The sequence below is a fragment of the Pseudoliparis swirei genome, chromosome 7, assembly GCF_029220125.1.
Source record: "Pseudoliparis swirei isolate HS2019 ecotype Mariana Trench chromosome 7, NWPU_hadal_v1, whole genome shotgun sequence".
NCBI classification, from domain to species: domain Eukaryota; kingdom Metazoa; phylum Chordata; class Actinopteri; order Perciformes; family Liparidae; genus Pseudoliparis; species Pseudoliparis swirei.
Window position 1 is genome coordinate 3862390 of NC_079394.1, and position 72089 is coordinate 3934478.

Genomic DNA, 72089 nt, shown 5'->3' on the forward strand with positions numbered 1-72089 from the left:
ATTTATTTATTTATTTGTATGCGTGTTACCCGCATAACTCAAAAAGTATTAAACCGAATCGCATGACATTTGGTGGGATGATTGGTTATTATCCGGGGACCATTTGATTAGATTTAGGGATCGATCGGGTCAAAGGTCAAGGTCATGAAAAGGTCAAGATCTTCTTTTTACCATAGCGCGGTCAATTTCTATCCAATTGGCATGCAACTAATGCCAAAATGTTTATAATTCAATGCCCAATCTTGTGATATGCAAAGGTATGCGCTCTACCGAGTGGCCGTTCTAGTTATAATATGAAAAGCTCTGCCTTAAATGCATTCTGTGAGCCTCCAGCACAAAGCTCATCTTAATCAGTAAAGCATTTTTAGAGAATGAACATATTTACTGTAAAAAAGGGAGAGTGTTTAGTGTTAGTTTTAGACATTTATTGTAAGGACAAGCTCTGTTCGCTCGAGGAGCTATTTCACCCAAAGCATGCATGACCCACTGATTACTTGATCTGTTCCTAGAGTTGAAAGGGAAATTCAATTACTGTTTTTATGTTTAATTTTCAACATAAGGAGTCAAAGGAAGGCCTCGTCATTTCAATTAAACACTAGCCTATTGAACTATAACTGCATTGTATTAACTTTATCTTAATTACTTATTGGTGTCCGCTGTAACCTCAGGGGTTTCAATGCAGTTCCATGACTATATGAAGTGTTAAATATATACACTACTGTTCAAAAGTTTGGGGTCACTTAGAAATGTCTTTATTTTTCAAAGAAAAGCACTGTTTTTTCAGTAAAGATAACATTAATCAAAAATACCCACTATACATTGTTAATGTGGTAAATGACTATTCTAGGTGGAAACGTCTGGTTTCTAATGAAATATCTCCAGAGGTGTATAGAGGCCCATTTCCATCAACTATCACTCCAGTGTTCTAATGGTACATTGTGTTTGCTAATCGCCTTAGAAGACTAATATCTGATTAGAAAACCCTTGTGCAATTATATTAGCACAGCTGAAAACAGTTATGCTGGTGATATAAGCTATACAACTGGCCTTCCTTTGAGCTTGAAGTTTGAAGAACAAAATTAATACTTCAAATATTAATCATTATTTCTAACCTTGTCAATGTCTTGACTATATTTTCTCTTCAATTTTCAATTCATTTGAGAAATAAAATTGAGTTTTCATGGAAGACACAAAATTGTCTGGATGACCCCAAACATTTGAACGGTAGTGTAGGTTTACAAGGAATCACTGTTTAAATGCTTTTCTGCAGAACAATCTGTTATGTGTCCAAAAGCAATCAAATCCCTTTTTGATGTAAGAATATTGGCGTTCTTTTCGGTCCCTGCCTAGCTTCTGTGCAGTGAAATGGAAGTGAAGGCCGAGTGGAGCTGAGGTGACATACACACTGCACGGAGCTTATTGATCTCAAGGCAGCAGACATCAGCACTGTCGCTTCCTTTGCTCTGCTGCCGTGATTACAGGCCGTGAACTCGTGATCTTTTGCAGTGTCAGGGTTTCTGGGTTTATTTTTTGTGTGAATTGTTCGAGGTCATAAAATATGCAAGGTTAGCACTTTCAGAGTAACAATACACTACTCTATATTCATGTATTAGCCCTGTTGCATAGGATGTATAGAGTGTTGTTAGAGTGTGTACATAACACACTCCTAAACATGCCCTGTAGATCTCCGGAGCTCAAACTCGACACTGCACTTCCTTGGTTCCCATTCTACATGTTTCAGACGTTGACCGGGTGGAAGAGGCTTTTAAAAGAGTTTGAGCGGTACTCCAACCACAAAAGACCCGACTGCAAAAGAATAGACCTGCAACCCATTTGTAAACAAACCCACCAGTGAATCGAGCCCGTCCGAGCTAGAAGAAAATGTGTTGGAGATGCAAATGACGGTGGCCTTAAGGGACATTTCACACAACAACTCTGCCGGTGTTCTAATGACAGCGACCAGAACTCGGTGAGGAGCAGCGGACCAAACACACGTCTGTGTCGCCGTCTCCATCAGCGGCTCGTTGCAGGTAAACAAGCGCACGGCTCACACTCATTCGGCGTCATGATGAGTTGTAGTTTTGGCACTTTATGCCCTTCGTATAATTGTATGACGTCATATTTATTACATCATTTATATTGCCGGTCCGTGAAAATAATTTCTGACACGGAACCGGTCCGTGGCTCAAAAAAGGTTGGGGACCGCTGACGTAAAGGATGAAAGATTACAGCACGACATGAGGGTAGAGAGGCGAGAAAAACAACCCGCAGACTACGCTCCTATAGGGGGGCAGTGTGGGAGCAGGAGCACACACACCTCAGCACATAAGCACACACATTTTAAACATGACTTGCAATGGAAAACCGGCGAAGGCGTGGGATGGGGGGTGAGGGTAGTGAAGGCATATCAGTGTGTAGAAGGTTTGTGTATCAGCGGCCTGGTTGTCGTCCACAGCCTCAGTCATAATACGTTAAACAAATATGCCAGGGTTCCCCTGAAGTATATTGAAAACTGTATCAACAGTTTCATGATAATGACTCGTATGCTGTTTCCACCTGTATAGATTTAGGCTTGATACTCACATTTCCTGAATTTTGATTACTCTTATGGAGAAGTTTGTATTATTAATAATTCATCCTTCACTCTTTTTCTATCTTTCTCTCTCTCTTTATGTCTGTCTCTGTCTTCTTTCCGCACTTCTCATGCGTGAATATCTTTCTACCCGAGTAAGCACGCTGTCATTCATAACACACCCAGTCTGGGCAGAGATAAATAAATATCCCAGGCACATATTTGCCTCATTTTATATGCCATTTCCATTTTCGTATCCATCACTTTCCTGCTGCTTTGGTGGACTATCATTCAATTAAACACCATTATCTGCTGGTATGCCTGGAGAATGTTGCACAGCTAAGCTGCCCCATAGACCTCAGCATTTAATCTCAAGCAAAACGTCAATTAATCAACAGGAATCAGTATTATGGAAAACAAACCAGCGGGGATGGACTTCATCAAATGTTCTTTAATGAAAACAATTACTTGAAAGGAATGTGATGTAATTTATAATTGACAAAAATAGTATTGAGGTAATAGAGACGGGACATACTTTGAAATCCTGCTTGTCAGCAGAGAAAAAATAGGCTTTTCCTTTCAGTTTATTTGACTTTGCGCCGTCATAAAATCATGGCTTCGGTGATCGACGCGTCCCCCTTTTAATGTCGGACGGGCACGGCCAATCATCTTGAGTACTGACATTTGGTTCGAATTAACGAGACAGTTTGAGGGCGGATCAGCCTTTGAGAAACAGAGATAGACTGATGTCAATCATCTCGTTAATTTAAGAGTGATAATAGGACATTTGATCGACTTTGTTGAGCCACGTAAGAGAAATAGGGCCCAGGAGGATATCAGTCTGGAACCAAATCAAATTGATTTGTTGGAGCTTCCATTTAACTTGAGGATGTATTATATACAAACGTATATATCGTAAATCAATGCAAAATATATTGGCCATCTATTTGTCTCGCTGATAAATTCCCATCTTCTTCCAAATTACACAGCTGTTACAGTTCACCCCCTTGTGGCTTCATCACCACATTCACATGTTACAGCTTAAAATGCTTCCTTAAAAGCAGTTAACCTCAGAAAGTGATATTTTGCACAATTTAATTAATAAACAAACTTAACAAAGATAAACAGTATCACAGTGCAGGAAGAGACAGAAACCCCAACTAGGCTTATTTGAAGATGAGACAACATTATCTCAACATGTGTGATTATCTTACCCGTCAGACTCCTTGTTAAAATAAAGGTAAGGACCCGAAGAGGTTCAGGCTGAAACAAATAAATGCTGGAGCAATTTCTGCAGGTGGGATTCAGTGTTTACTCATGTATTGGTTTGAAAAATAATAATAAACCTGCTGTTTGACCCTTTATCAACATTTTTAGTCTGATTTAAAAGGGCGTATCAGGCGTATCTGCAGTGGTATCATATTGACCTGGCTAAATAAATTTTCTTCACTTTCCAGAATCAACTTGTTGGAAACGATCAATGTTGTCACCTTAATATTAGATATCAGTAATCCTAAGGCCCTGGAAGTATAAACTAAAGATCTCACTACATCACACATTCATAAAAAATAGCAACATGCACACTTGATGCTTGAATTTGGGTCGAAGTCAGCTCACCAAATTCAGGCTGAAACTTCATAACTTCATTTTGCCGTTAATAATCTGAATGACCAGAAGATTTCAATCCCGCAACGAAGGACGGGTCAAGGAAAGACAAAAAGACCAGTCAGTTTTGTCTCTTAACTTAAGAAGAAGTTTTCTTTCCCAATTCCCTCATTGGGAGGAAACGTAAGAGTAGGGGTCATTGACTGCTGCAGTGTTCTGCGCACATGTGAGAGAAAGGTGACCTTTTCCTTATATAATAGTTAACCTTACATTCAGGGTACAACATGCTATTTTAATTAATGTTATATCATGGGCTATCTGACATTCTAGCTCATTTAAACTAAAAGCAAAAAGGATTACATATTTAACGTGCTCTTATGACACACACAATGTCACCTGCACTGCACCATTCATGTGCTATCAATTGAGCTGCCTCTATCACTTAACATTAGCATTGAGATTTTATCATTTCACCTTACTTTAAAAACTATTAGAAAGACATGTGTGGATGGCTGGCTTTCTATTTCCCTGTTCTCTGTCATGCATATGTGATATTAGAGCTGATTGATATTGAGAAAATCATATATTACAATCATTTTGACCAGATAACTCTATATTGTGACAATACTGTCAAAATTATGGGTAACCATTCTGTTACGACCTCAGACACTTAGGAAGTAGGACCCAATTGCACGACCCGGGAGACAGAGATAAAGTATTTGTAAGTACTTTATTTTTCGGTTCTGCAGTGAACAAAATGAAAGCGCTCACGTAGTGAGGATCAAAAAACCTTTTCAAGAGCATAACATAACCCGACCTGATCATGGCAAAGACCAGGACGACTGACAAGGAACACTGCGAGACAGGGCAATTTAAGCACATGGTAACAAGACACAGGTGGGACCAATCAGGGGCGGGGCTGACACTGATGAGCATAGGAGACAGGTGTGATGACAGGTGAAAACAATCAGGAAGCCTGGAATGAGAGAAAGCGAACATAAATGACATGAACCTCTCTAGCATATCTGTCGGTGCACAACAGTACCCCCCCCTCTAGGGCCAACTCCTGATGGCCCAGGCTGATTGTAAAAGTCGTGGATAAGAGTCTTGTCTACGATAATGAAGCAGCTATTCATTTATAAATGAAGCAGCCAGCTTCTAGCCTCAGGACCGTAACCTTCAATCTACAGGAATTGCCCCCTCCCCCTATTACGGACCTACAGTAGCTTACGGACCTTGTAAACCTCACCCCCTTCAAAGAACTGGGGCGGTGGAGGGCTTGCGCGGAACAAGTGTGCTCTCACACACCGGCTTGATCTTACTAACGTGAAATGTTGGGTGCACTCTCAAGGTCCTGGGAGTTGCAAGCGTGGCCGGCCGGTTGATGACTCTGGACACTGGAAACGGACCCACAAATGGAGGACCCAGTTTCTTTGAGGCGACATGGGTGGTAAGTCTTTGGTAGAAGCCAAACCTTTTGGCCTGGACTGTAGGAGGTAGCGACCCTGCGATGAGCGTCCGCAACAGCCTTCATCCGAGCTGAACTTGGAGAAGAGACTGGCGAGCACCAGCCCAAACTCTGCGACAACGTCTGATCATGGCATGTGCCGATGGAACCCTCACCTCTTCCTCGTTGTTAGGGAAAAGTGGAGGCTGGAAACCATTGACACAATGGAATGGAGAGAGACCTGTGGCCCGTGGGAAGGGTATTGTGGGCAACCTCGACCCATGTGAGGTGGTCACTCAGGTGGTCTGGTTCCGGAGACGAGACAACAGCGTGCGTCTCTAGTTCTTGGTTCAGGCGCTCGACTGTCCATTTGACTGAGGGTGATATCCTGATGACAGGCTGGCGGTGGCACCTATGAGTCGACAAAACTCTTTCCAGAAGGCGGAAATGGTGTGGACCCTGCTAAAACAATGTCATTAGGAATCCATGGATCCTGAACACGTGATTCATCATGACCTCTGCGGTGACTTTGGCAGAGGAAGCTTGGTCAATGGGATGAAGTGAGCCATCTTTGAAAATCGATCAACCACTGTTAGAACCGTAGTCTTGCCTCTGGATGAGAAATCCTGTCACAAAATCCATCGAAATGTGTGACCAAGGACGATGGGGAATCGGCAGCGGCTGGAGCAAGCCCATCTTAACTTGAGATGAGGTCTTATTACACGCACCACCGGACAAGCCGCATACCGGCCACATACACGCACACACCGGACAAGCTACATACTACAACTATTTTCTTCATGGATGGCCACCAGAAACGTTGTTGAATCCTGAACATTGTTCTTGCTACTCCCGGATGGCAGCACAGATGAGTGAGGTGAGCAGTGGATGACCTTGGGTGAAGAGCCTCAGGAACAAACAGCAGATTGTTGGGACACTCGCTAGGCGCTGGATTCATGACATTTGCCTCTTTAGCGTCTGCCTCCACTTGACAGGACAAGGCTCCGATCTCCCATTTAAGAGGATGGATGGTCTTGCGCTCTACCGCAAGTTGTTCGGGATCGTAAGTAAAAACGAGACAAAGCATCGGGTTTTGATTCTGAGACCGGGACGAAAAGAGAGTGTGAAGTTGAATCTACTAAAGAAAAGTGTCCACCTGGCCTGACGGGAGTTGAGACGCTTAGCCTTTCTTATATATTCTAGATTCTTGTGATCTGTCCAGACTAAAAACGGTTGCTCTGCACCCTCTAGCCAGTGTCTCCATTCCTCGAGGGCAGCTTTTACAGCTAACAATCTGTTACGACCTCAGACACTTAGGAAGTAGGACCCAATTGCACGACCCGGGAGACAGAGATAAAGTATTTGTAAGTACTTTATTTTTCGGTTCTGCAGTGAACAAAATGAAAGATCAAAACCTGAGGATCAAAAAACTCAAAGCATAACATAACCCGACCTGATCATGGCAAAAGACAGACAGACTGACAAGGAACACTGGGAGACAGGGGAATTTAAGCACATGGTAACAAGACACAGGTGGGACCAATCAGGGGCGGGGCTGACACTGATGAGCATAGGAGACAGGTGTGATGACAGGTGAAAACAATCAGGAAGCCTGGAATGAGAGAAAGCGAACATAAATGACATGAACCTCTCTAGCATATCTGTCGGTGCACAACACATTCCTACTTTCACAAAGTATTTCCACAGATTTACATTTTCATAATCAGTTATGTGTATACAGGACTGTCTCAGAAAATTAGAATATTGTGATAAAGTTCTTTATTTTCTGTAATGCAATTAAAAAAACAAAAATGTCATGCATTCTGGATTCATTACAAATCAACTGAAATATTGCAAGCCTTTTATTCTTTTAATATTGCTGATTATGGCTTACAGCTTAAGAAAACTCTAAAATCCTATCTCATAAAATTTTCATATTTCCTCAGACCAAGTAAAAAAAAAATTTAGAACAGCTGAGTGTTTGTCAAGGCTCAGGAAACCCTTGCAGGTGTTTCGAGTTAATTAGACAATTCAAGTGATTTGTTTAATACCCTACTAGTATACTTTTTCATGATATTCTAATATTTAGAGATAGGATATTTGAGTTTTCTTATATTCACTAAGTAGGTAGACAAAAAATAGAAAAGTTAAAAAAATAATAACATTAGTTTAGTGTAATAAAGCCGGAGAGTCCTGCAGGAATGGGTATGGGGTAGAGGGGCCTCATCTTGAGCCATTTAGTCAATGTATAAGCAAATGGAGAGCTGTGTCTGTATAATCGACACATGTTCAAACACGTTTCCAGTCGGTGTTTTAGTAGGTGACCCTCAGCACTAAGGCCATACCAATGGCGTATTGCGCAAGGGAGTTTAAGTATCATGGGGTCTTGTTCATTGGTGAAGGTAAAATGGAGCGTGAGATGAACAGGCGGTTTTAGCACGCGGCATCATCCCAAAGCTCATGAACCACCTTGCTGTTGAGCTTTAGTGACTGAAAGAATAAGATTGTGGATACAAGCGGTCTAAATAAGCTTCCTCCGTAGGGTTGCTTGTCTCAGCCTCAGAGGTAGGGTGAGGAGCCAAGACATCCGGAGGGAGCTCGGGGTAGAGCCGCTGCTCCTTTGCGTCGAAAGGGACCAGCTGAGGTGGTTCCGGCATCTGAGCAGGACGCCTCTTTTTAGAGGTTTTCCGGGCAGGTCCAACTGGTACGAGGCCCCAGAGAAAACCCAGACCACACTGGAGGGATTATATATCTTGTCTGGCCTGGGAACGCCTTGGGGTTTGCCAGAAAGAGCTGGAAAGCGATGATGGGAAGAGGCACATCTGAAATACGCGGCCACAAACAAGATGAATGATAATGGAATAATGAGAATGGATGCAGCCTTTAAAACTAGGAAAAGGCAGCTCTAATGCTATGTTACCATACTACCATTTCCAAGATTTAAGACTGAATCTAGTGGGGTTGTGAATATTTCACTATGAATATTTGATTGTATTTTGATTTTCAATTGACAAATCGATGCTCCAATCAGAATCGCAATAAAGGCATTGTGGAAAACACACTAAAGTGTGTAAAGTTTCAACATGAGTTATGATTTTTTTAACACTTTTTTGTGAATATTTCATCATGTTTTTGATGGAGAAGCTGAAGTTTAGAGGGATGGATAAAAAAGGAGGATTGGAAAAATCTATATACTGTATATATATTTACGATTTTACTGTGTGAAACTGCTATTTTTTTGCCAAACAATTTACATTTTGAAGTTGTTTACTTGATGGCAGTAAAAGAGAAGAATTGGTTCAAATTTCCTGATTGCTCAAACTGCAGCACAAACAACGAAAAGAAAAATGTCAGAGCCACTGCGACCTGACGGTTTTCACAAAAACTTTAATGATAGCAAGTGTAGTCTTCATCCCAGCATAAGAAAAATATATGAATCAGACAAATAGTGCTAACATATTGGATTGATGCTGAAAATAGAAATCCATATTTGAAAAGAGATAAAGCTGATGTACCTCCTATGGGCCATGGAATGATAATGCAAGAAAGAAGTTAAAAAAAAGAAAAAATGCTTGATAGAAAGGATTTTGTTCGTGTAAAATTCAGTCAATAGAGAAAATATCATCGGAAAGTGACTTAAAAAAATGATTGTTCAGTATAAATTCACCAGATGGGTTGAACCCTATTAACCAGAATTGTAAAAAGCTTGATTAATGCTTTCCATTGTTAAATTCCTCAATTACAAAAATCTATATCCACAATTTATGCCTCAAAATAAATATAGTTTCCACAAATGAAGGGAAAATGAAGGATTGTCTTTGTAGACTACATTATTACAATCTCAAATGCTAGACAACAGAGTTTTCCCATGTAAATTACAATAATCATGAGAGCACAGATACATTGGTTTAAGATAATTCCATCAAACAACATAGTAGACAAAAATGGTTATCAGCAGCAATAGATGGGCAGTGGAACTTTAACTGAGGCTTCTTGAGGTCATGGATAATGAAAGAGAAATTAGTCAGTCCTCAAATCCTGAGGTCACGTTCAGAGTCACATGGATCATGACAAGAGGTTGGTCTGTTGTTGAGCTCGGGAGGAGAGACTTTAAGCCATGTGTCACATGGCCTACAAGAGAAAACAATCCCTGACTTAGTTTGAGGGTTAGAGGGTAGCTAGTAGTGGTGTAACAGACCAGTCAATACATGGTGCATATGGATGGTCCGTTGTGCATGTGAACCACGAATTAATACACAGTGTGGAAGAAAGTTGTACTAATATTCAGTAAAATGGGCAACCAAGACGTCAGTAATCATGCTTTTCTAGTCACTGGTCTCTGATAATGTTACACTGTAAATAACGTATGTGTTTACATTGACAGGATGGTGACAGCACCGCTAACGTCTAACGAATGGAGGTTACAGTAACTTACATTATCAGGTTTTCATGAACATGTAATCTCGTAAAATGTAGTGTTGACGAGAAACTTCAAATCCAGTTAATTGAAGGAGATGTTTTCACGGCAGTTTTAATTCTAACTCACGATGTCGTCTCTAACTTTGTCATTCTTTCGTTCAACACACACAAATGCATGCAGGGATAAACAAAATATATTCAACATTCACTAAGCGGTTCCTGTACATCAGCGGTCCCCAACCCTTTTAGAGTCACGGACCGGTTTTTTGTAAGACAATATTTTCACGGACCGTACTTCACTCCTCCCCTTGATGCTCACAGAGGAAAGGAAAAGAAAGAAAACACTCAGACTTAATACGTTTTTAATTATGCTAAAACACATTCAACTTTTGTGTCTGTCCACGGTGTCTTGTAAATTAAAAACATAAGAGAACTAGAATGGGCACTCGGTAGAGCGCATACCTTCGCATATCACAAGATTGGGCATTGAATTATGAACATGTTGGCATTAGTTGTATGCCAATTGGACAAAAATGTATCGTGCTATGGTAAAAAAAGAGTTTGACCTTTCCATGACCTTGACCTTTGACCCAATTGATCCCAAAATCTAATCAAATGGTCCCCGGATAATAACCAATCATCCCACCAAATTTCATGCGATTCAAGAACATTTTGACCTGTTCATGACCTTTGACCTTGACCTTTGACCCGATCGATCCCAAAATCTAGTCAACTGGTCCCCGGATAATAAACAATCATCCCACCAAATTTCATGCGATTCGGTTCAATACTTTTTGAATTCTGCGAAAGATTTTGACCTGTTCATGACCTTTGACCTTTGACCCGATCGATCCCAAAATCTAATCAACTGGTCCCCGGATAATAAACAATCATCCCACCAAATTTCATGCGATTCGGTTCAATACTTTTTGAGTTATGCGAAAGATTTTGACCTTTGACCTTTGACCCGATCGATCCCAAAATCTAATCAACTGGTCCCCAGATAATAAACAATCATCCCACCAAATTTCATGCGATTCGGTTCAATACTTTTTGAGTTCTGCGAAAGATTTTGACCTGTTCATGACCTTTGACCTTTGACCCGATCGATCCCAAAATCTAATCAACTGGTCCCCGGATAATAAACAATCATCCCACCAAATTTCATGTGATTCGGTTCAATACTTTTTGAGTTTTGCGAATAACACGCATACAAATAAATAAATAAATAAATAAATAAACTAGAATGGGCACTCGGTAGAGCGCATACCTTCGCATATCACAAGATTGGGCATTGAATTATGAACATTTTGGCATTAGTTGCATGCCAATTGGACACAAATGTATTGTGCTTTGGTAAAAAAAAGATGTTGACCTTTCCATGACCTTGACCTTGACCTTTGACCCGATTGATCCCAAAATCTAATCAAATGGTCCCTGGATAATAACCAATCATCTCACCAAATTCCATGTGATTCAAGAAGATTTGACCTGTTCATGACCTTTGACCTTGACCTTTGACCCGATCGATCCCAAAATCTAATCAACTGGTCTCCGGATAATAAACAATCATCCCACCAAATTTCATGCGATTCGGTTCAATACTTTTTGAATTCTGCGAAAGATTTTGACCTGTTCTTGACCTTTGACCCGATCGATCCCAAAATCTAATCAACTGGTCCCCGGATAATAAACAATCATCCCACCAAATTTCATGCGATTCGGTTCAATACTTTTTGAGTTTTGCGAATAACATGCATACAAATAAATAAATAAATAAATACACGGCGATCAAAACATAACCTTCCGGCATTTTCAATGCAAAGGTAATAAATAAATAAATAAATAAATACACGGCGATCAAAACATAACCTTCCGGCATTTTCAATGCGAAGGTAAAGATGGAGCACAGACACACTTGCAGGACTATATAGCAGTCAGGCACTAACATATGACACTGTCATTTCTGAAAGGTCAGTCCATGATGGAGCTGCTGCTGGGGAATTCAAGTTGCTGCTGGGGAATTCAAGTTGCCTTTGATAGATTCTCATGAATTTACTTTGAATGCTATATGACAAGTTGAGATTATAAGCACATAGTGGTAACACCGAAGCAGGAATCAGGGCTCCAACCTAACTGTTCCACTGTCTTGTTATGCAATTTTCGAGCTTAAGCCTAACAAAAAAATAGGGTCATTTTTAAAGGGTTGTACAATTTTGGAGCTACTTTCTGATTTCTGGTTGAGCATGAATCTTATCAATCAAATAAAACCATGCCGTATCACACTACGGTAAAGTAATTTAGATGCTAATTTCGGTTTCCTATTCATAAAGCAGTTGTCTTTTGTATTCACATTTTTTCTTCTTTAAAATTCCGTTAAATTGGAAAAAGGAAAAAATGCTGAAAATAATTAAATTGCCATTTCACATATTAACAAAACCCAATAAACGTCTGGCTCCAATTAAAAATCCCTTTTGTTTGCAAACCTGAATATGTCTGACAAGACTGATTGACTTCTCAGTGCTGTGGTTCTACTGAATAGAAAATATGGAGCCTCTTCACCAGTGAATTCAGTACAGTCATACAGTAATTGGATCCTTCTGTTTATTTCATTCAAAGTTGCATTATAAAAAAGGAATTATTCTGCCTCGTAAATGCAGGATAAGGGTAATGGGATGGGGATACCTTACATTTGCTCTGTATGGGTGGATCATGTTGCATATAACTCAGGGTTGAGCATTTCGGTGCATCACTAAGTCTAGCTCCAGGGAATGTGAACAATTACGGTTTAAAGGCTCATCCTGCTAGATAGATTCCCATCAACTAAATGATCTAAAAGCACACCATCCGTCTGAATACATTTAATACATTGTCTTTAAAGTGGTACTGTTTTTTAGTTGCAGGTAGTTGGGGGTGGAGGGAAAACAAATCTTTGAAGTATCGCCGAACCAAGGTTCTTCCCCTGCTAACCTCCAATCACCCCCAACTTCCCGAAGCTCACGAGTGTCCGCTCACCCAGTCCCGACCGGTCATCAGCAGTACATCACAGCTCCTCTACCTCTCAGTCTTCGACCCCATCCCTCGACCCCATCTTTTAACGTCTTCATGCCGCGACCCCCCCCCCCCCATCTCATTTCGTCATTCCTCGACCCCCCCATAACTACATCCCTTCACCCCACGACCCTAATCCCTACTTTCTTTCACCCCATGACCCTCACCCCATCCGTATGAATTGATGTCCCAAAAATACACACTCCTAACTTTGCTGAATTCTGTCCTTGCCCTTTCTCGTCCCAAAGGTTTCAATATATCGCAATCGCATCCGGACCGCGATCCTGTCTGAAATCCACTGCTACCATCATTAGTAGTTAATAGCGATTATAACTCCTTCTTCTCTCAGCCGAACTTCTTGGCGAAACCACATCTTTAAAATGCTTGGTCAGCGGTCCTTCCTCTCTCCTATACCCACTCCAACCTAACGACCTCAGTAACTTGTATGCGTACTCTTCTTTGTAAAGCTATCTTTTGGGGACTTTGGGCTTCAGAAGGGACGGCCCCCACTCACGAGTCTCCAACCCCGCCATTCCCTCTCCTATCGCACCCCTTCAACCGTCTCTTCTCAACCCCCTCTACCCTTTGCGGTCCGGCTCCTATGATCATCCCTTCATCCATCTATCCCTTCATTCATTCATCTCACAATACACCCTCTGTAAACTCATATTGCCATTGCAGTGGTCTTTGTTATGGAAGAAGGAATTGCACTAATCTAGTCTCGAAGTTACTAATGTGTGAACAATTTTTTCTGCATTGTTTTTAAACGAGATCTACCAGAACTCTTTTGTTATGGAGGTAAAAAAAGCAGTCCTTGTTTAATGACAAGTCCTTATCAAAGATAACTCCAAGATTAGTTCTGATGGTGCTGATTGTCAGGGCAATGTCATCAAGAGAAACTATATCATTAGATAATTGATTTTGGAAGTGAATAGTACTTCAGTTTTGACTGAGTTAACATCAAGACGTTGCAGGTCATCCAGGTTTTTATGTCTTTAGGACATGCTTACAGTTTAGCCAACTGATTGGTTTCGTCTGACTTGATCGATAGATAGATATCCCAGTGTTATCTGCATAACAAAGAAGATTTATGGAGTGTTTTCTGATAATATTGCCTAAAAGAAGCATATATGAAGGTAAATAAAATTGGTCTAAACATAGAACCTTTCGAAACTCCATGGCTAACTTTGGTGTTGCGTATTCAAATGTTTATGGATCTGATAGGATTCAAACCAGCTTAATGCGGTTCCTTTAATGCCAATCAAATGTTCTAGTCTCTGTAATAGTGCTAATAATGATCAATGCTGTTGAATGCAGCACTATGGTCTAATGAGAGAAGTACAGTCACAAGTCCTTTATTTGATGCAATTAGAAGGTCATTAGTCATTCTCACCAGTACTGTCTCTGTGCTATGATGCTTTCCCAATCCTGACTGAGAATCCTTACATTTATTGTTGTTATGCAACTTTTTGCGACTTCTTTCTCAAGGATCTTAGAGAGGAAGGGGAGGTTACAGATCCTTATATAGTGAGCCAACAAAAGAGGAGAGGTTTAATTACACCTACTTTGAAGGACTGTGCTACATGGCCTGTTACTAAAGACAGATTGATAACATCTATTAGATTAGTAGAGGTGCTACTGTGGAGAGGGTGAGCGGGTATAAATACCTGGGAGTCCACATCACCGAGGATCTGACATGGTCAACAAACACAGACACTCTGGTGAGAAAGGCAACTCTACCACCTCAGGCAGCTGAGGAAATTTAAAGTTTCCCAGGATCCTTCAGGATCCTTCATCTTCTTCTCTGGAGCTGTAGAGGCGTCCTGACAGGAAGCATCACAGCCTGGTTTGGCAACTGCTCCGCTCAGGACAGGCTCTGCAGAGAGTAGTGCGTTCGGCTGAGCGCACTATTGGAACTACCCCCACCCTGCAGGACTTGTACACCAGGAGGTGCAGAACCAGAGCCAGGATCATGAAGGATCCTCACCACCCAACAACAGACTGTTTCAGCTGCTGCGGTCAGGCAGGCGCCCGTAGTCACGCTGCAGAGACTGAGACGGGTTTCTTTCCTCAGGCCATCAGGATTGTGAACTCCGACCTCACCAGGACACCCACATAGACCCACACAACTGCCACACACACACACACACACACACACACACACACACACACACACACACACACTTACTGTAAATATTGTGTTGTGTTTTTTTTTTGTGTGTATCCTGCTGAGCATTGCCACTTTCATTTCACTGCACACCCTGTGTGTGTATGTGACAAATAAAACATCTTGAATCTTGAATTAAAAGTAAGAAACTTCTTTAAGAAGACTCCACGGGATGGGGTTTAAGAGCCAGGTAGAAGGTTTAAAAGTAGAAATTAATGAAAGCCATCTAAAAAAGAATATATATATATATTTTGAACTTTAAAATAAATCTGCATTGACCTGGAAAGGCGTGCTCTGGGGGAGCGAAAAGGGGATTTATTTTCTGAATAGGAATGATTTGTACTATAAAGTGTTCCATTTCATGACTAAGAAAGCTATAGTGTTTGACATACCATACTGCTGTGGGTGGGATGGCAACACAACCTTCACATTGTGCAATATAAAACAGTCAACTCTATCTCGTACATCGACATGATAGATTATTGTCCTCATTTGCACATCAGTTACCTGTTTTATATCTATCAGTCATGCAAGTTAAAAAGGGCAGCCTTGCATTTGGGCAAGGGATGAAGAGATTTGGATGGTTCCTTGGCATACATCATTATTATTTCCCTTTCGTTCTAAATAGTTAATTCAAAGGACATCTGTTTAACATCTACAACACATCAGTGTTTCCCCATGGATGTGCTCTGATACTAGTGCTAACATAACCACCATGTCAGTTTATTGTAGCATCTTTTGAACCATTGCTACAAATTAATTTTACCTTGGCCTTCAACCTCGTCATTTACCATCAATTATCAGCACGCCTGTATCTATGAATATTAACAAATGTTGGCTTTCAGTATCCCGGCATATTATAAGCATCTGTGTTAATCGTGGGAATGTAGTGAGGAATTCACAGTCGGGCAATCACTAAAGCAGCTGTATCCAAAAGATTATTTTCCTTTCTCATCCTAGCAGGTCATTGAATTACTTTCCCCTTGCCTGCCTGTTAATACCTCAGTGTATTTCATATAGATTTTGTCATAAGCCTCAATCAATACCTCCATGTGAGATTTGATTTTGCTGCTAAAGGCAAGCAATGGGCTCAGCAAGTAAAAGGAGCAAGGGCTGCGGGACAGCTGTGACAACTCATTTGGTATGCTGAAACATTCATGAATATTTGGCCTAAAAGCTACTACTCAAGAAGATAACTTATTTTTTAATTTACTCATAATTACATATTTTTTAATATTAATTAACATTAAAATTCGGATACGTATCGTCCAAAATGACTCTGTATGTAGTGTACAATTTCAAATGTTCTAACAATCAAAGAAAAAGTTGTGCGTTTATGAATCGTGTATTTTATTTAGGCTTTTCTGTCTTTTGTTTATTTCCATTCTCTTCCCTCTGTCTCTTAATCACTATACTGGAGAGAAGGTGCTATGATAGCTAACAGCCAAAGGCGTGATAGCAGGATATGCATTCTGGGACTGGGATCCACTGACACCCCAATTACCTGCTGGCAACGGCAGAGTTAGATCCTTGTAGTGTCCTTGGTTTGTGACATTTTCCCTTTCAGCTCCCCCTCAGATTTACTGGAATGAGCAGGGTTGCTGAGCAGGGCACTTTATTAATACATCTTCTCTCGATTACTGTGAACACCGGCCCTGGGCAGCTGAGTGTAGCTGGGATAGCTTCATCCCTTGAGATTCGTGACCGTAGATCAAGACTCCAAATGGCCATCGTAACTCTGCTATCAATCTCTGTTATTGCCTGTCACTAATGCCAGCGTAAGGAACACACAACGTGCTGCCGTCTAATCAGTGGGGTGCCGATCACTCGATGACAACATGAAACAACAGCGCTTTGTGTCCCTTGTAACAGGCTGTGTACGGACAGAAGGGTTAGTTATCATTGAGCAATATTGTGTTTGCATTCCATGACATTGTGTTCATAAAGCATGTTAACACATTTGTGAACCTTTATAGCTCTACTCTATATACAACAATCTCAAACAAAGCTATACTATCATCATATCAAGGTTGTATCATGACATATGGAATATCTGACATGGCAATATTACAGCATAGGTGAGACTACACTAAGAGAAACTGCTCTACACCGGAGTTACTAAAATAAGTTCAATCAGGAGAGACTTGTTTAGAGTTTAATAATGTATTACAATTACATATATTTGAATAGTCTTTAGCAATTGAACTCAATCCTGAATTAGAATAAGCAAGGAGCATGGACGGATTAAGAAAAAAAAATAACAAATATGACCATGATGAATGACTTAAGCCTAGCATATACCGCTATGGCGTGTCATATCATCATATCAATACAAAGTTAACAGCTACGGCTCTGGATTAAATCCATCCCCTGACATGAATGTCATATCATCATTTATATCAATACAATGTTAATCTTGGTTAATCCATCCCTGGCAAGGAGTAGTGATGCTGATATCTGCTAAGGCAAAACCCCCCCTGGAGTCCAGTCACTGTTGGTGGTGAAGAAGGGAGTAGCTGTAACCCAATGATGAATGATGAGCAGGACTGACTGGAGGAGCCTGGGGTGGAGGAGGGTTGCATCAGTCTGAGCTGAAATGACAACTCACAGCAGCAGAGAGGAGAACCCATTTAAAGGTTAGACAACAACGATCTGATTGGTTCATTTAACATATACACCCCCAATCAGCTGATGGTGTAATCGCTTGAAGAATTAGCGACTGATTATAAACAGGAGTGTAAAGAGTGTCTTCCTTACTGAACTTCGACCGGATCTTCATTAACCCTTGTGTTGCCTAAGCGTCATTTTGACACGAATCAATATTACACCCTCCCCCCGCCTTTGGGTCATTTTGACCCGATTCAATGTTTCACCCTCCTTTTACCTTTATATTTACGAACATATTTTACCCTTTGGGTTCAATTTGACGCCAGCAATTAAAATCTCCAGAAAATTATTAGAATTAATATTGTTTTCCAAGTTTAAGTGTGAGGCACTTTATGTTTGTTTGTTGACTACCGAAAGAACACCGACATTAAACATTGAATGGGGTCAAATTAATCCTAAGGCGGGGGGAGGGTGTAATATTGGTTCGGGTCAAAATGACCCTAAGGCAACACAAGGGTTAAATGTATGTTACCTCACCGAGGATATTTAGTAGTTTATTAGCTTTTATGAATGTTTTTAGATATGATTAGGTTAGTGCAATAATCTACAGGGATAACAGAGTGCAGAGAAGCATTTAAAAAGAGAAAAGCCCTGCACATCCCTGTGTTTAGAATCAATCTGACTGATGATACCTTATTGAAAGTTTGGTAGAACTATGCTGGGTTTGTCTTGGAAGAATCAGCTGTTTTTTGTGTTGTCCTAGTCAAATATCTGTCCACTAAACCTAGAGCAGGGTTCAACATCAATATTTTATTTGACTCTCGTTGGATAAATGGGTCATAAATCTTGTCAAAAGTCATATTTCACTTTCCCCATTACAATGTTTCAATTATTAGTGGTTATCAAATTATAACAAATGCCGAAGTTGATGTCATGTTTAAACTTTGCGTTGGTAAACGAAACTGGAGCTTCATCTACATCCAGTAATGGCAACTTAACACCTGAAAATGTTTGCTTGCATGTCAACTTTCAACAGTCTCTAGCTCGCGCCATTTTCTTACAATGCCTCAAGGTTTCTGCGTGTGTGCAACTCTCAACAGAGATGAGATGGATGTATGATGACTCAATACTTCGTAACTTCCATCATCAGATCTGGAAAACGCAATGAAATTAATTATTTTTTACCACATGCTCGATCAGGCAGGTAAGTTGCTTGATTTACGAGCCCAAAATGTATCTTTCCTTATTGTTAAGCCCTGCAGACACTGACTGTCCATGCGTCTGAATGAACAGCATTGATATTGTGATAGCATGATGTGTTTACTGTTCTGCTGAGACAACGATTTTGCTATCCAGGCACATGCCCCACCTGTCATGCTTGAGAACTACTGGTGCAGTGCAAGGAATTAAAAATGCGTTTTGGTTGATAGAAGTCGGAACATGGTCTGCTCATGCCTGCTCTGCTTCAAGAATATCTCTAATCAGCTAATAAGTGAAAATGCTTGTGTGGATGCACTGTACCATGAGATTGTAATGTTAGGTTGTAGTGGATTTTATGTACACTTGCACATGTAAATAAGGAAGTCTTATGTTTTAAATAATGCATATTAGGAAGGAATATAAGAAGCATAGACAAGTATGATCACTGTATTATATGTGTAACTGTAATGTAGATTTTATGAGGTTTATTGTTATCACAACTGTAGGATGTGGACAGTATGAATGAGATTGGTTTTATTATGGTAGAGGTGCGTTTCCCTTGAGATCCTAGCTGGTTTCCTGTTTAGGCTCTTATTCTGAAGTCTAAAACCGGGGGTAGGGCTCTAAACCGGAAGCGGAAAGCAGCTGTTACCTCCCTTTGCGTGAATCTCAGTCTCTTTTGAAATGGTGAGCAGGAGAGAGCAAGCCATCGGGGCGCTGAGTGAGAACAACACACAAACTGGGAGCTTTAAGCTCACTAAATGGAGACTATATGTACTAATCTTATTTGCGAGACGTTAAATTGGCTGTCTGATTATTGGAGGTCGACAGAAACTTTAAAGCAACCAGAAATGACTCAAATAAATCCTCTTAAATGCATCCCTGGTGTTGAGATTTCTTCCACAAAACACATCGCTCCATCCAGACTCTTTTGAACCCCTTTACTCTTTTAGTAAGAATTTTATCATAAAGTTTAAACTTGAAAACTTTGCAAATAATTTCATTTCTAAAAAGTGGTTCACGGTTCGGGGACGCATCGGATTCTGGGCTGATAATTGCTCCTGTAAGCACAAGTTTTGCTGCTACTGCACCCTTGCAAGTCAAGAAGTTAGCAATATGTTAAACACCAGTTAAGTCTGCTTTGGCCTACAGGCTTTTTACATTCACAACGGCAGAAGGAGCAATCTGTCAGCATATCCAGGTTGTATTTGCACAACACAGATGACAGTAAGAAGGCTGAAGATTATGAATTCAACATAACAATAGCCCATTTTTCCATGTCAGACACACTCACAAGACGAAAACAATACTTGCCACACACTGTCAAGACAAGAGCTATTGTGTGGGAGAGTTCCCACAAGGGAATCCTCCCACAATGAGCAGCCGTCCCTGACCCACCATACAAGTGCACCGCTGTAAAGGAAATGGGTGTGCTGGATTTACAAGAAGACAAAACGAGAGTGTCATTGCACAACCGAATGCGGCATTATTATCGTTTCATGTCGATTTATCTTGTTTTCTTAATCGTTTCAGGTCGAATTGAAATTATCAACAGATTATTTTTTTCATACATTGCAAACGTCAACAGTTCTAGAGAAGACTTTCTCTTGTATAGCCTCCATTCTTTCTCTCATGCTACTATCATTTCCCTTCCAATTCTAGACTTAAAGCTGTGTCTTTGGCTTTCATCATATTTCCAACACAATCAGTGTTTGTGATTATAGTGAAACATAATTTTGTTGTTAGAGTAGTTATACATTACTGAGTATTGTTGTGATAGAGTTATCCGCTTTCTTTTTGTTGTTGTTTTCAGACTCATTGTAAAAACTGCTTTCACATTACAAAACCAACCCAAATGAGCTCATTACGTGAAGTGAGAAGGTCATGTGTCCGTCATTAGTTTCAATTTTTTTCAGAATAAATAATGCCTTGTATTTTACATCGAAGAAACTAACATAACCTCTGATTTATGAGAACCAAAGTGGCAGATGGCAGCTACTTGATATGTACGAGGGAACTCTTTTCTTCATAGTTAACTAAGGATACCATTAACATACCATGCTAACCCAGTCCCCATTCTTTGAGCTAGTCCAGTTTAAAATGATCTTAGATCTTCATATGGAGAGACCTACATTTAGATCCTAAATTGACTCCAGTGTTCTGGTGTTCAGAAGTCTGCATTATAAAACTAGAATGGGCACTCGGTAGAGCGTATACCTTCGCATATCACAAAATTGGGCATTGAATTACGAACATTTTGGCATTAGTTGCATGCCAATTGGATACAAATTGATCGCGCTATGGTAAAAAGAAGATGTTGACCTTTTCATGACATTGACCTTGACCTTTGACCCAATTGATCCCAAAATCGAATCAAATGGTCCCCGGATAATAACCAATCATCCCACCAAATTTCATGCAATTCGGTTTAATTCTTTTTGTGTTATGCGAGGAACACGCATACAAATAAATAAATACACGGCGATCAAAAGATAACCTTCCGCATTTTCAATGCGAAGGTAACCAGGTTATTTTGTAAGAACCTGACAATGGATACATCTGGTGATGTGGATTCTGTAAGCATTGCCTGCCCTGTCACACCACTGTAAAGAGAATCTGGCGTTATCTTTTGATGGGACTTGTCCTTTAACTCCACGTAAAAGCAAATCTCAAGGACTGCATTCTTTCAATATTTAAAATCAGGCAAATCTCATCTTCTTGTCTCAAAAAAAAAAAGAAAAATTGTTCGTTACTTCGAGACTGGATTACTGCAACTCCTTATTAGCAGGCTGCTCTAATAATCTTAGGGTCCCTCAGTTGATCCCAGAGTGCACAGCTCGTGTTTCTCTCTAAAATTAGAAGAAAGATCATCACTCCTGCACTGCTCTGCACTGCACCCTCCCTCATCAAAACTGGCTCCTTTTAAAATTCTCTTAACTTACAAAATTCTGATTGGTGATTGGCCATTGATTCTTAGGAGCTTGTTGTACCATATTGCCCTTGTAGGGAAGCTCGGCTGCACTTAAAGAATACTCGCTACTACTAGACTAGAGTCTTAAAAAGAGTGGGAGACTCTTAGAAAAGTAGAATGGAGCTGAGCCTTTATGGAACCAGCTCCAATTTTATTTCGATCCTTCCAATTTCACCTCGGAGAAAGTACACTTAAGAGACTTTCCTCTTTGACAGCTTTAGGTTAGGGCTGAATCAATCAGGTTTTGGTGCTGATCCTTTTTTGTCTGGTCCAGGCCCTTATAGCTTTGGGCATTTACAGGATTACTGGTACTATCTCCTTTTTTTCTCATCTTTAAGGATTCCTTTCATCTCTCACTGCGATATACTTATCTGCTCTCTCCCCGGAAGTCCCTTTGACTTTCATGGGCCCTCGTCGCCGGACCTATGAGGCGCATGCTGTCTCCTCCCTGATGTGTCGTCAATCTAAATGAAATTCTGCTCGCGGCTACGCCTGTGTCCTGTGAGACTCGCCCTCCTCCCCACCGCCCTCCTCCTCCTGGATGATCGTGGAAGTCCTCATCGTGGAATCCTACTATGAACTATTCATACACTCTTCATTGGAATATGCTACTATAATTTATTCCTTAATCTGTCCTTACATTAATTCTGTCTATTAATCTATCCATCCTCCTTGATCCTGTCCTGTTGCTCTCCTCAGGTTTCTTCCCTTTTTTCCATCCTTTTCCATTTTGGAGGTCCAGGTTGGTTGAGAGTTTTTCCTTGGGATGTGTGTGTGGGGATTATTCTGCTAGATGTGTACATTTATAGAGTGAGAATAATTATACAAATTGACTGAATTGAATTGAATACACCTTTGGCTTAATCTTTGGATTTTCTAGCAATGTGGTTCAAGAGATGGCAGTATTGGTCCAACAGTTTTTGTTCAGAGGGATTGAATGCAATGGCATTTCATACATATTTTTTTGAAGGATTGACTTTTGTCGACTGGTTTTTCATCTAGTTCAACGAATCGGAAAACATTTCTACAGTTCAGTTCATGACAGGATTCTATCCATCCATTTTTGTTTTTTAATTCACAAAACCTGTTCAATGTCACGGGAGGCACGAGCAAATCAACGGACACCAAAACTGTATCCACTGTCTCAACTGATGTTCAAGGGCTAACCTTCATGTCTTTAGACTGTGGGAGGAAACTAAAGCATGTGGTGAACATGCAAATCACACAATATGTGCTCCTTGTACTGTATATACAGGCATCTTTTTTTGGGGGTTTATATTTTAACACTGGCAGCAAAGAAATCAATCAGACAAAAATTATACCCTTCAAGAATTTGGCAGCAAAATGAAAAAATAGGGCCGTGATAAATAAAATAGGTTTACATTTTCTTTTCGTGAACCTGTGCTTCACTGGATTTTGAATTTAATAGCATGAATACAAATTTCCGTACTACTTCACACCATGCAATAGGTCGTGAACAATGTTATTTGCTCCAGGATACATTCCTACTATCAAACAGATGTCAGAGTACATAGCGCAGACACAAAGCAATACAAATACAACACATAAACACACAATTGTCGATCAAGCACATGGACAGAGGCAACCACTGACACTCAACAAAAATGCAATCACATACAATGCAGCAGCCGAAGCACATCAAGTGTGAATCTGCTGAACCCTGTTGCAATTGTGTGTTACCTTGCGCAGCCAAGGGCTATTTTAATAGAGCGATTACTCCATCACCGAATGTGCTCCTAATATCTTTAAGCAACAACGGCCTTAAACAGGTTTCCTTACATCAACCTTTGTAGCACAAATACAAATACTATTCAGAGGTGATAGGAAAGGAGCAATAACAACAATTGGAATAAGCCCGGCAGTAATGCACTTTGCCTTTTCTTTAGACTGACCCGGTTGTTAAGAAGTCTCTGTATTTTTTAATAAAGCAATACTTATGAATTTTACTCTGTTACGCTCACAGAAAACCACCTAAAATGACAAAACGGAGAGCGTATGTGAAACTGAACTGAAGTCAAGCGTGTTATTTTATTACTATTCTTTTGTTATTTTTAAATGCATTTCTTCGTGTTCCTATTTGCCAAAGAGAAATAAATGAATTAGATAATAATATAAAAAATAATAAGAATAAATAAATAAACAAAGCTAAATTAGCTTAAATCCAAATATATACTCAAAATGTTCCTGACGTCGATATCTTTAGATTTCATGGACACTTTTTGCTCCTATTTATTTACAAAATGTAAAGGAGAACCAGCTCTGAATGACATTAACCTCCACACAAGGCTGACAGGCGTATTTGTGAAGGCATTATTTGTTCACAATGGAGCCCCACAGTCTCTCAGGCGTATGGACATCATGATATGTAAGTAAGTAAGTAAGTAAAAGTTTATTTATATAGCGCCCTTCGCAGTACGAATACACAGTGCTTTACAATAAAAACAGTAAAAACAGTACAACATCATCAATATCATCATGTTAAGCATAGCAGCAAGGTGCAGAAGCCAGTGCTACATTACAAATTGCGGGTGCATTACCTCCAGTACACAAGACTTTTGAGCAGTCACAAACGCAGTAGAAGAAACCAACAAACAGTAAATTAAACATAGAGAGCAGAAAACCGATAACACACAGAAACCTAACCCAGAAATGCCTGTTTGTAGAGATGTGTTTTTAGCTGATTTCTGAAGCTATTTTCAGACTGAGCTGCTCTCAACACCTGCGGAAGTGTGTTCCACAGGCGTGGGGCCACTGCAGCAAAGGACCGATCGCCTTTTGTTTTTAATCATGTGCGCGGCACTGCCAGGAGCCCCTGGTCAGCTGACCGTAAGGACCGGCTGGGGGTGTGCTGTATGATGAGGTCATGTATATAACTGGGGGCGAGGCCGTGTATGGACTTAAAGGTAAAGAGAAGTACTTTGTACTGGATCCTGTACTGGATTGGTAACCAGTGTAGGGCAGCCAGTATAGGGGTAATGTGACACGATTTCTTTGACCTGGTGAGTAATCTGGCAGCTGCATTTTGAACCAGTTGGAGGCGGTTTATGGATGCCTGGTTTAGACAGGTGAACAATGAGTTGCAATAATCCAGTCTGGAGGATACAAAGGCATGTATAGCCATTTCCATCTCAGAGTGGGCGATGATGGAGCATAATTCCGCGATGTTTCGCAGGTGGAAAAAGCAATTGCGACTCAGAGTCATGACGTGTTTATCCAGCAGCATTGCCTGGTCAAAATGAATACCGAGGTTTTTAATGGTTGGGTGGACATTATTTTGAGAGGGCCCAGATGTTCTAGTACCCTAGCTGTGGTGCCATCGAGGCGATGACCAACACCTCGGTCTTGGTTGCATTTAACTGCAGGAGGTTGTTAGCCATCCAACCCCGATGGCGGCTAAACACTCCATCAGGATGCTGAGGGACTGCATTTGCTCCGGTTTAAAAGAGCAAAGCAGCTGGATGTCGTCAGCATAAAGGTGGTATGTGATGCCAGAGAATGTTCTGATCAGCTGACCCAATGGGATCAGGTATAGGGCAAAAAGTAAGGCCAGCACCGAGCCTTGTGGTACCCGCGGTGCAGAGGCGGAGTCGGTTATATGGACCAGCTGACACTGAGAAATGTCTCTCACTGAGGTAAGAGGCAAACCATTTTAGTGCTAGACCTGACACCCCAACCCAGTTCTTTAGCCTATCTAGGAGAATACTATGGTCGACTGTGTCAAAAGCTGCACTCAGGTCTAGCAGGACCAGAACAGAACTTTTGCCACAGTCGGAGGCCATCATGATGTCATTAGATACTCCAAGAAGGGCAGACTCGGTGGAGTGTTTCTTACGGAAACCGGATTGAAACTTGTCACCAATGTTGTGTGTGGCCAGGTAGAGGTTAAGTTGGTTAGCTACAACTTTCTCCAGTACCTTTGAAATAAAAGGTAGCTTTGATATGGGCCTGTAGTTTAGGGGAGAGGAGGGGTCCAGGTTGGGCTTTTTGAGGAGAGGTTGGACAGCCCCCTGCTTAAAATAAGAAGGCACCACACCCGTGACCAGAGACATGTTTATAATTTTGACCAGACTGGGGGCAACAGAAGAGATAGCTTCTTTTAGCAGGGATGTATTGGTCATCGTGTGGGTTGAGGTTTATAAGCTACTGTTAGCTTCATTTCACATGGGCGGAGAGAAGAATCACGACCAGATAGTGTTGTGTACTGCCAACAGTCGGTGGCTGTGAGCCTTAATATGAAGCTTGTTTTAAATGAAGGAGGACATTTAGCAACGTGACGGTGAAGGAAGAAGAAACCAAATCGGCATATTATTGATGTTATAGCGAATGCTCTTGTTTCTCTCAGCTCCTTGCATCAGCAAGCACAAGACAAATGGAGAGATGAGCCACAGTACCATATCCAGGAGCATATCACACAGATGACATGCCACAGATGTCAGAGATGGAAGATAATAATGACTCCTATATCCTTGGAAACTCATTATGTACAAGATGTTGACAGGTTTTACAGCGGATAGCTCCTTGTATTGTTCTTTACTTGGCTCATTTGGCAAAATATACATGTAAAAACACTGCAATACTAAATGTATTAACACAATTAAAAACTAGCTCCTCTTGTATATCGTTGGATTATCTCTCTAACTGCATGATTGTGGTCCAAATTGAAATAAGGAATATGATACTAAACATAGAACTCCAAGGGGAGAAAATAGCATGTAGAAGCAGAAAAACAAAAAATGTAGTTTACATTCAGAAGAATGTTATGAGCATGGAGTAAACTAACTGAGTGTGTCCAGTTGAGGATGTGTCATGTCTCGTCGGTTATGCTAAGTTTTAGGTTTTAGTCCTGTTTTCCATGTCCGCTTTTATTTTGTAGTAACTGTCCTCTCTCGTTTCAGAAACTTTATTTCCTGCCCCGGTGTTTCCTCGTTAGTGTGATTGTCTGCTCCGCCCCTGATTGTGTCCACCTGTTCCCCATTTCCTCATGTCTTTTAAGCCGGTGTCTACCTGTGTCTTGTGTCAGATCGTCTTGTCTCGAGCCTCGTCCTGATCCTTCATGTCAGTGGCGTCTTTTGTCCTGGTTTGCAGTTCCAGCATAGTTGTGATTTTGTTTTGTGCTTTGATCAAGTCCTTTTCCAGCATAGCTGTGATTTTCTGTTTTTCTGAACCCCATCTTAGTTTCCTGCTCAGCAGCGACTTTAAGTTGTACTTTGTTTCTTTGGAATTTTTGGGGACTTCCTATGTTTAAATAAACCTTTTTGATTGCATTGAATTTTGGAGTTGTGCTCTTGGGTCCTGTTTTTGGGTCGTGACAGGATGGCGTTTGCACTGTTTGGGATCCATAACGGTGAAGCCTTGGACCTTAATGGTGAACAACCAGCTCATGTCCTATAAAGAAAAACATGAGACATTGCAGGATGAGTTAAACGGTTGGATATATAAGTAAGATTAATGTTGTAAATATAAATACAAACACTCCAATGCGATCTCATGTTTATTGTGGTATTTAGGAAACATCTGAGTAAAATACACTCCATTCATCTAAACTGCCAACACATCACTGGAACACGATTAGACTTTGCGAACTCGCCACTTTTCCAGCATGCATGCTTGATACTGCCAGCTCCTGTCAGTGGCATCAATAGTGTTTGCTCTAATTGTCAGTGCTTTGAAAAATAAACCTTCACCAAAGACAAACAAACACACAGCGAACAGTGCGGTGATTGATTCATTATTGATTCATTATTTTCAGTTGTCACTGAATCCTGCTGGCCTCTTTGTTTTTCACTTTGCAACTGAAAATAACCGCCTTGTCAACGTCACAGAACCCGGAATTGACAGATCACTGAAAATGTTTTAGTTTCTTCCAGTCTCATTCATGCAAAAATCACAACAGAGCGAAGCCTGAAGCTGCAGCTGAACTTAACGCAGGTAATATCAGGCTCATAAGGGGTTAAACACTGGGATCAGAACCTTTTGTGTCAAAGCCTGGCTCAGTTCAGCAGGCCCAAAACAACAGGCGCCCTGGTTTCATGCCGGATGTCACTTTCACTCATAGCTGCATGCCCTATTTTAGGACATGCAGCCATGAGTAAAAGTTTCCATTTTTATCTGTCTAATTATTCATCCACTATTTGTTTATGGGACTGATATCAATATTTCATCCTAAATCTGCCACATTCTAATTATCTTGCCCCTTTCAATACATCTGCCAGTGCTTCCGCATTATTTATTTCATCGCCCTGTGCTGATGCAGCAAAGCTTTATTTTATATCTGAAAGAAACCCTTGTGGGCTCATGCTACACACCACTGTTGATCTTTTTCCTACCCCGGGGATACGTGATGAAAATTCATGGAGTGATAGTTCTCGGTATTTTTCTTGTGACACAGCGCTGAAGACTCCTTCAGTAAGCATTTAGAACACCAAAAATGCTCAGGAAAACCGTAAAATTAGATTTAGTGGATGCAGTTGTCTGGATTTATTGAAGACGTTAACTCAACAGATCAACCACTCCATTTAGAAACAAAAAAGTAGAGTGTAGATCAGCAAGGCAACAACTGAACCGAAACTTCTTGTTTTTTCTCTTCTCTTAACCTAATTGGACAAATCAGTGGTCAAGCACACATTAGAAGAAAATGTAACCTTCTCAAAAATAGGAAATTTTTCATGAAACTCACATTTGGCATCTACCACAGATAAATTGTTATTGATTTTCTCCGGCTGGTCTGAGGCCACTTTATACTGACGGCTATTGCTCTGTCTGCTGCAGCACATTGAGATTGACAGAGGCTTTATGTGGCCAGGCAGCCAACGAGGGGACATAATAAATCTGACAATAAGAAATTAGTCATTTTACTGGGCAAAAAAAGAATAGAAGATGAGAAAAAATGAAAGTAGGACATTCAAGTAAAGCGTTGTAAACCACTAAGCTTGTTAAAGTTCTGACAGCTCACCTAGCGGGTGCCTGAGGCCCCAAATCCATTCAATAAGATGAACAGGATCAGTTCCAGTTGTTTGTTTTGACAGAGAATCCATTAAAAAGTTCCCTCTCCTTTTGGTTTACAGTGCATTCCACTTGTATCCAATAAATCATGCCCCTGTCTAGGGCTTCTGCCTACTGTGTTCTCCCATTTGTACTGAGTCATCTTCACAATGAACCTGGTGCGGAGTTATTATATATTGCAAGGGATAATGATGGGGAACATCAATCAAATGCAACAAAAAAAATCTAATTAACCTCAGGATTCAAGAAAACATTATATGTAACAGCTGGAAAATGATAAGAATACATTCAATATAGCATCGGTATTCTTGCAAAGAAGAACATATGCATCTTTACATCAGTAAATCATTAACCCCTTTCTGCAGTGCTCTCTGTTCTATGAAGGACGTTGGCAGTTGGCTCATAGGGAGATAACCAGGAGAGATATTTGTGAATGAACAATTACATTTCTTTTGCTGACCAAAATCTCCTCATAAAAACAGAAAAGCATCTTGTAGGTCAGTTGGCACTGTGCATGTCCCACTGTGCATGTCCCACAAATGGACAATGAGCTTCACATTGTTGTCTGGATACATAAATGTCTATGCAGCCATTTTATATTTCTTATTTTCTGTTTGTTAGTAATTGTGAATATGTATAAAAATATGTTTTGAAAAGCACATTTTGGAGAGGTTTTGGATAGTATTTGCACCAAAAAGCATGATAGGTACACCGATTAAAACGTGTAAAACATGTACATACCAATCTGTATGTTGAACGTTATGGTTAACTAAGTAGTGTTGAAACTAGGACATTAAGTTCCATCATTTATATTTTAGAAGTGTAACTGTAAAGCAATTTTTGGGGGATTTTATATAATTAAGAATGTGCTATATTTTCATGGAAACAATACTGTTATGCAACATGTAACAAGTGTCTTCTCCTTCCTCCTAAAGAGGTTAACCTTTTGTTCCTTGTTTTGTGTTGCAGATCTTTAACAAAGGTATAACATCGAAGAGAGAGTCTTAAGGTGCATAAATGACTTGAATAAGATATGAATGTTCGAAGATGGTTCCCAAAGCAACATGGTTTTAATTGGAGCAACATGATTATAATGTCATCCTTGTGTTGCCGATCCAGTCAGAATACTAATTTGCGGCTGAAGGAGAATTGTAGAAAGTGAATGTGAATGTAATCGAGCTATAGAGTATAGGGGAGATTCTATAAGGCCAATATCATTTTGGATTTGCGCAATCATCTTTTCCATCAGCTTCACTGTTCTTTCTTTTTCACTCGAACGCATACAATCACACAAATTAAAATAGTACAATACAAGTGTAATTGAAGAAACCACATGCTACTATGTTTAGACAACGCCAACACTGCAACATTCAACTCGTTTCATGTCCTGGGTGCACAGTTTCCAGCGCTTTATTCACCTTCCAGAAAATACGTGACTCAAGAGAGAGAGAGAAATTGAGCCCCAGCCAAACTCCATTCTAATGAGGAGAGTGAATTCTGATGACTAAGTATCCAATTTTAGAATCACCAGAAATCCACCATCTCACTGATTACAGAGGCATCAGTTTGCAGCCGCGGGTACTTCGCACCCTCGGGCCAGAGATTAAATGCGAAATTATTGGACATCTGTCATGTTAAAGAGAGTTGAAATGTCCCTGGGTCTTGAGACTGCCAGAAATGAAAATACAATGACGCGACGCAATGGAAGCAGGTGAGGCAGTCGTGGGTCCTGTCAGTGCTCCAATATCAAAAATTATTAAATTCAATGTTTTACAGCGACGTCCTCTTCTCCTTCTCTTTATGTATATGTCTGTCACTCTTTCTGCCTGTCTGCGTCTCACTCAAACGCACTTCTTTCTCCGTCCTTTTGTCTATTTTTCTTCTTCGTTAATTCTTTCATAAATCATCCTTTGAAAGTGACAGGATGGCTTTTGATTGGGATCCTGCAGCTTCCTTGTTTCAGAGTGTGCATTCCTGGATTTAGCCCTTTTCCCACCAACGTACATCAAGCCCTCCTCCACAAATGCGGAATACGGGCTTTTGAGTGGACTCTGCTTTAAAGTCCTCCTTGATTCAAAGAGCTATAAGGAATCCTTCAGTCTCTGTCTTTCTTTCGATTTCCTTCTTCATTCATTTAGAGCCGTCTGTGGTCTGCTTCACTCTGATGGGAATATGTTGCATGGAGGACCTGCAAGCTGATTACTTCTATCTCTAACAGGCTCTACCTCAGGGGTTACTGGAATAGTCTTGATAGGCTCTAGCACAGCGGTCGGGAACCTATGGCTCGCGAGCCATATATGGCTCTTTCGGTGACGGCATATGGCTCCCAGACAATTTTGAGTTGAAAAAAAAAAAATCTCCGCCGTTAAAATGAGAACTATTTCAATTCTCAAATATAAACCCATACATTGGTACAAACGAATGACGGCACTCAGTTTACGCCATAAGCGTTAGTTTTACTTAGCGACTTTAACAGAAGATTACATTTTGGACGCCGCCCAATTTTAAATAAATAGGGAAAACTTAGATATGAACTAATTCAATATAAATGTAAGAATAAAAAAGATGAATTAAGAATATGATGAACATCACCTTGAATAACGATGAACCACAATTAAATGAAAAGGGTGTGGCCAGGTCGTATCAGTCATGACCATCTATTAAATCTGTAGTTTGACATTCATGGTTTTGGCTCCAAACATTTAGTATATATAGAATCTCTGCATCCCTTCGACCTTCTGTTGGCCTGAGAGGGGTTGAGATACAACTTACAGGTAATTAAACATCCAGTTTATATGGGAGGAAACTTCAAGAAGTTTTAATATATATATATATATATATATATATAAATAAGACAAGTATTTACTACAACTAGGACAAGAATATCACGGAAAGGATTCTTTAATTAGTTTATTACAATTGTACATAAAATGTAATCATAAAAACAACACAGTTGGGGTCATAACACATTGTATACTCAGCCTTAGTGATTTGAGTGTCCGGTCTTATCTGCTCTGAGTATGTCCAGACACATGTAAAGTCCGCCCACTGTTGAGACTCCGCCCACTCCTCCTCTACCTCCATCTGCCTGATGGATCGTGGAGGTCTTGATCGTGGAATATGCCGACTACCAACTATTCATACACTCTGTCATATTCATTGAATGTGTTTTAACTCCAAATCTGTCCTTCTGGTCACATGACATCTATTGTTCTGTCCATCCTGGAGAGGGATCCTCCTCTGTTGCTCTCCTGAAGGTTTATTCCCTTTTTTCCCCTGAAGGGTTATTTGGGAGTTGTTCCTGATCCGATGTGAGGTCAAAGGTCAGGGATGTCTATGTGTACAGATTGTAAAACACTCTGAGACAAATTTTTAATTTGTGAAAATGGGCTATACAAATAAACTGAATTGAATTAAGTGTTAGACCTATGGGTTAGAGTTTTCCTGGAAGAAGTTTATTTCTTCAGATTGTGTCATAGACATTGCAGTTTTATAATTGTTCTTCTCGGTGATTGTCCACTACAGCATGCATGATCATAGCGGACAGGTCAAGTGTTACACTTTTACATGAACATGACCATCAGCATGACCATGAAAACAGGAAATCATGCTTTGTGGAATACTTAGTGAATGTTGTCTGGAACGTAATGTCGTGATAAAACAAACTGGAATATGCTGCCACACCGTCCCTATTGCCAGCTAAGCCACGGCACACAGTGCATTGCGTCCACAATAAATCTTATTTAAAGTAACATTATGCAACAATTGTACCTTAAAATAACAGCTTGAAAAAAATGGTGCCGCTACAATGACTTTTAATATGGCGATTTGCGCCTCCGCCATTGCCATCGGGGGTCTGTGGGGAAATAACTCCGCTATGTAGGATTCTGGAGCTGCCCGATCCGGGGCGGATGGACTTCGACCTGCTTTCTGGCAGTGATTACGCAATGTCATATAGTGCCAGTCCACGCTCGCAGCGACAGTATAAGGGCGAAGCAAGCGAAGTCTCTTGTCATGAATTACACGTTCCAATGTAAATTATGAAGATGTAGCTTTTTGGTGTTGTCAACAATATTGTATTCGATCACACGTACTCCACATTCAAACATTTAGAAAACAACGTATATAGGCTGAAAACGCGATCGGTATTTCATCTAAACTAAATGTTGTCATTCTTTTGGTTATGTTAGCATTCATCTCCGATATCACAATGAATAAAACTATGCAGTCATAATTATGTAAAATCTTTGAATATGCTTACCTTATCGATTGACATCATTTCTTGGTTTCTGACTTCGTCTGGTCATCAATACAAGTGATGCGAGGCTGCATCTATCGTAACTGGGTATTTACGACACTGAAGTCAACGTTAAATACCTCCAAAACTGAAGGGGGCGCTAAAAGGGAAAAACTCCATTATGGGGCTTTAAAGACAGTAAATGCCAGAGAAACAATCATCATGTGGTTTGTGTTGCAAATACGTGTGTGCTGAGGTATTAAACCTTGAACCCCATGTTTTGTACTGAATGTAATAGCTGATGGAAAACAGCAGTGAATGACACAGGTGTACATGGTAATGCAATTGCTTCGTGTAGAAAAAAGTAAACAAGTTGCATCGTGAGTGACTAAATATATATAAACTAAACAAAGTGAGTCTGCAAGTTGATTCTTGATTGGCACGTCTAACATTCATCACTGCTCTTTTTCTTTCTCCTGTTTCTCTTTCTAAAAACGGGTCATGTAACAGCCTTGAAACAGAGCTCTCTCATAACATAAGCAACACATTAAAAAAAATAAGGATCTTGTTGCTCTGACAAACAATTCTGAGTCGGTCTAATGTGTATTCATACCAATTTTCTTAATCTGTTTGTTGTAGAGAATTGCTTTGAAACAGTCAATGTTGAACTGGTTCTAGAATAAAATAATTTACTTTGCAAGCAGAGTGCCAGTCTGCTTTTCTTTTCCTCCGAATCAAACAGAGTTGAAACTGTTCTGAGAGGACCCTTTAAACTCAGGGGTCACCCAGCATCTCAGCGTGTAAAACACCTAAGACATTAGTTATTTGAATGCATACGTAATACACATTTCAGCCTATGCGCTTATGGGCACATATAATAGCAAGCTAAAGGAAAGAAGTGCACAATACGTATATTTTATGTTTGCCTTTTTAGGCAGCATTGTGAAATCATTAATGCCAGCTTCTAGATTAAAATGTTTCTTTGAGTAAACTAAATTAGATAAATTATTGTTATTGCCAAAACTATTACTTTGTTTCTGAGAAGCAGAAAGGATATTTTAATTACTTCACTCACACATCCTTCCCGGAGTTCAGAAACTAATCAATCTCCTTCACCTGCCCCAGGGATCTGCTCCATCAGCCACCCTCAGTCTTTATCCTCACGCTACTCAGTATGTTGAACAGCAATCAGCCAAAACGACTCCTTGTAAATTACAAGTATGATTGCATCATGAAACAGCATCTTCTGTTTCAACTTGTCCCGATTGTGAATATATTTCCATCAGATTTTCAGCATAGAGACACTTTAATGATGCTGATGATGCTGCAGTCTTATTAGATATAGTTTATGCACATTGTGGGTGAAAAGAAAATGATATAAAGCAGAATAATGATTAAATGAATAATGATAAAATAAACTGCCGCACTCCAAAATGCATGATTTATTTATTTGCAAAAAGGAAATTTCTCTGAATGAAAAAGTAGTCCCTCTATTACCTGCTGATTGCATCACGAGCCAGTGGTTTTACCCCAATAAATCCTTTCAGAGATTTAACAAGAAATGCACAAGTAAAATGTCACAGTTGATTTGAATGTAAAAAGAAAGATATATACACTACCGTTCAAAAGTGTGGGGTCACTTAGAAATGTCTTTATTTTTCAAAGAAAAGCACTGTTTTTTCAATAAAGATAACATTAATCAAAAATACCCACTATACATTGTTAATGTGGTAAATGACTATTCTAGGTGGAAACGTCTGGTTTCTAATGAAATATCTCCATAGGTGTATAGAGGCCCATTTCCATCAACTATCACTCCAGTGTTCTAATGGTACATTGTGTTTGCTAATCACCTTAGAAGACTAATATCTGATTAGAAAACCCTTGTGCAATTATGTTAGCACAGCTGAAAACAGTTATGCTGGTGATATAAGCTATACAACTGGCCTTCCTTTGAGCTTGAAGTTTGAAGAACAAAATTAATACTTCAAATATTAATCATTATTTCTAACCTTGTCAATGTCTTGACTATATTTTCTATTCAATTTTCAATTCATTTGATCAATAAAAGTGACAAGACACAAAATTGTCTGGATGACCCCAAACTTTTGAACGGTCGTGTAAATAAGTAAAGTTTTCTGCAGATGTTAAAGAGTGACTACATATCTTCAGTGTGGCACACCATCCCCTCTTGTGACTCAGGGCATAGAGCCAGTGGGTGGATGTGTGCCAGTGGAAGACCATGAATATTCTCTGGATGTGAGCTAATAGGCCCTCCATGGAATCGAAATGGCTACTGTAAATTGCTCTTCGATAAAATTCATCATCACAACAATACCCCAGAAAGAACATAACGCCACATGTGCCACTGCATTTAATCATTATACTTCATTTTTGTTTGTGCAAGAAAGAACAAAAGCCTAGAGTTGTTATTTCGGCAGAACAAAGATCATTAGTTGGATGATTAGCACTTGTGTATATATTGAGGTCATGGGAGACGAAGTACCTCTCCAGTACAATGTCATTAAGATCTTATCGAGGATTAAGCCTCTGTCTTGTACTCACTGTGCGCTCACTCTCGCACTCACTGCTAAATTAAGAGAGGATGAGTTTTACCATACTTTCAGCATGCAATTAGCAAGTGATTATCATTTTAATTTCATCGCAATTGGCACGTTTCCACCACCACCCAAAAAGGGGATGCCCTCAAATCCATACAAATTCTCAAAGCAACTGCGAAATTTTCGATCCGTCCGTTAAACCTTGTCAAAGACCACCAAATGCCCCAGTGCAACATGATTGCCAAAGCCCACTCTGCTCTCAATAGTCCCTTTTTTTAAATAAATGAATGTATTCTACCAGAGGCCACATGCACAGGCATATCCATTGCAGTGCAGTGAAGCCTGCCGCTTCACCAACAAAGGGAGTCGGGGGTAAAGCGTGCCCGCTGGCTTCATGTGAAGTCCAGCTGGTGTGGTGGTCCCTAGAGCGAGGCCCTTTCAAGCCATCTCGGGTGAGCTCATTGGTGAAGTGGCTCAGGGGAGCGACTGAAGTTTCAGGGATCAGTTGTCTTTGCGTAAAAACCAACAGCAGGAGTCATGAATCCCTGTCAGGTAGTTGGAGGGCAGTGAGAGATATGGCACGATGTCTGATATGTACTGCTGAGAAAACAGCTTTGAGGAATGATTTTAGGATAAGGCAGTCATATGACGTGAGAGAGAAAGATGCCGATGCATGAGCTACGATCAGGAAAGATGTAATTCAGATTCAAGATTATAAAATTCTAAGATTAATTTTAAAATTCTAAGATTCATTTTGGGATGTGAAACATCGAGTAGAAGTTGGGGGGAATGTCAGCCCTTTTGAAACAGCGGAACTCTCATAGCTCAAAGTTAATTTATTGATATAGTGTTTTATTACAGGGAGGTTGCACAGGACATTACAGAGCAATTACAGCGAGAGAGATATGAGACAGGAGGAGGATGGAAAGAAAAACGTGAATGGAAGGAAGTGCACCACCACGGGTCAAAGCAAACAAACGCTCGGCATCGTTTTTTCTGGACCACATATGTTGATTCATGAAAAACAAATTTATTATGTTTGAGTTGTGCCCCAGCAAGCACGAAGATAACTGGAGAATGCTTACACACCTAACATGTTTGGTTCATTTGAATCAAATTGGCACATTTGCTCATTTAATTTGTTTTGTTATCGGCTCAAAAAGAAAGAAATTGGTCCGGTTCCAAGTGAAGACTGTTGTGTTTTGTTTGTCGGGTGAAACCGCAGGATTTTTTTGTTCATTTCTCGAAACTAATGTTAAGTTTATCATGAACTGAAGGCACCAATTAGCTTTTTTTATTTATTCCGCCTTTGGTGACAAGAACACAAAGAATCTTATGAAAGGAATATACTCCAATATATACCTGAAGACCATAACCAGAGACGATATGAATGAAATACTGTAGACCTGAAGACCAGAACCAGAGAAGGTATGAATGAAATACTGTAGACCTGAAGACCAGAACCAGAGAAGGTATGAATGAAATACTGTAGACCTGAAGACCAGAACCAGAGAAGGTATGAATGAAATACTGTAGACCTGAAGACCAGAACCAGAGAAGGTATGAATGGAATACTGTAGACCTGAAGACCAGAACCAGAGAAGGTATGAATGAAATACTGTAGACCTGAAGACCAGAACCAGAGACGGTATGAATGAAATACTGTAGACCTGAAGACCAGAACCAGAGAAGGTATGCATGAAATACTGTAGACCTGAAGACCAGAACCAGAGAAGGTATGCATGAAATACTGTAGACCTGAAGACCAGAACCAGAGACGGTATGAATGGAATACTGTAGACCTGAAGACCAGAACCAGAGACGGTATGAATGGAATACTGTAGACCTGAAGACCAGAACCAGAGAAGGTATGAATGGAATACTGCAGGGTGATTTCTATGGCACTGTGCTCAATGGAAAGGGAGACCACTACATGTCAGCCGTTACGTCTGAGCGTTGACTCGGTGCTGGTGTTTGATGAAGCGCGTTCACATCCGCAAACAACGTTTTTGTTGTTGTTGTAAAAACCTGTAGACGTCAGGGACACGACAACAAAAAGTTTGGTAAAGTTGGAAAGATATTCAGATTCGGACTTACCCTTGAAGCGGACATTTTTGAGGATACAGTCCTGCCTTTGGTACCTTATTGCTTAGATAAGAGGCGGCGGTTCTACAATGAGCCCATGTTCCCTTGAAGTTTCTCTCTCACTTTTCTGTTTTAATATCCACTTTAACTTTGCCTATAGATTGGGGTGTGACGTTTGGCTATGCAGCAGTTATAAATTGATATCCACAAAAACAGAATAATAGGGCATCAGTATACAGAAATAATATGCATTTGTGTGTAGGTATGTATTTGCAAATTGTGATGAGAAATACTGAAGCTTTCTCACATTATGCACTTATATATTTATTACTTTAACTATTACTATTTGAATATTTGTCGGACAATATTGTTGATTAAACAGTGTATTGTTCAAGATTCGATTAATTTAAAATTCAATTGTATGACAATTTCACTATTCATACATTTTGAATATTTTAAACATATTACAAGATAATGTAGTCTGATTCATATCTATATTATCGTATTGAGCAATCATCAAAAAAGGTTGAAAATGTGTATTTCTCTGAAAAAGATTAAATAATTTACAACCTTTGCAAATTGAATTTTTCAAAAAGGGTATGAGGCTTGTAGAGAACAGGTGGTACACAAATGCTGCAGGAGAGCAGAATATAAATGAAGGCAACAGGAACAACTTTGTCTGGATTTAAAGTTCAGTATGGTCGGCGGAGATGTAATTTTTCTCAGGGTCACTGCATTTACATCCATAAATCAGACAGGGATTTAATTATGAGGATTAAAAAAATAACATCACATGGATGAATATCTTGAGGCTGATGCCAGTAACATTACACAGCCTACTGTTCTTTTACCTGAACATGTTGAAGTAACTCAGTCACTGGAAATCATTTTTAAGAGTACAAATGACATGTCACAGTCGAGCAAAAAATAGAAAAATCCATCTTTCTTCTGCAAGCAGGCCCCCTGTGCGAGAGATCTCTCGTCGTCTGTATAATCCCTCTCACTTCCTTGGGCTGATCCAGGAACAATTTGTCACGCTATTTTTCCACGTCACAGTCTCCAAGAGCTATAATTTGCGCTGACAGTGGAGCAGCGCCCTGATGGCCGAGCATATCCACGTGTTGAGGGTTGCTGTTGAGCCGGGTCAGAGCTGAGGTTCCCCGCAGCACGCTGGGTATTGGGCCTGTAGAAATTGGCCAGTAAATTATACCCAAAGTTCCAGAACAGCTGTGACAACAGCATGGAGCTGATGTGTTGGCGGAGCTTCCTAAACACATGTTGTCAACCCTCGACTACAAGCCACAAAAGGAATGTTGCTTTAATAATTGCTCAATATTTGTTTTTCTCATTTGAGCTCAAATGTTTAATTCATTCCTGCAATTTTCTACATGGTCCTTATTTTTTTAGTTTTTGACTTAAAATCAATATTATTAACTTGAGTTGGCTTCTTCAGTGAGTGTTACCTGCTGTTTATCATTAGTTAGGTTAAAAAATGAAGTTTTGTAGCCTTTGCTATTGTTGCTGAACTATTCTGCAAAACATAGATCATATTTTTATAGTTTAGATTACCAGCACCGAGGTGCGTGGTATTAATCAACAGCCTTGCTCTGGATATCTTATTGGCTTTTTTTATGCTATGGTCATCAAAACTTGCATCGTCCCTTTTGTGCTTGAAATTTGAATTTGATTGAAAAATGAATCTCGAGGGCCACTGATCATAATGTTCTTTGTTTTCTTTTTGAAGGTGCAATACATTCAGCTCAGAACAGTTTTCTGTGCAGATTACTTCACTGCAGACATCTCATCTCTCCTTTGTGTATTTGGGACAGAACAACAAGCCTCATCTTGTCGTTGTTGTTGAAGCTGTGTGCCCCCTGAGGTGCCTCTGTGATTCATCATTGTGCTTCTCCAAGCACTGCAAAATAATCTTCACAAGACGTTTTTTTTTTACATTGTAAAAACCCTGTCAATTCTGTCACTGGATGTAAATCATAATTGGTTGTTACAGTGTATGTAATATTAAATAATGCATCATAGTATTATCTTATTTATAACCGTTATATAACAGAGCCTGAAAAAGGCGAGCGCCACTCCTCACGGTAAGAGGTGTGATCTACTTGACAGGGGAATGTGTAATCCTGTTGGTAAACTCTACCCCGTTCATATCAGTACATTATGAAGACCGGGGGAACTGGCGAGGTAGGCGGTGAGTTGCATTGAATCCCGTTTGTAGAAATGAAATGTCGGAGGAATCATTAAACAAACAATAATTTCATTGGACTTCATATCACATGCACCTTTAGAATTGCTTTATCATCAACATTCAACATTCCTCATTGTTTGTGCTAGAGAGCCACAACTATTGCACAAGCACCTTTTAATTGTAAAATAAATAAAACAACTAAAATCTCATCAGCACTGCCTCAATTCAATTCAGTTTATTTGTATAGCTCATATTCACAAATTACAAATTTGTCTCAGAGTGCTTTACAATCTATACATATCTGTACATATAGACATCCCTGACCTTTGACCTCACATCGGCTCAGGAACAACTCCCAAATAACCCTTCATGGGGAAAAAAGTGAAGAACCCTTCAGGAGAACAACAGAGGAGGATCCCTCTCCAGGATGGACAGATGCAATAGATGTCATGTGACCAGAAGGACAGATTTAGAGTTAAAATACATTCAATGAATATGACAGAGTGTATGAATAGTTGGTAGGAGGCATGGACCACGATCCAGACCTCCACGATCCATCAGGCAGATGGAGGTAGAGAGGAGTGGGCGGAGTCTCAACAGTGGGCGGAGTCTCAACAGGGCCATGTCATAGTTGGTAGTCGGCATATTCCACAATCCAGACCTCCACGATCCATCAGGCAGATGGAGGTAGAGAGGAGGAGTGGGCTCAGCATCACATTCCTCACTCCTATAGCACAGAGAAGGGGTCCGGACTACCGGCTGATGTGGTCAGCATGGAGCGCACGGCAGCGGGTGGAATTATCATCGTTGGTTGTACAAATCCAAGATGACAAAACAAAGCATGAAACAATAGCAGAACAGTGTTTTTGATTATATCTTCCAATACTGTGCATAAATCAACAAAATACTATTTTAGTTTTCAGATAGTTTTTTTGTGGAATAAAATCACTGCTGTGAACTCAACGTTTGTATTCCTTCGTGGTTTATTCGATGGTATAGAATACTGAACAGACACACTGAAAGCAGCTGACACCCGGCACCTCTTTTCAAAGTCTGGAAATAACGCCGTCATCGTTATGAATCGTAATCTTAATGCAGGCCAAGTTCCCCATAAAGCAACTAAAATTATTCAAACATACAGTACATTGCGTTGACCTATCCAACATTTACTAATGATATCCCGGGTGGGGGGGATGCACTGATCAATTAGTAAGCAGTCAGTGAGTTTGCTGTAAACACATCAGTACTGGAGTGACAATTGTGATGTGTACTGCTGCTGATGGATGCACTGGCACTGTTGGCACTGGACTAAGTGCATGGAAGAATTTTAATAATTTAAATTTGTTTCTATGCACCCAAATTCACGAGGAGCTTTGATTGGACCATATTTCGTCGAATGTGGGCGTATAGAGGGCGGGATAGGATGCTGATCCGTGTGTGCACATTTCCAAGTTGATTTGGAATTTATAAAAGGAAATTGCACATTAGCAGGCACATGCAATGTTTTAGCAATAAACACAAAAGATATGTAATAAAGTATTTGGTTGTCGTTCACTTCCTCAGCTGTATGGACAGAAACATTTAGTGCAGATCATACACTAAGTGAAACCCCAATATGTTTAAAGCAGATGTCAAAAGTATACATATATAATTTAGGATACAGCTATCCCCTCATATATATATACATCTATGTATCTAGTGAATGGTAAACAGAAATATTTGTCCTTCAAGGACCTTTATGGATTATGAGCTTTGTGTCTCGACTGAAAAATAGGACCCAAGAGCACGACTCCAAAATTCAGGGCAATCAAAAGGGTTTATTTAAACATTGGAAGTCCCCAAAAATTCCAAAGAAACAAAGTACAACTTAAAGTCGCTGCTGAGCAGGAAACTAAGATGGGGTTTAGAAAAACAGAAAATCACAGCTATGCTGGAAAAGGACTTGATCAAAGTACAAAACAAAATCACAACTATGCTGGAACTGCAAACCAGGACAAAAGACGCCACTAACATGAAGGATCAGGACGAGACTCGAGACAAGACGATCTGACACAAGACACAGGTAGACACCGGCTTAAAAGACATGAGGAAATGGGGAACAGGTGGACACAATCAGGGGCGGAGCAGACAATCACACTAACGAGGAAACACCGGGGCAGGAAATAAAGTTTCTGAAACGAGAGAGGACAGTTACTACAAAATAAAAGCGGACATGGAAAACAGGACTAAAACCTAAAACTTAACATAATCGACGAGACATGACACTTTGCTTAATCGGTAAATGGGAGCATCGTTCCAATGCAGCTCGGAGTGTGTGGGTCAAGAAAAGCCTCATTGCTCTGGGTTAGCAATGCATAGAAGTGTTGGCTTTAGTGTGCACATACATGCAGACAACATCACACACGTGTGTACACGCTACTCTATCATGGAAGTACAAACGTATGATACTTTTATTCAGTGAGGATCGAAGAAAACTAACATCCGGTCAAGTCACTAACCAAGTATTTTCACAATAAAAGTCCCATCTGTTATTCTCCGCATTAAATAAAGTCGCTTCACGGGCTTCAACCGGCTTCGACAATCTGAAATACTAACTGACATTCACTCTCATGAACATACATTAATTCTTGCCATTTACATTAATCATTTCGTGAATACTTGAACTGCTCATGCAACACAGTTATTTTGTTTTGTGGTGTGCTCGCAGGACCTGAGGCAAACAGGATGCCCTCTTGGAAGAAAAGCCGCAGAAGGGGTTCTCCACTGAGCATTGCAGTGGATGTCATATACACGGCACAGGTCGATAGCATTCAGTGTATTTGACGCGTGCAAAGGTGATACCGCGCTTTGCTCTTTCCCGCCGCACCGGCTTAATATTTTAACTGCCGCAATCTCCCGTTGATGGACAGAGGGCAGGATTGCCAGCTGAGTGCAGGACCCTGAGCTGAGACTTGAGCAATGAGTCGACACCGTCGAGCCGCCGGCTGCGGCGGGCCCAGGAAGCCCGAAGCAGATTGATCACGGCTTTTAGCTTCAGCAATGGAAAGGCACTTTGCAAATACCAGTAAAGAGAGATGGATACTTCCCCGATGCTCACTATTTCCATGATACATTTTTCTCATGGCATCATTTCTCTCCACAGTCTTTATTTTTTAAAACATATTATTTAGTAGGGCGGCCTGTGTGTATGTGTGTGTGCGCACTGAGAAAGACGATGAACAGTGAATCCGTCTGAACTGAAGTTCGGATCGATGTTTTTCAGGATTTGTGAACTCGTCCACTGCCACAGGTTCAGTATTGCGCAATAATAAGCCTAGTAATCTACCGCGAAGCAATCGGAAGGACTGTGGTAACGGTCTTCATTGCATCATATGTAGAATACAAGATGAGTACCGTGTGTGTCTGTTTGGACTGAACAGATTGAGCTTCTCAGCTTTCACAGCAGCGTTGCCTCCTCACAACAATAAGGTCATGGACTGATTCTCATTTGGTTCCGTGTGGAGTTTGCAATTTCAGTTTCCAACCGTTTCGTCCAGGACAATGCAGGCAAGTTCCCACAGTCGGACCATTTGAGGATCGGGTGATGTGAAAACTTTAAATTGCCCAAGGTGTGAATGGATTTGTCTGCGCAAGCTCCGTGATATACTGGCAACCTGTCGACAGTTCTCTCTGCATTTCACCCAGATGCATGCGTGCTTCAGCTCCCCAGGAAATCCAACAAGAATACTTAGTAATACGTAGTAAATAAGATGGATGGATGACTAGTGCCATATGCAGTGAAAAAATATATCATGTACACTACCGTTCAAAAGTTTGGGGTCATCCAGACAATTTTGTGTCTTCCATGAAAACTCACTTTTATTTATCAAATGAATTGAAAATTGAATAGAAAATATAGTCAAGACATTGACAAGGTTAGAAATAATGATTAATATTTGAAGTATGAATTTTGTTCTTCAAGCTCAAAGGAAGGCCAGTTGTATAGCTAATATCACCAGCATAACTGTTTTCAGCTGTGCTAACATAATTGCACAAGGGTTTTCTAATCAGATATTAGTGTTCTAAGCAAACACAATGTACCATTAGAACACTTGAGTGATAGTTGATGGAAATGGGCCTCTATACATCTATGGAGATATTTAATTAGAAACCAGATGTTTCCACCTAAAATAGTCATTTACCACATTAACAATGTATAGAGTGTATTTTTGATTAATGTTATCATTATTGAAAAAACAGTGCTTTTCTTTGAAAAATAAAGACATTTCTAAGTGACCCCAAACTTTTGAACGGTAGTGTATGTGTTAGGAGCATGACGAACCTGCTTCTCTTAGGGGGCGGAGTCCATGTCGAAGGATGTGTCATCAAACCCCAAGGTCGTCGGTTCGATCCCCGCTCTCCCCATTAGTTTCAAGTCGAAGTGTCCATGAGCAAGGCACTGGACCCCCAGTTGCTCCCCGAGTGCATCACTGCAGCCCACTGCTCCCTCATAACTAAGGATGGGTTAAATGCAGAGAATACATTTCGTTGCCTGTGTACCTGAACTCTGTGCAATGACAATATATTGAATTAAATCCAATATAGTGTCCAGTGCTTTGAGTGTTTGGAAGACTTTTCTTCAGTGCAAAACTTCTGTGAGCATAAGTTACCCCAACATCTCAGGGAGTAAGTCCCCCTTAGGTTGTTATAAATCTATACAACAAAATACAGAAACATTGTGTGAAGAGGAGGAGAGCTCCATGCGCAGCAGCAGCGTCTCCTCCTCCTCCTCCAACCAGGAGCAGAGTTTTGTCTCGCTTGCCGCTGCGAGCTAACGCCGATACCCCAGTGATTCTCTTTGAGTTCTAGCTATATTTAGGCTGCACAACATTATTTAAGTGGTTGAATGGAATTTGCTCCAAATATATAAAGTTGCATTCGCATTCTGATGCATCATGCCACTATTCCATTGATGGAAAACAAACAGCAACTTGCACTCTAATGCAAACATAATAAATAGAGAGATGAAGTACATATTAGATGGTCTACAATGTATATTCTTTGTTGACTGAATCCAAATATTTAGTTTTTTATGAAATGACATGCAGCAAAGATAATAATAATAATGGTTGAACTATTGTGCTCCCAAAGTTTTACATAGAAACATAAACTAACAATGAGCTCATCAACCATGAATGTTGTCTCTATTTGTCTCTCGCTGATTGTAACTTAATGTTCATGTTTTAGAACTGACGTTGGAATTATTGGTATTATAAGAGTAACTGAAACTGGGCACTTCGCAGATGATGGAAATCAGGCTCCGGATGTGCGTTAAATGAAGTTTAACAATATTTAATGGCAAGATGTGTAAACAAACGATCAAAGCTCACGATCGTGGGTTTCGTGGTGATGCGGGTACAAGCTCGAAGCACCCGGGTCAAGACGAAAAAGGGATATTTCCCCAGTTCAGAGTATTAGTTGCAAAATCAGCCAATCACCTCCTCTTCAAAGGTTAGTTCATCCTCTAACACCTTCCTGTTGGATAAAAGTCCCGCTATCAAAATGGAGGGGTCAAACGTCACGACCCCCGGTCAAAACGTCACTTCCGGTCAAGTCACTTACCGAGTATTTTCACAATAAAAGTCCCGTCTGTTATTCTCCACATTAAAGTCGCTTCACGGGCTTCGACAATCTGAAATACTAAACTAACATTCACTCTCATGAACATACATTAATTCTTTCCATTTACATTAATCATTTGCATAGAGTAAACAGTAGCCATATGCTTCATAATACATTAATAATAATAATATTCTCCCTAATATAATATCTTTCTATATGTATTAATTTAAAGCTCAAGACTACAGAATCAAAATAAACTATTACAACCTGACAGTATCAGTCTGTTTACCTTGTGTTGAACAGGTGATCGGGACAATTACTGTCATGTAAATCTACTGCCACTCCTTGTCCATTTATTTCACAATAAAACAACTGTAAACCCGTATTACCTCTGGCGTGGTCTTCATTAGTGAAATAACTAAGGAAGAATCTTTTCCACTCATTGATAGTACCATGTCCAAACCTTTGAAGATGTGCTACTGCCAGCTGTTGCTGAATAAGATATTATTTTACAACCTTACATAATGAACAGAAACAAGATATTGTTCTTCAGAGGAAGAGGGTTTAAAATATGTATTATATTTAGTTACATATAATTGTTTATTTAAATGTTGTATTTGATATACAAGCTATGAATAAATAAAATACAAATAAACTGCTTTACAACCTTCTGTTACACCCAGCTATCGAAACAAAAGCCAAATGATGCGTATTGGTCCCTGTGGAGAAGAGTGATGTAATGAACTGTACCATAACACTCACCCTTTATGCGAGTCTTCACAACTGAAGGCGTCGGCCTGCTGTTCCAACTCATTCTGCTTTGGATTTATCGACATACCTGCATGTTCTGTTCCAGGTTCGATCACAGGCCACGCAGCGGTGCAGTCCACACCTGCAGCTTTCACGGTCAAAGGTCAGAAGAGCTCGTGCTATCAGATCAATGTGTGGTTTCTCAGGAGTGGAGCTCATTCACACTCGATGTAGCTGCATACCTGTGCATACGAGTGATTACGGTTCTCTTTGTGATTCACATGATTTTTAATCAGACGAGGAGACATACAAAAAAATCTCTTTTCTGACTCCGTTACATTTAAAATAGATTTCAATAAATTGTTGATTATATGACAAGCCATTAGAGGCCTTGCCTCAAGTCATTTATCAGAGTTTTGATTAGTTCCATGTCTCTTACCCCTCTCGGAGACACTCAGATGAGTCGTTGGTTGCTGAAGGTCCAGATTACTACATAAATAAAATGTACGATAAAATAATGTACATAAAATACATTATTATTTACTTCATCTTATCTTATACTTAAGTTAATACATACATTGCACTGTTGCTGTCGCGTTGATTGTTGTTTGTCATGTCTAATGTTGCACCTTCCGCCAAAAAAAATTCCTCGTTTGTGTAAACATTCCTGGCAATAAACGGTTTCTGATTCTGATTCTGATTCTGATTAAAGGTGATGGCGCCTTTAGAGTCAGAGCTCCTAGAGACCCAGTGAAGAGATCTGGCACCAAACCCTCTGTCGTCTTTTATATCACTTTAAAAAAACCTTGTTTTTAGAATAGATTTACTGTATGTTTTATGACATTATATTTAATTTATTTCTCATTGTATTTAAATGTAAAAATAACCTTCTGACGTTGTTTTGAAAGCTACTTTGTGAATACATTATAATAAATATTCTTCTCCTCATTAGATAGAATTATTTCGATCAAAACCTCACATGTTGATACATAAATTAAACTAAAGGTGTTATTATTCGGAATTATCTGCAAAGTAACAGACAATGTTAATGATATTTTCTGAAGCGTAGTGTCTAGATTTCAGTCAAACAAGTATTCTGTAGCACTGAAGTGAAAACCGTTCTGATAGTTAAAACAATATCAGTAAATTAGTATTTAAATATGCAACTAAAGAATAACTTCAGTATGTTTTCCTATTATTAATATTCAAACCATAGCAGAGTAAGAAAGAAGAATCCTCTGTCTAGCAAGGTCACTCTAAACTTGTTAGAGCAGCATTGAGGATTTTACAACCAAAGCTTCTGAACAACAGCATGCCTCAAACATTCACCAAAGAAAAGGAACACACAACTTCGCCCTTGAGCAACAAGTCATACAAACAAAAAAGTGGAGTAAATAATGCACTATTCATGAATAATTTTACAAAAAGCTGATTTGAAGTTGTACGCAAACCCAAATCATTTCAAAATAATAAAGTGAATTAAATATTCTCTGTTTGAGGTATTTACCTAAATGGCTATGGCAAACCTGAATGACCTTTTATACGTTTTCAAATGATTCTGAGCCTCCGTCAACCAGCAACCTTGAGCTGGTTAGATACAGTTCAATCACATGCACTCACACATAGAAACACATTTTCTTGTGTACTCATGAAGAAAATGGCAAATATAAACAAATTGTCACCAGTCCCTGGTCTGAATTCCAAATTATAAAAATTAACACTTAATTGTGGAGATACATCATGAGGTTTTAGAGAACATAGTTCGGTAGGGGAGACCACGCCCCTCATTCAGCCAATCATTCGAGCCGACGGTACTTAAACACGTCACACCTATTCACGCCCTCTTCGTCTCAGCGGCGACATCCCCACCAGCTACCGGGACACCGGTAACCCGCCGACCTTCTCCCTCTCTCTCACCCATCTAACCCCTCTACCTCCCTTACTTCTTACACCTCGACCGTCATCCCGTCCCCCTCGACCCCATCCCTACATCCCTCATCCCCACATCCCTTCCCCTCGACCCCCTTTCTCTTTCGCTAGAAGAGGCTTCGTTTCAGCGCCGACATACGGCGCTCTTCCAACCGGTCGAGATCCAGCCGCTCGAACGCGGGCCGTGATCGACCTCCATGCAGACGCTCCGCCGAGCGCTTTACTTCCCACCCCCCGGGTGGACAGTACGTAAGCCGAAAGACGCACTCGCCCAGCGCAACATTCCATGTAAACAAACCTGACAGGAAAACCAGACTATCAACGCCTGACGGACCGCCGGCGGAACACCACAGCACTTCCGGGTTCCCGGCGTCGCAACGACAGCAACGCCAAGGACGCCACGACTTCACTATTAACCCCTGCACATGCTTCCTTCCGCCTTCCCCTCCCCTCCCTCATCCACAACATGTACGTAATGATAACCATAATACCCTGCATGCAACCCTTCCTTCCACAGGTAGAGACACGTCGCGCATCGGACTAGCACAATCCTAAACTACTGGCCTGAAACAAACGGTCCTCCTTAACCCGACACGGACGAGCAGCTGCGTTCTGAAGCCTCGTAATCTCCTCCTTCACTTCCCACGCTTCGTCGCCAGCATCATCGGCTGCTTCGCCATCCACGATCCCGCGCCACAATTCATCCCGCGGAGCTCCGCGAGCTCCCGACTTGGCGCCCGCCACGCCCCACCACCTCATCTCACCATTCCATCGGCGTCTACAAATCCCTCTCGCGGCGCACAGTCCCCAACCAAGACCGCAACCATCGAACCCAAAATCATCAGTCTAAGGAAAAAACAAAACTTTTCCAATACGTTTACGGACCGGCAAAGCCAACTCTCGATCTCCAGCGGAGCACTTCCGGGTATCCCTCCGCCGCGTCAGTCGCAGCTGCGATGACGTCACGACGCATCAGGGCGGAGAAACCCAGCCATCTTCACCAGGTCGTATCCCAGCCATCTTCAAGCTGCCTCTGTACCAGAGACATTTCACCTCGCAATTTCTTGGCCAAACTTCACCGCCAACACATCCACACTGATCCCGTCACCACCAATGCTGACGCAGCCCTCGCAACCATTAATAATAATAATATCACATTTCATTTGGAGGCGCCTTTTAAGTCACCCAAGGTCACCTTACAATACAATAATACAGAATAAAAGACAAAAGCAGATCGAAACAAAATTAAAACAGAACATAAAAACAAGTCCAACAGCGGAGGAAGCGCAGCAGCAACTTGCCAGCGGACCTTCCTCCTCAGGAAAAAAGTATATCTTACTTCCAGCCATGTCTTTCGCGTTTACGTTCACCGAATTGACGAGACTCTTTACTCTGGATATGTCTCCGTTACGACAGGCCTCGAACAGCTCCCTGAACGCCCCGCCGACGCCGCTGCTCCCGTCCGCTCCCGAACCAGGCTTGAGACGCTGCAGCTGCCGCCGCCACCAGAGGAGGAGGTCGTCGTAGTGAAGTTCGCGCTGATCGCAAGGACCATGGCGGATAGGTCCGGGGAGGCTTCGGCCACCTCGATTTCCCCCCCCCGCTGCATTCCCCCCTCACTCTCTGGAGGTACGGGGGCCGAGGTCAGCACAGCCATCGGTGGAGACACCAGAGGAGCTCCCGAAATAGAGTCGTTTCTCGTCGGAGACCGCAACGCGCTTTGCGTTGTTGCTGCTCCTGCAGCCGGTCAGACATGACCGCCCACTGCTCGGGCCCCTCTCGCTCCAAATGTTCCAACTTTCAGCACGCCGGAGCCATTCCGAGGCATACACGAACGGTCCAGCACCGTCGCAATCTATTCAGACACAGCTTCAAAACTTGACCAGTGACTCACTTTCGGTTCCTCGTGCAGGAAGACCAACTCATACGCACCAGCCTCCGACTCCCAACCGGACAGCCATCGCGGCTCCTCTACCTTCATGCCTCGACCACCACCCCTTACCCTACATCTCCTCCATCCTTGACCCCGTCTCTTAATGTCTCGATCCTCTGCCCTGCATCCCTTCACCGCCCACCCTAATCCCTACATCCCTTCCCCCTCGACCCTCTTTCTGTCCTCGTTGCTTCCTCGTTTTCTTGTACCGCGGTTACATCAGAACCCTGATCCCACTGGTCATCCTCTCCCAGTCGTACTCAAAATCGCGAGTAACTTCCTCCTTCCTCGCACCCCTCACACTCTGGAGGTACGGGGGGCCGAGTCAGCACAGCCATCGGCGGATACGCCAGAGGAGCGCCCGAAATAGAGTTGTTTCTCGTCGGAGACCGCAAGACGCTTGGCGTTGTCGCTGCTCCTGCAGCCAGTCAGACATGGCCGCCCACCGCTCGGGCCTCCTCTCGCTCCAATGTTCCACCTGTCGGCACGCCGGAGCCATTCCGAGGCATACACGAACGGTCCAGCACTGTTGCAATCTATTCAAAAATAGCGTCGACATAACATCCGAGCCTTCTGTCCAAGGGGTCAAAACCTGACCACTGACTCACTTTCGGTTCCTCGTGCAGGAAGACCAACTCATACGCACCAGCCTCCGACTCCCGACCAGACAGCCATCGCGGCTCTTCTACCATCATGCCTCGACCACCACCCCATCCATTCACCCCTACCCGAATCTCTACATCCCTTCCCCCTCGACCCTAATCCTCACATCCTCTCATCCCTTTACCCCTACCCTAATCCCTACATCCCCCGACCCTAATCCCTACATCCCCCTACCCTAATCCCGACTACCTCTACCCTAATCCCCACATCCTTTTCAACCTTTCACCCTCTACCCTTCCATCACACCACCCGCACCCCATATCCCACCTGCATAAACTAATGTACACTACTAACCTCTCCTGATCCGGTCCTCGTTGCTTCGTTCGTTTCACAGGTTTCCTCGGACTGCGGTTGCATCCGAACCCTGACCCCACCGGTCATCCTCTCCCGGTCGTACTCAAATTGCGAGTAACCGCCTCCTTCCTCGCACCCCCTCCCTTCCTATCCCAGTTGAACGGCGAGGATAACGTCTTCCTTCCTCAACCCGCACACCAACTACTAACCTCGCTCGATTCTGTCTTCGTACTTTCTCGCTCCACAGGTTTCATGGATCGCAAATACACCCGCTACCTACACTCCAGCCTTATCGCTTTCATAATTGCACCCTACTAACCGTGCTTGAACCTGTCGCCTGTTCGCCACACAGGTCTTCAAGGATCCTGCTCACACCCGTACCGTGATCCTGCCATCCACCACTACCTTCACAAGCCGTCGAATCGCTACTACAAAGGCCTCTACCTTTCCTCACCCCACTACCATTATTCTACCATCCGACTCTGCGCTATCAGTAGCCTTATCGTCATCATTTTCTGACCGTCCCAATAACAGGAATGTTTCATCATACGCATCTAACGCATAGTAACCTTGTCGCGTCGTAGAAAGAGATATCTACTCTTTTGGGGCTCTGCATCAGCCTCAACCCACAAACGCATAGCCACGCAGCAGCGGGCTCCATAAAGACGAACCAACTGCACACGCAACAGTCTGCCTCCCACTTCAGTTCCCTACACAGCCACACTCGCAGCTCAGGCTAGTGCTTTCTCTGCACAGACAAGTATTAGACTCTATCGTCTCCCTGGCTTCCGGCCTCCCGCATCCTCCAGTTTACCACCTCGAACTTCGACCACGCCCGACATCTCCGTCCCGCCGACACATCATCCATAACCCTAAACTCTGCAAGAGCAACAACTTTGTCCACCTCAACTCACCTTCGCCTTTCGACTAGACTCATGGCGTCATGACCCTAACCACGCCTACTCAAACGCTCGTCGCCAGCCAAACCTCTTAGCAACCACATCTTTAGACGCTTGGCCACGGTCCTCCCTCACTGTCCTCTCCGATACCCGCTCCTACCTAACAACACTCGTCACGGGCATGCACGCTTTTCATTAAGCCATCTTTTGGGGACTCTGCACAGCCAGAGCTTCAGAAGAGACAACCCCCACCCACGAGTCTCCACCCCCGCCGTTCCCTCTAACCACCAGACGTCAGCAGTCTCCCGAGCACCCCTCCAACCCGCTCTTCACGACCCTTCTCGTTCCAGACATATTCAACCCTTCATTCATTTATTTCACAATAAACTAACTGTAAACATGTATCACTGCTGGCGTGGTTTTCCTTAGTGAAATATGAATTTGCCTTCTAAGTAAAACACTAAAACAGTCTCAATGTAATTAGGCACAATGGTAATGAAAACACTTTTTTTCTAAATTAAGAGTTCAACCTCGAATATTTATTGTTGCAACTCAAATATGTAATTGTTTCTATGAGGTGTCAGCTTACTTTCTAGCTTTCTTTAAGCTTGTTGATGGATGAAAACTGCATTTAACCCAGAACATGTAAAGGGAGGGCTTGGAGGGATTTGCTGGCCCCTTTTCAAATGCCTTTCTGGTCTATCTTTTCCCCTCTGATTTGTCTTAATCATGTTAATTAAATACTTTGGTGCAGAAAAAATGAATCACTTCAGAAAACACTTATAATTACAGGTTGTCACGATTCCCTCCATTCATTCAAGTGACTGGTTTCATTGGAATCCAACTGCGCAACATGTACTCGGCATGTGCCGAAAGTATTACACTCTGAATTTTACTCTCAAGAGAAGATGAAAGTTCTACCTGTTTAGCTGATTAAAGTTTAGCTGATTAAATAAAGTTCAATACACATTGCTACAAACAAAATAAGAGAAGATGGAGAAAAATAACTGGAAACAGAGGGTCCTGGGTTATATTTGAACCCAGGTCATGCCCCATGACTAAATAGGTGTATCTGCTGGGAGCCTGATTTCATAGGAAGATGTGCCTCAGAGGCACAGCGTCCTGCTGCTGTCGACCAACCCCTGAACTATTTAATCAATGTTAGCTTCAGGGTTTTTGTCATTTTTTAGAAAAGACAGTTTCCACTCAATTGATTTAAAAAAAAATCAATAATAATGAAATTTCAAAAAGGCTTTTGCTCTCTTCACAGCAGTAAGACGGGTTGGTCAAGGTCACAAATTACATTCTGCTTGCAGCCGAAATATGCCTGTATTCCTTTTGAATTCCTTTTATTGTCATTATAATTATTATTTTATAAATCCCTTTGCATCTGGAACCAGATGCGCGCCATCACATTAACCTCATTTTTATGTTCCCCCGAAAAAAAATCTCACTGAAAATAAAATCTTGATTATTTTAAGGAAAGTCACATTATTGGAGGTAAAAAAAAACTAATTTGCTGTGGTTCTTGTGTGTGTGCGTGTGTGTTTAAGTGTGTGGGTTTGTATCTGTGTAAATGCTTGTCAACAAAGTGAAAACTTTTTCCATTACAAGTTTAAAGTGAGCAGAGATGAAACAGGAGTTTCATTACCAGAGCTCTGCATTAAGTGAAACATTGCCATTATAGCCACATCAATGGAACTATATCATTTATCTGTCCTTCTAAAACCCAGCAGAGTGAGACACTCTAGCTGTGATCTATATAAACCTTGACAAGTCATAACGAAAACAGCTGTCAGCAGGGATGATGCTCTGAGCAACCTAACATTTGAAAGCACTGTCGCTCAATGTCAAGTGTGTGTGTGTGTGTGTGTGTGTGTGTGTGTGTGTGTGTGTGTGTTGATTACCCAGCAGGACTCTGGTTCATTCAGATGGTGTCATGTGGCCTTTTGTGAGGAGCCAGCCAATCCCCTTCTCTGGTTATCTCTGTGATCCCTATGTTTGCAATAAATTGCACCGGTTTTAGACACTGGACTTGAAAACGCCCCTCTGGGCGACCCGACGTCGCTCCCTCAGTGCCCCTCGGTGTCTGATACTGATTCAATTCAATTCAATTCAGTTTATTTGTATAGCCCAATTTCACAAATTACAAATTTGTCTCGGAGTGCTTTAAAATCTGTACACATAGACATCCCTGTCCCAAAACCTCACATCGGATCAGGGAAAACTCCCAAATAACCCCACTAGGGGGAAAAAATGGAAGAAACCTTCAGGAGAGCAACAGAGGAGGATCCCTCTCCAGGATGGACAGATGCAATAGATGTAATGTGTAGATTCATCATGCTTTCAACTTACTCTAATGTAAACCCACTCGCATCACTGTTATATGCTCAGAGCGAGTCACATCGTATGAAATAATAGAAAGTGCACGCAGGGTATGGAGGACTCAAAATGACTTAAGTATAAATAAATAAATGAAGAAATACAGAAATGTAGAAATATATTTATTTAATGATGTTGATTTATAACTTATATTGATTATTGATTGTTTTTATTTATTATGTATTTTTTTTTTTATTTTTTTATTTTTTATTTTTTTTTATTTTTTTTATTTATTTATTTATTTATTTTATTTATTTTTTTTATTTTTAGTCATTTTGAGTCCACCATAGGTGGGAAGGTCAACCCACCACAGGACTTTAATCCAAGAGACCAGTTTGCGTGCCCTGCAAAAGTAAATGTTGCCATTGTCAATATGTCAGACAAGTTTTTCACTGCTGTTGTTATTCATGTGATTTACGTTAGTCTTAATTCAGGCAAATCAATTTCAACCACGCCCGAAACCTAACTAAGTGGTGTTGTGGCCTAAATCTAACTTCCTGTGAATTTGGAAGTGTAAATGTGAATGGGTGTAAATTGACACTACCGTGTCCAAACTGTATGCTAGTGGTATACGTTGAGTGATTTAAACAAGCGGATGTGTTGGACCAGTTGGGAGTAACATCGTGTTGCCATGGGAGGTGAGGGATTTTTGGGTCTGTAAGAAGCTCGATCATATTGCACAATAGTGATTTGCCCCCATGTACAGCAGATTATTAACTGAGGGAGTATGCCATTTAGTGTGTGGTACTGTATGTATATTTTTATATAAATTATAATTCAAGGATGCTCGTCTTTATCCTTTTTGCAACACTTTTTGGTATACTCATATTATATTACTGTCTTAAAATGTATTCTTTTATAACTGTATCAATAGCATATACATAATAAATGTGGATAGAGACTGTCACCAGAGATGTATTGATTCCATGCTGACACATTTCTCATTAGTATTCATGCCTAAGATATTGATGAAATTGTCCCTCCACTGCAGAGGTGATTTGCATTTAGAATCTACTTTTTATGAAGGTCAGGATCATTTATTTTTGGAAAGATATACACTCTTTATGTATTTATGTTATGGAATATTAATCATTTCACACCTGAGAAATTAATAGATGCAGTGGTGACATTTCCAAAAATCTGCTTTTGTGCTAATAGCATCATTTGGATTGATAAATGGCTCACTTTTAATGGAGTAAATACATGCTGAAAAACAACTTGAGCATCATTAACTTGTTTCACTGTTTAATTTTAAAATATGTTTTTTCTGAATGATTAAGTGTCACTCAGTTATTTGTTTTGGCAGGCGCCACAATGGACAGTCATTGTGTATTGCACAAGATAATGGTGCATTAAAACTAAAATATGACATTCTGAGTGTAATATTCAGGCGTAATTTCAATGGCTAGTTATCTTAAGTACCCATTCAACTTGTCTCCATGGAATATCCTCCCTGCTAAAAGCAACAGCGTACATATTATATAATTGTCCCACGGCATAAATCAATGATTATTTTTCTTAATTTAAATTGTACAATTGATAATATGACTTTGATTGAGGACATGCAGTCTTCAATCCCCCCTCCGATTGATTCAGTCACAGCTCCAAGAAAAGTTGATGACGGTAAACTCTCCTGCAGTTTGACTTCTCTTTTTTACCCTCCTTAATGATACAATTTGATATACCGCAGCATGAAGTCACATGTGTTATTGAGTTAATCATTACAGAAATTTAAATTCAAGACATATAAATTCATTTGAAAAATACCCACAAATCCTGATGCTGACGCTACAGATCTGATATCACCTTTCTTTATCATCATTTCACAGGCCTCCCTAATATAGCAATATAATATGCATTCATTTAGAAAGAACAGACGTGGGAAGCGGAAATTAGATCTACGGAGAAGAGGAAATAAAACAATAACACTGTCACTTGTACGGGGCAGTGGGCTGGACTTGGTCAAATGAAGAAGCGATGAAAGGAACACGTCTTTATTGTACAGCATGGAGAGTAAATCAAAGATCTGCCACGGTGAATGATCTTGTCTGACCGAGCGCCGAATATAATTAATTCATACAGTTTAATGAGTCCACGTCTGCACTTCTGAATATAGATTCTAAAACTTCTTTCCACAAAAAGAGATGAATAGCGGTTAATTTTTTCTTTCGCCTTTAAAAAGAATCACTGATACATCTGCTAAATGAATTATGAAGGATGCATACAGCAACATGAGTAGACGGGTAAATGGTAAATGCATTTGAGTTTATTCTTTCTCTGTTTTTATAGAAACATACGTGAAATATATTTGACGGCATTCGAGGCAGACAATTACATTTCTGGAGAATAATCTGCAGGCCAATTAAATCAAATGGGATTTTAGCGGATTAAACTGGAGATAAAGGAGGGAGGAAAATACATTATGTGCAGATTACAGTAAACCTCATAATCTGTTTGTCCTAAATAGGCTTTGTTCATTGGAAGCCACAATCCAGCTGTCCCTCTTGGACACTGTCCCCCTGGTCATCACATCACCTCCAGTTGTTAACGCAAATAAAAATGATTTATTTTCATTGCACCAGCTTAATATTCTATACAGTTTAAAAATCTTATGCTGTGGTCATCCATGTCATCCTTGTGACTCCTGCACTTCGAGCTAATCACTCGAAATCCAGACTGTTTGCTGTCCTGGCTCCTCAGTGGTGGAATGAGCTCCCCACTGACATCAGGACAGCAGGAAGTCTCTACACCTTCCGTCGGAAACTAAAAACACATCTTTTCCGACTATATCTGGATTAAAACACAGATTAGCACTTCAGCGTCATTTAAATAGCTCTTATTATGGTACTTTTGTCGTTCGACTATGTTGAGGAAATGTTACTTTCTGTATTCTTGTTGTTCTTAGTTTATGCACTGATTGTAAGTCGCTTTGGATAAAAGCATCTGCTAAATGACATGCGATGCAATGTAATCCATAGGTAGCCTATTCCACGCTGTCACGGTGCTATTAGAGTGGACCCAAAAGCACGACTCAGACAGGAGTAACAAAGATGAATGTCTTTAGTTGAAACCAGGCTGGGTCAAAACCAGGAGATCAGTCCAAGAACCAAACAAGTCCAAAAAGGGGCGGGGCAGAGAATCAGAGGTCAGAACAGGCAGGTCAGGAATATACACTAATAACATTGGAGAACTTGACACGAAAACGCAAGACAATCTGGCAGAGGACAAGTGAGTGAACCTAAGTAGACGGGGACTAACGAGGGAATGGGCAACAGGTGAGGCGGGTATGAAGACCAGGTGAAGGGAATGAGGGACTAACGAGGGAGTGACCAGAGACAGGTGAAGGGAGTTGGACTGATGAGATGGGAAGCAGGATCTGGAATGACATGAGAGTTACTGAGACAGGATGAACACAACTAATACACAAAGGAAGGTGTGGAGCTAAACTGTTACACACACAAAGGGCACAAGGGGCTCAAAGTAGCATCTGGTTTAGGTTGAACGTAATTAATGCCAGCTCAAGGTTGAACATATGCAGAATGATAACTTTTTAGAAAACATGCCATGATTTGTGCTGTTTTGGGTTCATTCATCACACGAAGACACATTTCATCCACACATTCCCAACTGTTATGTCTGAATGTGTGGTCCCATAAATTAGGAGAAGAAAGTCTTTGATCATCTTTAGTGCTATAAGTCAAGCCAATAAATATTCTCAGAACACTGGGACACATGTCGCCTCTCAGACTTTTCAGTTTGGTTTTTGGAAAATTACAATGTGTCGTTGGGAAAGAAAAGTGAATTTCGAGCTCTGGACTAAACATTAAAATGTTTTTATTTAGTGAATATGCCTATGCAGGGCTCTCAAGTTTTGAAGACAGGCAAGAGTGACATCCCCCCCCCCCCGCAGAACTACATTTTCGGATATCAGTCAGTCGCACGCAATTCCAGGATGCTTTATTTTCATTGGTTGCTGGATTAAATCTTACCCAGATACAACAGATACGTTTTTTTCTGATTGGCTATTGTGTTGCCCATTTTTTTTTTTCTCGATTGGCTGATAAGTGGCTCCTCATAGCAAAACTCCAGGGGAGCGCTTGATTCCTCCACGGTGAGGGCAGCGCGGCCAGCTCATGTTGGCGCGCTGCGGCACATTAAAACATTAAATAGCCGAGAGTTATTTTCAGCGTGATAAATACGATGTGTGGCGGGAGTGCGTGACTTAAGACCGAAATGCGTGAGTCTCACGCTCAATGCGTGACACTTGAGAGCCCTGCCTATGTGTTAGAATATTTTTTTTAAACAGAGAAATCATGAGTTCCTTACGATAGAACTTAAATGATGCATTAATCAACCATTGATTATTTCTGAATCGTCGACAGACGTGCCATCCTATCTTCAGCAACAATATTAATGAATTCATTCTGTCATCGATGCAGATTCAACATGCTCTAACATGCTGCTCGCCCTACTAATTAACTTGATCCCACCCCTCCCCCCATATTTAGCTATCTCATTCTCTCGCACATCAGCCCCCTCAGTCTTTTCTTCCAGGACTCACACAATATTGCTGTGGCAAAGTGAAATGGCTTTCTGTAACAGCCCACCTGGAATGTAATGTTGACAAGAGAAGAGAAGAAGAATAACACATTAAGCTAAATCTGTTCTCTAGACTTCATTCAGCGTTAAGAAAATCCATGGAAAACCCGACTTTAGGATTATTGGAGGGAGAGTTATGTAGGCAAGCAGTGTAAATAGCCATTTTACCATTTATCATGGCTCGGATCCAGAATAGTCATAGGCGATCCCATCCTGTCTAGTCCATAACTAATTTAATATTTTGCCACTGACAACTTAGGAGTTAGAGCTGATTTATTTTCTTTATATGTGTAAGGAGTTACTCACAGGGAGAAAGTATGTGCATTAGCAACATGAGCTCAGTGTACGGGTCCTTCAAAATAAGATAATCCTGTTTACTAGCAGCCCATCAGACAGATAAATTAAATATGTTTTTTTACCTTCAACCTGGAGCTTCTCACTTACATGTTGGCATTCATCATAAAGGGTTGTAGATGTCCTTAATATCACCACTGGCTCAAACCTTCCACGTGATCGTTTACAGTATAAACTTCACTGTCAAAATTGCTATTATTTGCTGTTTGGTGAAATAATGTTGAATATACGGAAACATAACACACAACTAATGACAATGAACTGTATACACCACATGCAACTGCCATACATTTCCCAGCCAAACATTTTTGCTGTATTTTTGAATACAGAGGAAGGGATCACCTAATATTGTTCGGGAACCTTGTGATTAGCAGGTCACATGTTTACTCAGTGTGTATGAAGTGTGAGTCGCTGACTTCCTGTTCATAAAAGGAAGTGGTATTATGACTCAGTGATAGGAGGTGCACGATCTTCATAGACCAGAGATGTGTGTGATTGGAACATGGGTAAAAGTGTTAAATTGAGTGCTTACACACAACTGATTACGTTGAATTCATTCATCAAGACGGACTGCCCAACAGCTGTGTGAGTTTGAGTCTATATCTAGTTTCATCACGGCATGAACGGATGCGCTCCGTGAATAATAATCCTAGTTCATGTGCTGCGGCCAGAATATATTAGAATGTGCTGGTTTCATGCCCAGTGTTGAGAGGCAGGTGTATTTCAACTCTGAGTTGCAACTGGAAAAATCCGGTTTCCCATATGCTGTGCTTAGTTCTTTTGAGCAAGGCACTGAAGCAATACAACTGCTCCGTAGGTATTGCAATGTGGCTTCTCTTATACTGATCATATACACTACCGTTCAAAAGTTTGGGGTCACTTAGAAATGTCTTTATTTTTCAAAGAAAAGCACTGTTTTTTCAATAAAGATAACATTAATCAAAAATACCCACTATACATTGTTAATGTGGTAAATGACTATTCTAGGTGGAAACGTCTGGTTTCTAATGAAATATCTCCATAGGTGTATAGAGGCCCATTTCCATCAACTATCACTCCAGTGTTCTAATGGTACATTGTGTTTGCTAATCGCCTTAGAAGACTAATGTCTGATTAGAAAACCCTTGTGCAATTAAGCTAGCACAGCTGAAAACAGTTATGCTGGTGATATAAACTGGCCTTCCTTTGAGCTTGAAGTTTGAAGAACAAAATTAATACTTCAAATATGAATCATTATTTCTAACCTTGTCAATGTCTTGACTATATTTTCTATTGAATGTTCAATTCATTTGATAAATAAAAGTGAGTTTTCATGGAAGACACAAAATTGTCTGGATGACCCCAAACTTTTGAACGGTAGTGTAGGAAGACGTTTAAACACTTGTTTGAGATGAAGATGCACATAAAACGCCCTATAGGTGACACGCTGCATGTATTGAAACAAACATCCTTGAACAACGAGAGAGTTGAGAGGCGGGAGCGTGATATCACGTTGCAGTGGGTGCAGACAAGAGCTCTTTGTATAAAAACACCATTGGCAGTTGGCTGCTCTTCACGGGGTTGTGGGTTCAAGGAGATGCAGGGCAGCGGCAGCCGGCTGATGGGTAATCTAACATGACAATATTATTGCGTGGGAGGGCACAGTCGGTGCTTTCCCCTGCCATCTCTGCTCCACTCCACTCATCTCTGCTCCATTACCGAACACCGCGCAAACATGTCTCTCTTTGTGAATGTTCCCATCAAGACGGCGGGGATGGAGAGAAGCGCATAGAAGTCGGGGCAGAAGCACGCTGAGAGGAATAAAAGAGGAAGAGCAACAGAGTGAGAATTACTTGTTGGAGGGGACTCGTACTAATGGACTTTCACGAATGCTTTTGTTCCTTCTTGAGTTTGTTAGCATGGCACGCAGTTAAGCTTATATTCATTCTGCACTCCAACTTACCAATCACTGACTTGAATGTTCCTCATTGCATTCTTCTGAATTTAGTTAGTGCACACAATTTATACTGGAAATTTACCAGTACATTTTACAAAACGCATATATATATATATATGTATTTATTATTAGATTGAATAAACACAACTTGTATTTTTCCTATTCATTACTTGTCAATTTTTTAAATTATGCTTTAGTTATTGCACACAATTTATACTGGGAATTTACCAGTACATTTTCCAAAACGCATATATATTTATTATGAGATTGAATAAACACAGCTTGTCTTTTTCCTATTAATCACTTGTCGATTTTTTAAATTATGCTTTAGTTATTGCACACAATTTATACTGGGAATTTACCAGTACATTTTACAAAACGCATATATATTTATTATGAGATTGAATAAACACAGCTTGTCTTTTTCCTATTAATCACTTGTCGATTTTTTAAATTATGCTTTAGTTATTGCACACAATTTATACTGGGAATTTACCAGTACATTTTACAAAACGCATATATATATTTATTATGAGATTGAATAAACACAACTTGTCTTTTTCCTATTAATTACTTGTGGATTTTTTAAATGATGCTTTTCCTTACAGTTCCCTGGCTCTGGTTTTCTGCTTGACATTTCATTAGTGTGGATAATAATAGAGAAATAAAAGAGAACCAATATTGTTCTCACTCCCATTACCCCTGTGACATGTATCTTGTGTCTATGTGACGCTGCTGTGATGTGTGTATGAACTAAACTAAACCCACAATGATGATTCTTAATACTTCTAGTCGAGAGAAGGAGGTAAAGCTACTATCGTCATTATCATTTTTTAAGAGACTATTGGATTTAACCCAACACAACAGTAGATTTACTGCCGTTTTTTTTTCAGTTCTAGTCACTTTCTAAAGACATAATGGTAAAGAATAACGAGAGGGATCTTGAAGGATAAAAAAAAGTAAAACATACTTGTCTTGTGTTAAGATTAATGCAATGATATAAGGAGAGTAATATCACTCATTTAAATAACCTTGCTTAAAATAGTGGAGAGCCTCATTAATCTTTATGTCATTCTCAAGGATAAATGTGTGAAGTAATTAGACATAATAGGAATTTCATTTTCCCTCTATTTTGTAGAGTTATTATTCACTGTCTAATGGAAAAAAGAACATTCTGGATTTCACAGAAATAGTCAGAACTCCATTGGACTATATGATAGATAGAGGGAGGCGTCTATTGATTTTCTCTCCCATTTTCTAACCTTAAATGGAAACGTTATCCTTTTCACTGGCAATAAGTACAGAAATGTCTATTAATGCTAAGGACATCTGACGTGAACATGAATAACTGTGGACCAAGAGGTGATGGTCTTTAATTATTTGTAATCGTGTCAACATGTTTCAAGGTTAAACAGAATAGTTATTAACATCAAAGAGAAGAATAACCATATAAATATGTTAAAATACAAACAATTACCATTTCAAATAATTTGAGATGAAAGTTTTTGATATTTTTTCGTACAATTAGCGTCGCAGAGACGAGGAGATGATCTGATGATAAATGCTGTTGTTAAAGGGACTAAAACATTCATTGAAATATATAATATATAGTTATAAGTTTCTACGTTTTTGAGGACCAGACAGAAAGTGCAGACAATAATAATCCGCTCTCCAAATATCGACATCGGCCATTGAAATATATTGAAAAATAGACAGAGAGTAACATATTTACTCAATGTATTATATATTTTCTGCCAAATGAACTGCTTCGTTAGTCATGAGAATAAACTTTCAAGATTAATTTACAACCTTTTAATGACTGTTGATTGAACTAGTAGAGTTGCGTTCTTTGAAAACAGACAGTTGTGTTTTGCATACTTGATCTGCTTTGAAAATCTGATCTTGGAAAGTGAGTAATTCACACACTCCCCCCAGAGATACCCTTCATCACACACTTACCCTCCAGCTTCTGAAGAAGAGCTGCTCAGTGGCCGACTACAAAAGACCTGCTGATATATTGGGTTCCTTCCAGATACTTTTTACTCCTAGTTGAAAAGCATTAGGACTTACTGAAGGACATTTAATACATTATGTCAAGTGGGAAAAGACCGTTTAATTATACAGTATTCAAATAAAAAAAATCCATGAATTATTTCCATTAGATACAATAATATTACTGTGTATGTGCACTGGTAAATATAACATGTTACTGCAGTGGCATCTTACTTGTACATTCAACCAATAATGTCAAAACACTTTTATTGATGGATTATTATTGTTCTTAATTTAAAAAAATAAGCCCAGGAGTTCCTATTGAAACTGTGACAGCATGATGGATTATAGTCATCAAACTGTTATTCAAACAATGGTTGTATGTTCGTTCTGAAGGTGTCAAATGCCAACAAATATGTCAAATGTTGCCCAGTTTTAATCAACAGCAAACTACATATCTATCACCTGCAAATTACTGGCTGAGTAGAGCTAATGTCCATGGCAGTGGTTTGGATGCACAATGGCTCATTTATTATAGACAATAAAGTGTCAATGAAGCAGTAGATAAAAAGTGATGATACCCAAGTAAGATTCATAAAACACTAATAGGATTCCTAAGTAGTCTCACCTGTGTGTGTGTGTGTGTGTGGGGGGGGGGGGGGGGTATTTGCAATAGTGTTATTTTTAACTGTATTCTTCGAACATCCAAACAAACCAAACCTTTCATTTAACAATTAAACCGAACTATTAAGATGACCCGGGTTTGGCACAGTGAAACACTGAAGACCTCAGACTTTTAATTAGACAGAGGGATGTTTTATTTCTCCAAATTACACATTTTTACGGGATTAATTCCGTTTACACGAATACAAAGTAGAATTTAACTAAGACCGTAAAGATGAAAAAAAAGTGTTACACTAATGAGCAAAGAGAATAGAAAGGAAGTATACAACTCTCTAGATAACAAAACAATATATGTGGGTGCATTCCACATGTAGAGTCACCATCGCTAACACCTTTCTCTGTCTGCTTTGCATTTGCTGAACATTGTCACTTGGGAGAAAGGACCGACTATGTGCAGTGGGCCATTTCTCAAATGAATTGGTTAAAATCACATTTCCTAAAATACAACGACTCCCAAAGCACCGTAGTTTAACCACGGGGGCCCCAGTGCACATCCATCTCCAGAATCGAAAAATGATTTACAAAGGCTCCATAAGACCTCTGAGAATTGTGAAAGAGAAAAAGTGATACATTACCTGGGAAAATATCCCTTCTTCTTCTCCTAAGGATCCCACCCGTAATGTATTTATTATGTAAAGTATTCTATTACTTAACTTGAAAGGCTTTCCACAAAAAAAACATACAGCTTTTCCAGTGTCACCATGAATTCCATCAAATAACCATTATTTTAACTTTCATGCTATATCATGAAATGATGATCATGCTAAATGATTTTGAAAAAAAAAATAGATGTGTGAGTGGCAGTCTTACTAAAAGTTGTATGGCTCAAGCCAATTTAATTGAGGAATAATTTAAACTGCTGAATGAATATAATAATGAAGCTTTGGAAAGAAGTTGTTCAGCTGTGAATCATATTTTTCTCTTTCTTTTTTCAGTGGTGAAAGATCATGAGCAATTTTGGGTTTGGTGGCTTTGAACACATGTTTTGCCTGAAGGAATTGAGTAATGGGGTCGTATAGTACATCTACAGTAAATAAGTCCTCCAAAAGGGTGTGAGATTTGTAGTTGCGGAGGAGGGGACATCCCTGCCCTGATATATAAACACTATCATACATAACTAGTGTAGTGTCATCAATCTCAGTTTTATCATGACATCTGCTTTGGAATATATTTTAATATAGTAGTTCTGGGTGCGAGCTGCACAGATTACATCATGCTGTGCTAACTCCACGCCCTTGTGATCTGACTTTGTATATCAGAGCTCCATGAGCGCTATGCTGTTACACCATGTATGTAAAGCATTATAAATATAATAATAATGCATTACAATCTGCATGTAACAATGTTAATTTATAGTTATTCGCATACATATTCATAATGATTCATATCCATAATCCTAAACAATGTGGAAACATTTTACAGTGTCAATTATCATAATAATGGTATTTAATAATAATTGCTGGTCACTCACTGAAGGATGATAATTGAAAAACATTATACTTGATACATGTTTGGTGTTGGATTACTGCTGAGTTACTTATGTTGAGTATTTCTGATAACCATAAATGTGCATAAGCTTCTTTGAGCTGTCCCTGCATCTGTACAGCTGCACGGAGGAATCATTCCCTGTCACCACATCTAAGCCACTTTGCTCACCTCAGCAGAAGGAGGGATGGAGGGAGGGAGGGATGGAGAGAGAGAGAGAGACTCTGGCATGATAACCGCTGTTAAGAATTTCAACCAAAAAGAGATTAGACTGCATGACTTCAGAATACAAAGCAACAGAGAAAGAAGTGAACCAAAAGAGTGAATATCCCTGTCAAAGTGTCAGATGTATTGTACAAATACTTCTTTCTGGTAATGAAGATTTTTAACTGAAATCAAATTGTGATTTTTAGCAATGCAGAAACAGTAGAGACCACTTCTTATGGATTCTTATTATGTCATCATGTGGCAGTGAATGCCTTGCATCTTGCTGTAGGATTAATTACCTTCGCATTGAAAATGCGGAAGGTTATGTTTTGATCGCTGTGTATTTATTTATTTATTTATTTGTATGCGTGTTATTCGCATAACAAAAAAAGTTTTAAACCGAATCGCATGACATTTGGTGGGATGATTGGTTATTATCCGGGGAGCATTTGATTAGATTTTGGGATCGATCGGGTCAAAGGTCAAGGTCAAGGTCATGAAAAGGTCAACATCCTCTTGAATCGCATGAAATTTGGTGGGATGATTGGTTATTATCTGGGGACCATTTGATTAGATTTTGGGATCAATTGGGTCAACGGTCAAGGTCAAGGTCGTGGATAGGTCAAAATCTTCTTTTTACCATAGCACGGTCAATTTCTATCCAATTGGCATGCAACTAATGCCAAGATGTTCATAATCTTCCAATCTTGTGATATGCGATTGTATGCGCTCTACCGAGTGCCCGTTCTAGTTCCTGTTATGCATTTATACTGCTGTGGTATACAACAGCTTCAAGTAAACATGACCACACTGGCCTGACAATAGCTTGCCTTAATGAATGGTGCAAATTATTGTGTGTGTTTGTGTGTGTGTGTTGTGTTGTGTTGTGCTTGGGAACTTAAGCCGCTTAAGACAGCTTCACAGTTGATGGGATTCTTTTTAGCCTCCTCAGCAATATGTTGAAGCTTTTTTTCCCCCCTCCTCCATTCCCCTAACGACACATTGTGTTTGTATTCTATAGCTGTCTTTAAATCCAATGGTTCTGCAGCACTAGGATCCACACCACTGGGGTTAGACCACCACGGGAATCTCCATCAGGGTTCACTTGAGGCCAGACAGCCTTCTCCCCTGAAGTGCTCTGATGTTGGTTCTGAGCCATATCTGTCATTATGGGTCAAAAAGCTCCCAACAGTACAAAGGAGAACAAAGAAACAGTCGCATCAATAAGGCAGTTCTCTCTTGTGTTATCGTGAGCCAGCAAAGCGACCAAGATGTCCATTATGTTACTTGAAATTGGTTTTGTCTGGCTGCTTGACCGTTGACTTTTCCTTTCTATTCTCATGCTGTGCATGCTTACAAAATGTCCTGGTTACCTCAGATGCCATTGGAAATCGACGCCATTGAAATGAAAGCCACAGAGGGTGTTAGTCCTGTTTGTAAGTGCGACATCTTTAATAAAATACTCCGTGGATTTCAGTCGTCGTATGAAGTACTTACAAATAATTAGCATGGTACAACTGAACAATGAAGTACACTTTTTTCAATTATCTTCTCTCCTTTATGTTGAAAGTCATTAAAACCACATACTTTTTTGGGGAATTGATTTTAATTGACCTGGCTCATCTTGTAAGGAAAATAATATTTGTAGTTTTGGGTCATTCACAATTAGAAAAAAAATAGAAAAACATTCCTGAAAAGATTATGGGTGTATATATTATGGTGATCTGATAACAAACAAACCACCTTCATTACAGCCTTCTGCTGGTTTCTGTTGAGGCTAAAAACAAAAATTAACAGTTGCTCCCATCTAAAATGAATCTGATGCTAAAGGAAAGCTCAGAGATGCTGTGATTCATAAGACATCTGATTCCTCAGTCAGACTAAATGTGGAGGTGTATGTCTGTCTCACCACACGGTTTGACAATTACGTTATCCTCTAAACACTGGAGACTGTATCGTTAACTTAGACCTCAAGGGAGAAAAAGATGCCCCAAACAGTAGCTGTGGGAAAGCATTGTTCCTTTGTTCTAATTAACTGCATCACATCTGCCAATTCAATTCAATTCAGTTTATTTGTATAGCCCATTTTCACAGATTACAAATTTGTCTCAGAGTGCTTTACAATCTGTACACATAGACATCCCTGACCTTTGACCTCACATCGGATCAGGAACAACTCCCAAACAACCCTTCACGGGGATAAAAAAGTGAAGAACCCTTCAGGAGAGCAACAGAGGAGGATCCCTCTCCAGGATGGACAGGTGTAATAGATGTAATGTGACCAGAAGGAATCATTACACACAAATTAAAACACAGTAACAACACAATGAATATGACAGAGTGGATGAAGAGTTGGTCGTCGGTATATTCCACGATCCAGACCTCCACGATCCATCAGGCAGATGGAGGTAGAGAGGAGGAGTGGGCGGAGTCTCAGCAGGGCCATGGCATAGTTGGTCGTAGGAATGCCAAAAATACATATGGATAGAACACCCACGTCTGTGGGGAAAGAGACCCAGAAAACCTGCATTAATTCCGAAAGTATATTGTACACATAAATCTCTATTTTCATTCTATATAGTGACCAAATTTCTTATACCTGGGGGACCCGGCAGCATCTTTAACTCCCCTCTGTCTCGTATACATGCAGAGGGAAGCATTGGAGCGAAGCACAGAACAAGGTGAACAGGCACTTTGAATACCTGAGGTGTGATGCAGGTCAACACAGGTCAAAATCTGTATATAAATAACTGGCCTTCCTTTGAGCTTGAAGTTTGAAGAACAAAATTAATACTTCAAATATTAATCATTATTTCTAACCTTGTCAATGTCTTGACTATATTTTCTATTCAATTTTCAATTCATTTGATAAATAAAAGTGAGTTTTCTTGTAAGACACAAAATTGTCTGGATGACCCCAAACTTTTGAACGTACATGCATTGCTTGATAAAATGTTTGCTATCTGAACTTTCTACGGTGATAATATGACCAATGTTGTATTTACAATTTGTTGTTCAGCCCCAATCAGCAAAACAGGTGAACATATTAACACATTTTGGATTATAAATTCTCTTTTTGTTGTCATTTCTGCTCAGGTTGTAAGTGCGTTAAGGCCTAGAGAGCACACACACATGTGTGAAGATGAATATTGCATAATGGGCAGCTCAGTGTTTCAGCAGAACAATTCTTGCTCTGAAAGCGGGGATAGTTCCACTTAACGTGTGCCTAAAAATGTCACAACTTCAAACCCCAAAGTAGGAGGGTTAAGGACTAACTACTTGATATGCAAACAGGCTTGGCCTGGCAGCAGCGAGCAATAAACATGCTAATTTAGGAAAGTGTAACAGTCACTTATCGCAAGCCAAAAAAAGGCACATAGAATATGGCTTCTAGCATTCTCAACACCTCTGCAACCAGCAGAGCAGGAGGTAGCAGGAGGTTGAGTGCCACAGCTGCACTGCTTTTTGCCTTCCACCCACAACGTATGAAATATTAATGGGCTATTTTTATGAGTGTCAAATAATCATACATTTTGACATTTACATATAAAGTGTATGCTTTCAATGGAATAATGCTTCTGCTTAAGGGCAGGATAATATTGTTTCCGGAAAAAGTCTAAAGCCTTTTTATTTCTCTGGGCCCTCACTACTTTGTGTGTGTGACTCGTAAAACAATTAGAGTTTAGTCATTTTCAATTACAGAACAAAGCAAATCCGGAAAAGGTAATAATACAGAAAAACAAGTCAATATAAACAGTGATATTTTTAATTTGAATTCAACTTGCTATTCTCCCTCGTTGCTTAATATTCTGCCGAGTGTCGTTATGTCTTGATTTTTTTCTTTCAGCCGGTTTTATATCAGGTGAAATGGAAATGGTGTTTTTTGGATGACAATGTCCCTTTTCGCCTGGTGATTTGAAAAGCATGACAGATGTTCCAGAGTCTCATCAACAAGCAGAAATAATGTCAGATGAATTGTGGGCAATTCTGAAAACGCTTTAGAGACGGTGGAGTGCATTTTCGGTCGCCATCAGTTTGTGTGCTGCCGCTTCCTCTGTTGTTGCCCTTGAAGAAATACATCGGCCCGCTGCATTCCACAAGAGAACATTGCACGAAAGATTTTGATAACAGCATGACCAAAATACTTTTCTGGTGCAGTTTAGAGAGGATTGCCCAAAGACACGTCCTGATTAATGGAATTAAAGATGTTCTGAATTTCCATTAGTGAATTGGAAGTGTGAATTTAAGAGTTTGAGCATAGACTTATTAGAATTTTGCATTTCGTCTTGCATTGTAAGTTCTGTTCACTGATTGCCTTAAAAATATTATTATTATCATGCACTTAAAACAAAGTGTCTTAAGTTCATTGTCCATTAACACTATTGCCACGGACTGCTGGGTTGTTATTTTACTGTATTTCGATCAGGCTGAGGTTTGTTATTGTTGTATACTTACCGTATAATATATACTTTGGCTAAACTGTACAGTCAGGCCACATCTTTTTAAACACTTGGGTTTTCTTTTGGTTGGAACTGCACATTGTAAGTGCATCCATTTAATATTTAATTTAAAGTATTTCCCATAAGACATTTATTGTCCCACTATCTAAATGTAATCTGTACAACATAAACTCCATCCACAGAACTCATTACACACATTTATTCTATCCCATTTTCTACTTATGTCAGTGCTATTGACACGTATAAAAGATGTGTGTTTTTCTCAATTTGTCTTGCTTTCTTCCCCTATGCCACTGCAGCTCCCTGTCTCCATGCCCATCTGCCCATCTATCACCATCTCTCATTTACAGCCAAGTCTTGAGCCGTGGGAATATATGATCATCTCAAATCTAACGTCTGGAGCAGCTGCCAGCCACACCGTCTCTTTAATAAGCACTTCGATTTCCAGCTATGATCCTTTCATCAAAAATCTCCAGGGGGAGTATTTTCAATTTCCATTTTTAAGTATTTCAGCTATATTTGCAATAAACAAGCCCAAGTGCCAATGTAATGTTTGAGCCATCGCTGCATGTGTCACATTTATGTTTATAGTCTGTTTTGGTAATGATTATGCAATAAAATCTAATGAAACTCATATGAACCCCTGTGGCAAAGGTGGGGAAGAGAGCATACGGAAAGCATACACTTTAAAATTAGTATTCTCGTGAGCTCAATTATCAACAAGACTTTAAACGTTCTCAATATTTTCATTTCCCTTCATGATATAATTTGTTTTAAATAGATCTGCGTTTTTCAATTTTTTTTAGGAGGGAAAAACATTTACTGGTTTACCCTCCTGTTACCTTCAAATGTACTAACATCTTTTACCCTTGGGGTCAATTTGACCCCAGCAATTAAAACCTACAGACATTTTTTAGAATTAATATTGTTTCCCAACTTTACGTGTCAGGTACTTTATGTTTGTTTGTTGACTACCTAAATAGCCCTTTAAATATGTAAAAAAGTTGATATTTCTTATATGTTTTACACAGTGAAAAACAGCCTGGGGTCAAATTCTACAGGACGTGGAAAACACATCATCATGTGAATTTTATGTTTTCCCAGTTGTCCCCAATAAATTAGGAAAAGTCATGAAATATGAAGCAAAAATAAAGATGTCAATCAATTTTTTAGAGACGTTAAATATTGAATGGGGTCAAATTGACCCCAAAGGTAATAGGAGGGTTAAAAGAATTGAAAGGTTTCTATAGCAGCGTGTAAAACTCAACCTTTTGGTGAGTAAGCTTGACTACCTCACGGTCATGTGCTATGGAAACTCCTCAACAAAGCCAGGTCTCTTATTGTATATGTTGGCTTCGCAGATATCAGCTTCTCTACCCCTGGCTTATCCTAATTCAAGATGGAGTCCAATCGCCAAAAAGACTTTGCACTATTTCAATATGCAATTGTAAATACATTATTTAAAAACTCTAAACACCCGCCTCTCATGGTTGAACTGTTTGTTGAGACCAGGTCAGGTCTGCACTGATCTGAGTCTGAAGCTGCTGACTCTCTGCACTGCAGTCCTGAGATTGAGACGTGACCTTCGTAATGTCTCTTCCTTTTGTCCACCATTCATGTCTTTAGTTTTGCTGAAGTTGAATGGGAGGTTGTTTTCCTGGATCCAAGAGGTCAGGGCTTTGACCTCGTCTCTGTGGGCAGGAGCGAGTAGGTGATGAAGGATTTCACCTCACGTCACTTGGAGTTATTTGACAATAGTTTATCATTCAATTC